At 41.8% G+C, this 71476-nt stretch overlaps 3 protein-coding genes, 2 long non-coding RNA genes and 1 other non-coding gene across 10 annotated transcripts; 4 read left to right on the top strand and 2 right to left on the bottom strand.

Moving 5' to 3' along the window:
- The first annotated feature begins 12093 nt into the window (after positions 1-12093).
- On the top strand, positions 12094-20023 carry c1h4orf47 (chromosome 1 C4orf47 homolog). Of its 2 annotated transcripts, XM_031319266.2 has the most exons (8): positions 12094-12211; positions 12454-12562; positions 13450-13669; positions 13844-13981; positions 14434-14509; positions 15970-16155; positions 16772-16935; positions 19877-20023. In XM_031319266.2, the coding sequence occupies exons 2-8, from the start codon at positions 12457-12459 to the stop codon at positions 19929-19931; spliced, it is 945 nt and encodes a 314-aa protein (XP_031175126.1). In that variant the 5' UTR covers positions 12094-12211; positions 12454-12456; the 3' UTR covers positions 19932-20023. The 2 variants fall into 2 exon arrangements, with proteins under 2 accessions (XP_031175126.1, XP_031175127.1); XM_031319267.2 differs by lacking the exon at positions 15970-16155.
- Positions 20024-22379: 2356 nt separating this feature from the next.
- Positions 22380-24768, top strand: LOC116064481. The gene is made up of 5 exons (XR_004108537.2): positions 22380-22501; positions 23462-23554; positions 23998-24057; positions 24227-24287; positions 24542-24768. It is a non-coding gene; the product is annotated as an uncharacterized LOC116064481 (long non-coding RNA).
- Positions 23661-23858, top strand: LOC116064505. Its single transcript, XR_004108543.1, has one exon. It is a non-coding gene; the product is annotated as a small nucleolar RNA SNORA74 (small nucleolar RNA).
- Positions 24769-27800: 3032 nt separating the features above from the next.
- On the top strand, positions 27801-36764 carry hvcn1 (hydrogen voltage-gated channel 1). 4 transcript variants are annotated; one of them, XR_004108514.2, is made up of 7 exons: positions 27801-27898; positions 30834-31040; positions 32821-32925; positions 33011-33242; positions 34931-35043; positions 36350-36468; positions 36503-36764. XR_004108514.2 is itself a non-coding variant. In XM_031319579.2 (6 exons), the coding sequence occupies exons 2-6, from the start codon at positions 30867-30869 to the stop codon at positions 36404-36406; spliced, it is 681 nt and encodes a 226-aa protein (XP_031175439.1). In that variant the 5' UTR covers positions 27801-27898; positions 30834-30866; the 3' UTR covers positions 36407-36764. The 4 variants fall into 4 exon arrangements, 3 of the variants coding, with proteins under 3 accessions (XP_031175439.1, XP_031175440.1, XP_031175442.1); XM_031319579.2 differs by having other exon boundaries at positions 36350-36764; XM_031319580.2 differs by having other exon boundaries at positions 27816-27897; positions 30818-31040; positions 36350-36764.
- Positions 36765-36779: 15 nt separating this feature from the next.
- Positions 36780-54356, bottom strand: tctn1 (tectonic family member 1). Its single transcript, XM_031319578.2, has 14 exons — positions 54022-54356; positions 52454-52571; positions 51399-51532; positions 51005-51141; positions 50714-50816; positions 49871-49983; positions 47970-47990; positions 43267-43401; positions 42507-42632; positions 41870-41958; positions 39994-40131; positions 39760-39913; positions 37221-37352; positions 36780-37106 (listed from the first exon to the last, which is right to left on the bottom strand). Exons 1-14 carry the CDS (start codon positions 54275-54277, stop codon positions 36960-36962), a joined length of 1803 nt encoding a protein of 600 aa, XP_031175438.2. The 5' UTR covers positions 54278-54356; the 3' UTR covers positions 36780-36959.
- Positions 54357-57081: 2725 nt separating this feature from the next.
- On the bottom strand, positions 57082-68127 carry LOC116064474. The gene is made up of 3 exons (XR_004108535.1): positions 68116-68127; positions 64669-64678; positions 57082-57168 (listed from the first exon to the last, which is right to left on the bottom strand). It is a non-coding gene; the product is annotated as an uncharacterized LOC116064474 (long non-coding RNA).
- Positions 68128-71476: the final 3349 nt, after the last annotated feature.

Raw genomic sequence — 71476 nt, 5'->3', positions numbered from 1 at the left:
ACTTAAGAAGATGGATGTGTGATGTCCCTCCCCCTCTGGGCAGAGGAGGATGGACATCAGGAGACTACACCTGAGTAAAACTGGGCCTCAGCCTATTTAAGTGGCTTCATCTCTAACTTCTCTTTCTCTCTTCCTCCCAGACCTCCACCAGCTGGTTTGGTTAGGGTTTTATGTTTTGCTTGCACCCATGACACACTACACTGATTAATATAACTAGTTGTTTTACCTCCAATTAACAATAAAATGGTATTCATGTGTGATTCCCTGTTTTTTTCACTGGCTTTAAGGCCAGTTCATGACAGATGTCATTTAGAGGGTAGTCTTGCATTGCCAGACCCTCCTCCACAGCACTGAGGAGGAGGGTCTGGCTAGTCCACACAGCAATCTGGGATGGGAGATAAATGTGGTCTGGTTTATTGGCATGTCTAAAAACCAATCACAATCGTCTTGGGCCACGGTGCCTCTGCAAAATAGCCTCAGGAAGGAACTTGTTTTGGTTGAACATGTTCAAAAGTTGTTTAAGTCGTGCAAAAGAAAACTCAGATTGGACAGATAGTCTAGCTAGCTGTCTGGATTTACCCTGCAGAGATCTGAGGAGCAGTTAACCATAGTCCTCATAAATCCACCAGAGTTTAGAACACCAACACAAAAAGAGAGGAAGGTGACGGACATCCGGCCGAAAAGAGGGACATCCGGCGGAATTTCAGGCAGCACCTGAACAATCCTGGAAGTGGAACGTCGTTGATATAGGCTATTTAGACCAACACCATGGGTATCACTGTTAGTTGTGGTACATGGTAAAAAATAGCCCAAGACTGTGTGTGGACATACACAGAGCCAGCACAAAGTGAGATGTGTGCTCAGGTCGGTGAACACAAGGAAGGCCGCTGGTCCTGATGGAACAGGACTTAAAGTGTGTGCTGACCAGACTCAGAGGGCTTTACTAAAATAAGCCGTCTCCGCACCGCCGAAAGTCATCCCTGTCCCCAAAAAGCCAGCCATCGGGTTTATAAATGAGACGAAATAAATGCATTTAGGTGCAGTTAACAGCCTCTCGTTCTCTCATCGCCAAACCAAAATACAGTGTGGACAATGTTAGCCCTCCGAACGGTGTAATGTGTTTGGTGTTAAGAACACTACAGTTACTAGCGGAGAAACCATACAAATTTTGGTGACCCGCCTTACCTTTTGCTGCCTCCCTCATGCCACATTTTGTATATATATATATATATATTGAAAAATCGAACTTTCATAATTTTACTGAAAACTTGATCAGGACAATCCCTGTCCATTTTGGCAGCATTGGCATGACATTTCCAACAGTGCAAGTCCAAAGCCATATGATCTACTTGATACACAAAATAACCAATGGCTGGATTGCTGTGAATAGTCTTTCTCGTAAATTGATAAAACCCTATTTTGGTAATCCCTTTAGCCTTTCATCTAGTGACATCTTTACAACATCACGTTACAGTATGTAACTCCCTCGACATTTTGCTCTATAGAGGGTGAACCGCCCTCTACAGAAGGATGGTGCTGCGAAGCAGTGGCCTGCCTTTAAGCACCATCCTGTCGATCAAACTACGTAAGAGTTAGAAGAAGAAATTCAATGTTTTATTTCACACACATAAACCTGAAACAAACCTGACCCACAGCAATGCAGTTGGGGAGATGTATATGAAGGTAAAGAACATTTAAGCTTCTAGGGGCTATAAACTTTTTGTTCTTGTTTTTTGTAACAGGTCCAATGGTACTTTCTACTGCCATGTAAATTTCCTTATGTGGCCATTTGTGCAAGAGTCCGTGCAGACGTCCACGTACTGCCCAGCATTATGAGACCACGGATGAAACACTCAGTACGAAAGTATTTAAGTGTATGTCTTAGGTATATTAGTTTATTTCTGTTGCCACAACCACACTGGCTTTAGCGTTCTTTAACTTTAACTATACTGTAGTTGCAATTCACAGATATCATAGAAAGCAAGAATTGTAAAACGCTGAAAGTCCTCGTATTAAACGTCAAATATAATTTTGCTTTTGCAGAATTGCCAGTATGCATTCTGGTCCAGCAACAGGGTTGACAGCCCTTTTGGTGTATATTAGTACATATACTATCGAATTTCTGAAATGAAAGTAAACAGGATAATTATGGTCACTCACCTAGCGTGAGCTAACATTCAAGTATAAAGCTGTTACTATTTACCATATCCTCTGTTTTTAAAGTCTTCCTTTACTCAACCCCTCTCACTAGCTTCCTGTTACTCTCAATTGTGTGTCTTTCTTCTTGTTTATGCAATGCAGTTTCATCTTTTATAATATAATTATATAATTTTATTTATAGCATGGCATTGTCTATCTGTACAAGTTATATCTTTTAACACACTTGACAAGTATATTATTTTAGTGTGTGTGTGTGTGTGTGTGTGTGTGTGTGTGTGTGTGAGATGCTTGCCCTGTGGGCCATATAGCTTAGTATGATTAATAGGCCTTTAAGTTTGCTGAAGTGACTTCTTCCATTGATTCATATAGGAGCTGTCATCTGTGTGTGTGTGTGTGTGTGTGTGTGTGTGTGTGTGTGTGTGTGTGTGTGTGTGTGTGTGTGTGTGTGCGTGTGCGTGTGCATGTGCGTGTGTGTGAATGGTTATTGCTCCTATGCATGCGACCTACGACCTATGACTAAAAGATCGTAACTCACTGACACACACGTACAATGGCTCACATTCTCAAACACAGATTGATACTCCAACACAGTGACAGAGATTCTGTAGCTACACACACACACACACACACACACACACACTGAGGGTGTCAATGGTAGGTGTCGCTGGGCAGATAATGGCGAGGTGATAGGTCAGGAGCTTGAGAGAGGGTTCGAGAGTTAAGAGGTTCAGTGGGGGGACAGCACTTTGGCTGATTGGTTATGGTCCCATGGGATGGGGGAAGGCACTGAGACATGACATCATACTGTCCCGTGGGAGGGAAAGAAAGAGAGAGAGAGAAAGAGAAGGGTGAAGGTCAGAGGGTTACAAAAAGGAGGAGGTGACAACAACACCATCTGCATGAGGTCAACATCTCATTACCATCGTGGTGAATCTCACAGCTCACACTTTAGCCTCACTTAAGCTAATCAACACTTTAATGCCCTAACTCTAACTCTAGTCCCACTGAGTTTCATATCATGGTCAGATGATTGGGTTTATAGTTTAGATGCATTAACTATACTGTGTCAGTGCAGTGTGGGCAGTACATGCAGATGAACAGTTTGGCCCACTCACAACCCGTCCAACTCAGCGATGGGGTGGGACCGGGTGCCTGTATGTACTGCCCGTACTGCAGTGACAATTCAGTTCAATTTTATTCCTAGTATCAAATCATAACAAGAGTTATCTCAAGACACTTTACATATAGAGTAGATCTAGACCACACTCTATAATTTACAAAGACCCAACAATTCCAACAATTCTCCCAAGAGCAAACATTTAGAGTGACAGTGGTGAGGAAAAACTCCCTTTTAGGCAGACCGTTCCCTGACACAGAGATGGTTTAAAATCAGCTTATTTTCCTTTTAAAGTTGACACATCAATTTGATAGTTATTGCATTTGGCCAGTGCATTAGTAAATGAACCGTTTGAAATATTGTTAGCCATTCAAACCTTTTTTAATGAATGCAGTTTTAATATGCTACTGTATGTTGAAGCTTTAGTCCGTAACTAACGTCTGTTACGTTAAAGCTATGGCCAAAATGAGTTGATACAATAATTAAGACTATCAGCTCCACAAAACTCTCTCTGTATTTCTCAGTATGGTTATGTTCAGAAGATTGTGTCGGCCGGCGACTTTCCCGCGCAGAAACTCAAGTGAAGATGAATTAAGATAATTAATTGAAGAGTAATAACTACTCTGAAGAGTCCATCATGTTTTTTTAATCCTCCGTGTATTCCCTGCCTACGAGTAACTGCTTGGAGGAGGGGTGGGGGTGGTGCAAATTAAGGAAGGCTAATGTGGATGCACCGACAGTGGTGTTGTCATTGCCTAGAATTCCTCGTGGGGGCGACAGAAACTACGCACTATAGCTTTAAATGAAATTGTGTGTTTACATTTAGACAGCAGGGCAAGTTTGCAGGGCAGTTCGCAGAGTATGAACAAATTCAGGTAAGAAAATATTAATTAATTGATGTAGGTGGGTAAACCATTCATTTGAGCGGTTTAAGCACAGATTTATGCGTATGCAGTGTTTGTGAATTAGGCCTAATGATGTAGCATAGAGATGTAGAGCTGTAGAGACCAAACAGCAGGGAGTAGAGGCCTGAGATTTGAAATGGCCACCCACCATGGTGCACAGTGAGAGAAGAGACACAGCGTCCAAACCAGCCAGCTGTGGACCACGCCACCAACACATAGCAGGCACCCATTTAGATATAGTGCTGAAAGGCGCCGATAAAACATTGATTCCGGCCCAATAACAAACCTAATCTGCTACATTATCATTATTATCTTGTATGCACACATTTTCACAAGTTCTTGTTTGATAAATACCAGATGTGTGGAAAATGATGTGCTTGTGTGTTATGTGTATGTTACCACACTGCACATAGCTGTACATAATGTACATATCTGTCTATATGGTTCATTCAGTATATCCATATTTATTCTGTTTTTCTTACTATATATTCTGTTAATACAATGCATATATATATATATATATTAATCTTACTACTAGTATAATGTCACTGCTACCACATTGCACATGTGAATCTAATGTGCAGGCATCTCACTCTCAGAAAGAGAGCAAACATTTTCCAAAATGTTGAACTATACCTTTCACCAAAAAACAATAGAGGGTTACAAAACAAGGTTTACATTGCAGGACCTACAGGCTGCTATCATCAACGCTTTTAATAACAGCCATATGTAGGTTAACCAGGACAAAATATCTTATGAAGTTATTGTGTTACACCAGTAACCAGTAATGTAATTGCATCTGTAACTCTCTGCTGTCCAAAAAATACTTCACTCATATTTAAATTGCTGGAGGAGCATGTCTGATATTTTATTACCTTCATTATGCTGTAAATCTAATCTTGTCCAATGTTGCTGTGGAACATCTGAACATGAAGCGCATCACCTCTAACATACAGTATGAATCGTAAAAAAAAGGAAGTGTTTGCCTCAGTTTTACTACAGCGTGTGACGCTGTAGAGAGAGTGAAGAAATCTCAGTGATTTATTGGGAAGTAAAAAGATGGTGTGGAGTCAGGGAAGAAAGAAGCTGCTACCTCTCCTCATCACTGCTTAATGGCAACGATGGAGGATGGATAAATGAATGGGTAAAGGGAAGAAGGTGGTCAAATGAAAACAGAGTGACTGAGGCATTCTGGTCCTGAGTTTGAATCACCCATGGGACCTTTGTCACAATATCCTCTCTCCAGTCCTGTCCTTGTGGTCTTTCTTTATTATGTCCACCAAATACATGTTGGCGTGAGGCTTGTGGCTTGCCACGAAAAGCATAACACAACTCAATCTCCAGCTGAACTGTCAGTTGATGAGTTGCATTGTGAGTAATGTAGGCGCCAGGTTTTGACAAGAAATGTGTGGAATAAAAAAAGATGATAGTTCTGGTTCTTCGGCATCGATTGCAATCCTTTTCTGAGTCTGACAAGGTTATAGAAGTGCAATGCTGAGTCAGTGTAGTGCTCTTTTAAAGACAAGGGCATTTTCATAAAGTCGGGGGACTACGAGTCTGCAGCCATGCTAGCGGCTCTGTGACGCTGTATGTACGCACAGCAATGCTTTGACTTGAATGCTAGCATTAGCATGCCAACACAAGGAAAGTGTTAACATGCTGATGTTTAGCAGGTATCATATTCACCATCTTAGTTTGTAGTATGTTAGCATGCTAAAATTAGTTCATTACAGTAGCAGCTGAGGCTGATGGGAATGCCATCAGTTTGCAGGTCATAAACCAATTGGACAAATTACAAAAACAAACACTTGCAAAGTGCTCAAAACCTCTGTGGTGGTTCCCGCTATAGTCGGAGTCTCCAAGAGCACATTTTGCCATGATCACACACACACACACACACACACACACACACACACACACACACACACACACACACACACACACACACACACACACACACACATATTTAAAATGTTAAATCAATACCAGCGTTGCAGTGGACGACATCGTCTCCCTTGCTCTTCTCTTCCTTTAGTTTAGGTGTTTTTTTGTTTTGTTTTAGGGTTCAATGAATAATGCAATATACTAATTAAAAAGGTGGCGTAGAGTTAATCATTTGCAGTTAAAATACCATATGTTAAGACTTGTCTGAAGCAAATTTAGAAGCTGTGAGCAGTTCCCATTAACACTCCTGATTATCATTCAGTTGTTTTCAACTTATTATTTTCTGTTTATGAGTATTGTGATTTTGGGTGTGCCCTAATCAAATTTAGACTGTGAGTGAGACTGTTTGGACTTTGTAATATAGACTTCTATTTAAAACCCAACAGATTGGTTCCAAAAATGCAATCAGTTCTCACTGAATTCTTCACTGATTGTTCTGCAAGTCAATGAAGCCTGAGAGGAAGAGGGAAGAAAGAGAGGAGGGAAATTAGAAGGCTGGGCTGATTTAACTCCAAGTGACTCTTTATACTCAACACTTAACACAGATATGTGCTGGACTTTCTAAAGTAGGATGTTTTGACACATGGCTTTTTGTTCATTTTAAATTCACTTTAAATTTTACTGTAATTTTGAGTTTGCAAAATGTTGTTTCACTCGTATTCTTTACAAGACTTTGACCAAGTAGCCAAGTCCTGACGGAGTGGCATCCCTCTCAGTACAAGCTGGTTGGGATTGCCAATGGAAGAAATAACCAGCTCTGAAATCAGTGAAGCAGCCCCAGGCAATGACACAATACTGAGCAGTGGGAGCTTCACATGCAGAATGCAGAAGTCACAATTTAACTCATTGGATCAAAGACCAACTCATCATTTTCAGTATTTTTTCACTCTTTTTAATTCATTCAGAAATGGATTTTGACAACATCTCCAGAAAAGACACCGTAAAATAACTATGTCCAGGATAACCTCAAGAAGCTGTTAGGAAAATGTACAAATAGTAAAATGAAATGGTGATGAAACAAAGATTATGCTGTGACGTAATACATCAGCTTCTTTGAGGACAGCTGTATACCATCATGTACCACGGTGAGGTACAACAATGACAAGCCCTGGTTCACAGCTAAGGTTGGTAGAGGCGTTGAGGAGCGGGGTCAGGGACTGGTTTAAAGAGTCAAAGTAAAGGTTGAGCAAGACAGTGAGAGATGCTAAAAGACTGTTCTTTGAGAAACTCCAACAATAGTTCTCAGCTAATGACTCTGCCTCTGTCTAGAGTGGCCTAAGACAGATCACCAACTGCAAGCCAAAGCGTCACGCCACGTCATTGCCTAATTACCAGTCAAGCCCATCCCCCCCATGTATGATGTCAGGGCTGATGCTCCAATGCTCCTATGAAACTATGTTGTCTTTCGGCACCTGCTATTCCCACACAAAGTTTCAAAATTGTTACATTTCAAGCACTTTCACCTGTTCTGATTAAGTTCTAAGAAATAAGCACTAATATTTCCTGATTTTATCACAAAAAACGAAAATGATCATATGATCATAAATGTGATCTCACAGGGGTAAATGGCAAATATGAACCATAAATGATGTATATATCATTGGTAATTGAGCTAAAGTAAACATCTGTTAAGTATTTTTACATAAATTGTTATGGCTGTATTGATTTAAAAGCCTAATAATGTGGTGGGTCCACCAGACCCGGGAACATTGGCTCTGTAACTAAAATATGAACACCACACAAGGGTTAAAAACGAAGTAAGCTAAACTGAAACCAAAATTTACAAAAAGATTTACTGTTTCATTACAGCAACATATCAGTCTTGGTTGCCTTTCACCCACAAGCCTTTGGCCTGGTCTGTGAAATATTACGTAAAACCTGAATTAGATTATAAATAACTGTTAACTTGACTTATCCTATATCTTACATCATCATCAATCATTCATTTTCAACATACAGTTATGCTTGTGACAAATGCATTAAATAACACAAAAAGATTCTATAATATCAACGAGAGCCTTAGAATGTTTAGAAATAATTTATAAGTGTACACATACTACTCAGAGTCATCCTCTTTGTCTCAATGTCTCTCTACCTCTCTCTCTCTTTTCCTTAATGCCACTTCTGTCTCTGTGTCCATGTCCATGTGTCTCTGTTTCTACATCCCTGTGCCTCCTCCTCCTGTCTGTCACTCTCTCTTTCTTTCTCTCCATATCTCCTTCTCAACAACTCCTCCCTCCCTGTCATCATCTCTTCTCTGTCATACCTCACTTTCCTTGTTTCTTTTCCCTCTCTCCTTCTCTATGTTCCTCAGTGCTCCTCCTACTGAGAGATCATTATAGTAGTGCACTGTATTATCATCTCCCTTCATCTCTAAGGCTGGCCTGCCACCTTGTGGCAATAGAGACAATATAACTCAAGATTCACTGGGCAGAGTGGCCCACCTGTGGAAAGTAACTGGTTCATTTACCCAAATAATGTACTTAAACAGTTGTGTGCAGGGGTGATCACGCTGAACCCTCTGCAGACACTGTTGTAGAGTTCTGCCACAACTTGAATAAATACAGAGACTGACCTGAGAGAGAGTTTTTTTTCATTACTCCACTTTGTTGATCTGGTTGGACCTTTTGGGGTCACGCATCAGTTCAGATAGATGGTGACATCCCATAATTACCAGCACAGCTCCACTAAACCCCCCGCGCGCCCCCCAACCTCTGGTGTCACACTCATGAACAGTGAAAGACTGCTGCCTCCCTTCTCTCTCCCTCCGTCCCCTTTACTCTATCTTTCTTTATTTTTTTCTGACACACTGTTGTGTACACTTTTATTATAAAACTGAACAGGTTCTCTTATTGCACTTTTGCACTTCATTTATTATGTTATATGACACTGTGTTTATTTTGTAATATTTATTTACTTGTCAGAACTACTCCTTGTGCTTTTAAATTGTCCCCAGGGGATAAATAAACTTATTTGAAATGAATTGAATTCCTAGAGCCATTTCAATCTGGGTTCAAAGCCCGCCACAGCACTGAGACAGCCCTGTTAAAGGTGACAAATGACCTGTTGCTCACCCTTGACTCAGGTGATAATGCCATTCTGGTCCTGTTGGATCTTAGTGCTGCATTTGACACTGTAGACCATGGTACACTACTAGAGCATCTTGAACAGTGGGTTGGCATCAAGGATACAGCTCTAAACTGGTTTCACTCCTACCTCCACCAAAGATCTTTTTCAGTATCCATAGGCCAGTACTCTTCATCCCCTGCCCCTGTGTCTTATGGTGTCCCTCAGGGATCCATTCTGGGTCCAGTACTCTTCTGTCTTTACATGTTCCCCCTAGGTAACATCATTAGAAAATGTAATATCTCATTCCATTTCTATGCAGATGACTCCCAACTGTACATCCCACTTAAATCCAGCAACTCCATGCAGCCTCTTTTAGACTGTTTGAAATAAATTAAAATCTGGATGGCTAAGAATGTTCTTCAGTTAAATGATAACAAAACTGAAGTTATTATCTTTGGCCCTTCAAAATCCAAAATTTCCATCCCTGCCGACCTTGGTCCCCTTGCCCCCTATGTTAAATCCCATGCATGTAAATTGGGTGTTATTTTAGACTTCCATCTTAACCTGGAGAAACAAATATAATCTGTTGTAAAGTCCAGATTTTACCAATTAAGAATAATTTCCAAACTCAAGTCTGTTCTGTCATACAGTGATCTGGAAAAAGTCATCCATGCCTTCATAACCTCCCGCCTAGAGTATTGTATCTCACTTTACCTTGGTCTCCCTCTGACTCTGGTGGCACGGCTTCAGATAGTTCAAAATGCAGCGGCTAGGCTGCTCATGAACACAAAAAAGTGTGAACACATTACACCTGTCCTAGCCTCCTTGCACTGGCTTCCAGTCCAGTCTAGGATACAATTTAAAATACTGTTGATGGTTTTTTAAGCTCTTCCCGCCCTGGCCCCCAGCTACGTAGCGGATATCATTCATCCCCACGTAGCTCTCAGGTCCCTCAGATCCTCCAGCCAAGGTCTCCTCCATGTCCCACGGTCCCGGCTTAAGCAAAGAGGTGACAGAGCCTTTTCTGTTGCTGGCCCTCAGCTGTGGAACCGACTGCCACCTGACATCAGAAATGCCCCTTCAATTGTGATATTCAAAGCCAGGCTCAAAACTCACCTTTTTACATTGGCCTTCCCAGCATTTTAATTGTCTTACGCTACTATGTTTGTAATTAAGTGTTTGTCTTTTGATGTTGTTTTAGCCTAAACCAGTGATTTGTAAGTGTATTTTATTTTTATTTTATTACCCTGTGGCTAATGCACTATGTACAGCACTTTGGTCAGCGCAAGCTGTTTTTAAATGTGCTATAGAAATAAACTTTACTTACTTACTTACTAATGGAGCTGAGGAGTGCTGCTCGTCATGGAGGAGGATTTGACGCCCTCTGGTGCAACAAACACATCTTCGGAACACCTTTAACCAAGTCCATGTTGCCCTTGAGTTTAACCCTTCCCTGGATACATAGACTTTAGTGAACAGTGTTCATAATGTATATGCTGTTAGTCTTATTGTCCGCATGCCCAGGGACTGGGGATGAACATGAGATTTTATCTATGTCTCTGTATAATGCATCATATTTCAAGTGTTGAAATTGATGTTTATTATGTGGTTCCTGTCAAAATAACTTTATAAATAATAATAATAGACCTAATCACAATGTTTGTTTCCAATAACTTTTGGGCAGAAACCTCCTGCATACAATGTAACATCTCTGAGCAAACAGAGACGAGGAACAACTGGATCTACTCTCATCTCCTTCATCTGGAATGCATGTTTGATGCTTTCATATGTCAACACTTTGACTAACATAAGCTTGGAGAGCTAATTTACCTTTTGGGCCACAGACTAAAGAAAATGACACCACTCAAAATAGCAGTCAGTCCGACAGGCAAGGACATGTTGCTGTTCCTAGCGCTAGATTTGGTTTATCAAAGACGCTAGCAGGTCAGACAATAATGGCTAAAAATGACATGTTATTATTTTGCTGTATGGTCTTAAATATTGTAGTTACTGTGTCAAGGTTTTTGCCAATAATTCAGCATTAGAAAACATTGAAGGGTATTTATACTGTATGTACATACATATTGACAGAAGTAATTAATACAAGATGGAAGTTAGTGGAGCTGTGCTGGGATTTATGGGATGTCACCATCTATCTGTACTGATAAGTAGCCCCAACAGGTCCAACCAGATCAACAAAGTGGAGTGATGAATTAAAACTCTCTCAGGTCAGTCTCTGTTGTATTGTATGTGCAAATGCAAAAAGACAACAGAGACTGAATGTGTACATTCAAAGGCTGTAGAGGGTTCTGCTTGATCATCCATGTACACACCTGTTTAACTAATGTATCAGTACCTACTGAGGACAGAAGAGAGCTGCAGACTGATGAAGTCCCTTGCCGAAATTTCAGGAAGTGGATGTGATGTGACTGTGATTGGTTGAGGTCATGGTTTTAGAGGTACAGTTTTCTTTTTCTCTCTATATCTATAGTCCACATTATATAATCTGCATGGAACAAATCTCTACAAACACTGAAATCCCGAGTGTTTGCTGTCCTGGCTCCTAAATGGTGGAATGAGCTCCCTCAGGATGGCCGAAAGCCTACGCATCTTTCGCCGAAGGCTAAAAACCCATATCTTCCAACTGCACCTGGAGTTTTCACCTTTAAAGTTGAAAGCACTTAATTGGAAGTCACTTTGGATAAAAGCATCAGCTAAATGACATGTAATGTAATAATGTAATGATAGATTCATCTCAGCACTTTTTAATTCATCAAGAAAATGTTGAGCTTTTATTTTGAAGCCTACGTTGTCCTACTTCCAGGTAGAATCTTTCTAGCTTGACACAGTTTATTTACTTCCCCCTTCTCCAAGGTAACCAACCTGTATACACAGACACTGAAGTGTAGTCAGATAGATAGATAGATAGCTAGATAGATAGCTAGATAGATAGATAGATAGATAGATAGATAGATAGATAGATAGACTCCAATTAGTCATTACACGTCAACCACAGGTATGTTTATACCTCTATCTGTGTGTCAAGTGTGTGTTTACAATGTGTTTGACTTTTTAATGGCCAGGACTGTCTCAAGTGTTACATGAGTATTACAGGTGTGTGTGTGTGTGTGTGTGTGTGTGTGTGTGTGTGTGTGTGTGTGTGTGTGTGTGTGTGTGTGTGTGTGTGTGTGTGTGTGTGTGTGTGTGTGTGTGTGTGTGTGTGTGTGTGTGTGTGTGTGTGTGTGTGTGCATTTCCAGTGTATGAAGATGCCATCAGGTGATGGGAAGAGTGACATGGAGCGTCTGGGTATCTTTAAAGAGATGAGCTACATCTCTGTAGGAGACAAGTACACTCCACCCACCATCCGTAAGCATCCAGTAGGATATGCTTATCTGCCTGATTACTTCACAATAAAACTAAAGATTCAATTCACAAAAAGATTGCACATGCAAAGTTTATTTTGAATTTTTTTGTTCTTGTCGCATTCACCCTTTTTGTGCTGGGAAACAAAGATATGTTCATTCAGCGTTCTATTACTTCTTATCTTTAAATGGCCAAATCTTATCTTATTTGCCAAATGAATGCCAATGAGTCGGTGCTTCCCTAGTGTCTAGCAATCCACGGAGCATATTCTTTGGTAGAACATGGTTCCAAACTCTCCACCATGAGTCTGTTAATTGTCCAGAGAAACTGGAAAGACATGCTGCTGCTTCATTTTTTAAATGCAATCTGAATACTAGTTTACTAGAGGAGTAACTTAGTATTTGAAGTAATGCAGTAATGCAGGAAGTGTACATTTAGTTTCCATGCTTATTGTGTTTCCACAACAATGTTATTGAGTAAATCTACTGAAATGGCCACCACACCACAACAGAGGAGTGTGATGCGTCAGATGAGAATGCAGAGGTTTAGTCACCATGTCATGGCTGTAAAAAACAATGGGAATTTGTTTTTGAAATCTTTTCCAAGCGCAAACCAGTACAATAAATTGTCATCCCTTTTCTCCCAATCATTTTGGAGGGTCATCCAAAATGTATTGCTGGTGAAGGGAGGGTTAGGTCTATTTTGACTGAAGGTCCCAAAACTCCTCCGTTGGCCCCTTAAATAAATAACGAACAGTCCCTAATCAGACAACATTAGCAAAGTTACATTCATATGTTTGGTGACACAGCTGCATCAGTCTATAGATATCATTATTACAATATTGCAGGATATACATAAATATGTTGATGATCTCTTTTTTCCGAATCCAGGTCCGTTTAATGAGTCAGCGTATCGTAGCCGCCAGATGCAGGCGGGTGTCGCTAAACAACGATGTGCTCTGCAGAACGGCTTCTTCGACAAGTCCTTTAAACGGATATTTGAACGTGAAGCACTGAGTGACCCGCTGAGACTGGCCCGACAGAACCGCATCCAGCTGACCAAGAAGAACCTGGGCAAGGCCTTCCTGCCCTGTAACGGGGTCAAGAAGCCGTGAGAGAACACACACACACACACACACACACACACACACACACACACTAACATACACAGAATTACACACAAAGACTGGAAATAAAATGTAAATGTGTCCTTTCCTGTCCTGAGTACTCATTGGTTGTATCTAGGACTCTTTCTCACTGTCATATGGTTTCTCTCTGCTTCCAGCTGTGGTTCAGGGAGTTACTATGGGACTCTGTCAGGACCAGTTGAAGCCATGAGTCCACTGTCAGTGGCCCGAAAAGCCCATCGCTCTCCTGGACGCAACATTGTCACCTCACCTCCCAAGAAAGGCAGTGGTTACAGGTTTATGGCAAGAACTCTTTCTGAAGTAGCTCACAACCACAGCATAATGTATCTTATTTATTCCCGCTAACAACTACAATACTAGAGGGTGTAAATCAAATATCTGAAGATGTTGCATATGATGAGTGATCTGACTCCCTACCATAATAACCAGTGAACTCGTAAATCGATGAAGCTGTTTTGAAATGTAATGTGTAGTTTCCACAGTGTCCCAGTAAGAATCAGGAGTGTTGTGCAGCAGAGGAAAGACTTAGATTGCACTGAGACCACTGGACATGGACCTGATACTCTCATAGTTGCAATCTTTTTTTAGAGTTAAATATATGAATTGGAGTTGTTTTTCATATTATTAAAGCATGCTCTGTAACAAGAATGATATTGCTAACTCATAATGATAACACAATATTTTGTGCAGCTGAAGTACCACCATGTTACCATGTTATCTCCTACAGCTATCCCAATGTGACACTGTCCAAAGTTGAGCTGTATGCCTCAGACCCCTACAGCCGAGCCAAACAAATACTGGAGGTAAATTCTCAATTATGGTATTACACCTTGGGCCGTATATTCTTATTTAGTTTGGGCCATCATTTCTGTTTGTTATAGTAACACTGTAATCATCAAGGTACTGACATTGCTGAGATGTGGAAACCTGACAACAATCTCTACAAAGAAGTCAGATGGGGCAAAAAACATGAGCAGTTTAGTTTAGTTTATTATAGGATCCCCATTAGCTGTGCACGAGCTGATGATCAGATGTGGCTGTAAACAAGCCAACTGGTGAGCTAGGGAAACAGAGGCAAAAGAATGATGTGGCAGGTTGAGGTTCCTGTTGCTGTAGATAGCGTTAAGGACATTTGTGTTTTGTGTTTCTTCACTGGTTACCTTCTTACAGTACTAGTTGACAAGCTAGCAAGTCTACCAAAAAAGTCATATAGTAAATAGTTTTTCATGCATTACTGACTGTTAGCTCACAAGGCTAATGGATGACATTGGCTATACTCTGATTTGCTTGATGTTCCCCCTGGGCATTGTTGCAACATATGAGTCACATGGATCAGCATAGATGAGTGGCACAGTCAGCGAGAGGATGAGATGTTATTTTTCTTTAAAAAATTTCAACCCAAAATCCAACACTTTGTTGTGAGCTGTTTAGGTCAGGTAGCAAACATCTAGCCTGTTTATGACCTTTTATAGATGTTGCCGTGTCCCAGGTCTCTTGCTGTGAGTGCAATGTTAATACTACTGACAGAAACGAAGGCCCAAACCACAAAATAAGACCCAAAGTATAATACTACTTTAATTAACCTGGATTCTGTGTGTTTCGTGTTTATTAGTTAAACAGTAGTACTCACTCGTCCATGCTAAGTAGGTGGGCCCAAAAGCTTGGTGACATAAGCCGTTTTCACATATGAACTCCGGACTATGTCCCAGGAGCCAGGTCCTGACATTGTCCGGAGTTTCCCTTCCTCACATGGAGCACCAATAGGAGATTGTCCGTGTCAGAGCGTTCTCACTTCTGGAAATCCTCCGTTTGGTTTGTTTAGGCGAGGGTTGGCGCCTGGGTAGAGCGTGACGGAGGCAGGACATGACTCAGCAGATTATACCGCGGTCAGGGTGCAGCTTCCTAATATGGTCATAGACAACCGAGTCTCTTGCCGTTCCTTGAATCTGTCTGAAGATTTCAGCGTCGGCCCTTACCGACAGAAGTTCCTGAATCTCGTCTCTCCAGACATTTTCGTTGGCATGTTAGTGTAAATCACCCTTCTTCTTCCCTTTACTTTGCTTTCTCAAGTGGATTGTCTAAGAGTAGCGATTCCATAAGAATAAATGAATCTATTTGCGAAATAGTGACCTCTTTAAATCCGGTGTGTCAAGGCCTTTAAACTTATACTGTAAAAACGTACTATAAAAAACTACCCCATCTTGACACACCTTATAACATTTAGAATTTTAAATGTGCGTGTGTGTGTGTGTGTATGATACAGAGGGAGGCAGCAATCCATCGCTCCAAGTTAAGAGATGGTCCCTTCAAACTCAACCTTCACCCCGGAGATTATTTCCAAGGCAATCCATACCGCAGTGACAAGCCACTCCCACCAGTATACAAGCCCCTCCCAGCTGCACAGAAGCTCTCTGCAGTCCCCTTCAAGCCCGCGTCCCCCAGCAAAAAGGTTATCCATCTGTCTGCTCCACCACATCATTGTTAAAGGGAGATACCTGAGTCAAAGATCAATTGCTGATAATCAAGTGACATTTGATCTGTGATATGTCTAACCCATTCTAACTCCCAACTCGTCACATACGGCCGCTTGGTCAGGACCCCTTGGCATCACTTTGTAAGGCACTGGGTCCCCCTTTAGCGAAGCATAACATGCAAAGTCCACGTAGGGAGGTCGGGATGGACTGATGGGTCAAACAAACAGGACTTTCACCCAAGAGATCGCAGTTTATGTGAAACCAAAAGTCAACCTTGACTTATTTTAACTTACTTATGTAACTGAAGTTATGTAACAAGCATACTTATTGTAACCCAAACCATGTTTTCCTAAACCTAGCCAAATAGTTGTGCGTGAATTTACAACAATAACCACGTGTTGAAGTCTATCCTACTACCCTGCGCGTTGAAAACTCACAATGGAAGTGTGTTACTATTTGACGCCAAGAGCTCCTGACCAGGCGTCCGTATGTGACGAGATGGGAGTGAGAATGTGTTGGAGCTGTCTGTTTTATAGTTAACTTTACATGTGAGCAATCTATCTGTGTTTGTGTGACTGTATCTTGCGTTAGGTTGGAGGAATGAAAGCGGGGACGTTTGACCCTTATCCCTTACATTCTGCTGATCCGTACGTCATTCGCCGCTCCAAACCAACCAATCAAGAGCCAATCTTCCGTCCTGCTCCTGGTCCTAAGAGCGTACCTGTCAAGAGTATCATCACTCTCAATGTGAACAGGTTAGATCCCTGTCTCTATTATTGATGTTCTCTTTCTCTGTTCTCACATGGAGAGCTTTCAGGTGACAAAAACAACCCTCTGGAGATCATAATGACTTCTCATTTATAGAAAAAGTCCCAAATTAACGGAAGCATCCTATTAGGTGGCATTTGTAGGTAGTGGAACTGTCTCATTCGGGAAGGACACAGATGAAACTTTCTGTTGTAAACTAAACACTGACTTATCACTTTATAAAGTTATGGCAACTTGTGTGTTAGCAAACAGTGCCTCCAGCTGACATGTAGCATCATTAGAATTTATTTGGAGTCGTCTTTGGGTCCACCTGATGAAGGTCAGTCCTATGTTCTCTCTCTTTTAGCAGTTTCTAGTCTCCACCAACTCCTGAGGGAAATATCTGTTCTCTGTAGCTGCTGAATGCGCCGCTGTTGTTCACCAGCTGCTCTCTGACTGTCTGTCTGCTGTTTGGAGCTCAGCAGGTAGAGGACAGAGGCTTTATCAGAGCTCTTTCACTGAAAACAGCTGCTGCTGCTGCTGCTGGAGAGAGGTTCATGAAGGCTCAGGGGAACTGCAGAGTTGATGCTAGTTCTCTGTGGGTGTGTCACTTCAAGCGACACCTTATTACACTTATTATACGTGGTGATTTGTTTCTGTTGTTAATATAGAAATATTGAACAATGCAGCTTTGACACAGGGGTTGCCAAGTCTGCGGTTTTCCCATGGAATTGGGCTACTTTTTAAGTGAAAATTTAAAAATAAAAAAAAAATTGTCCGCTGGTTGGGTAGACCAGACCCACACACACACACACACACACAACATGCCCCACAGCATCTCTAGCGAAGGCAGCAAACGGACTAGTACACAGTTTACAACAAAACAGGTTAGTTTGTGCATCAGTGAATTGGTCTACATGTTTACATAGATTTATTTATTTGTAATATATTGTATCTAATTACGCAAGGAAAATGTAGGACCTAGGTGAAATAACTTTAGGGAAAACAGGTTTTAATGCTGGTACACTAAACATTTATGGTTTTACTTTGTAGATATAACAATACATTTGGCAATTATAGTAATGCTGTTGGACTTTAAAAGCAGTGTAAGGGTTAGTTTAATATGTTTTAGTTGGGGAGCATTTTGAGTTCTGTTGTTGGGGAGGATTTATTGGCTGTTGGGCGGGTATTGGCATTCAGACCTGGCAACCCTGTTTTGACACATCACACTTACTATTTGCTGACTATGTATCAGAACAAGACTGTCCTCCTGAGAACAATAGTGAAACCTCCAAAATGACATGTTTATGTTCAAGTGACAGAGCCCTCTGGTTGCTGTACGAATTATGACTCTTTTCCATTGTGAGCAAAGGAGGACGTTCCAGTAGTGTGATGTTGTTAGAGAGCAGGGCTTCTTCTCTCTGGAGTTGTGATGACTGAGTGCCATTTTAGGGTGCCAGCATTTGGATGAGAAAAAGTGCATATATTAAACATCTTACTTCCACATTAAACTGCACAGTTGTTCACCGGAATCGCTGTCTTTAGCTAACAGCACTAGCATTGATGATAGAACGTAATTCCTGCGACACTCACGTGGTGCAATGCGACCAATAGCTTTTAAGTTGTCATTTCTTACCTGACAGACGTTTGTTAGGAGGGCGCCGTGAGTAGTGTATTAAAGAGCCCCTTTTAGTGTGTTATATAGTTTTTCGTGTATGTAATAGATTAATAAAGTACAAAAAACACATTTCACTCAAATGGAGCTTTCTCTCCCACAGACAGCACTTTTTGTCAGCTGTCTGAAACGCCTCGCCAACATTCCTGTTTGAAATTTCACTTATTAGTGATGTCATTGATTGAGAAAGCCAGCCCAGTTTTTCATATGTGCTGCCCATAGGTGCTGCCAGTGGCTTGTTTGAATTTGGTTGACCAATCACAACAGAGTGGGCCAGCTGACCAATCAGAGCAGACTGGGCTTTTCAGGAAGGCGGGCCAAGAGCTCAGACAGAGTGTGAGAAACATAATATGTTTTTTGAACATCAAAGCATGTAAACTTATTCTAGGAGACCCCAAAAGTACAAATAGGACCCTGACAAGGAGTATATTAGGGGCTCTTATGATGTCTCTTACCATGGTGAAGCCCACCATGTAGTGGGAAAAAAACACACTAGACATATGATACCGTAACACAGTCTAATTTTGATGTACTTCCAGCAGGTACTGCATAAGATATAGGTTAAAAGAGAAGGTGAGATGATCTCTGCAAATTGTCAATTGTGTGTGTAAACTGTAGGTTTTTCGGTCAGATTTACCCTCATAACATGCAAGAACACCCCCCCCCCCTCCTTTTGCGCCTCTTCCCCGATAACCGTGAAATGTGCAGTCACAAAACTTTACTTTACAGGTGCATTGAGATCAAAATGAAGACAGAGAGATGTGTGTAGTCCGAGCAAGTGCGCCATAACTACGGGTTTAGGAAGTGATCCACCCCCGCCCCACAATTTACTCCCACTGGCTTTTTCCCTGGTCTGATCCTATCGCCAGATCATAATCAGAAAGCGCTCATTTGTCAGTGAAAAGGGCGGTTACAAAAAAAGTGTTTGTCCTGGCATCATCCCAGGTGTGATTGAAGATATCCTGAAGTTTCTTTGGTCTGACTTCAATGATATAGTTTTTTTTTTTGTTCTAGAAATAAATAAATGAATGAAAAATCCAAAATCAATACAACTACTTTGAAATAACTTTGACATTTTCAAGACATTAATTGAACTCTAAATTTGATATCATATTCCATTTCTGCTGGACCTTGTCCCCGACAGGGGGCTGTAATTTCAGCTGATGATTTTTGAAGATAAATAATCAAAAGTGTGTAAAACTAATTCCATTTTCACAAGAAAAAGACCCGTTGAGCTAAATCTTTTCTACGTTTTTTTTTTCTTCTTTTTTTAGGAGTGTTCACTCTGCAAACTACACCTCAACCATTCCAACTGTGATGACCTTCTGACTACATTACCCATACCTCACCAACATTAGCTTCACTCTCAGCCCTAAGATATGTACAGATATAATAAGATGAAATAAAGCTGAGAAGAGTGACTTTTGGACGCTTTTCTTGTGAGACTTTGTAGAAAGGAATAATTACCTGTGATCAGTGCAGTAGTGTGTCTGTGCAACTTCTTTCCAATGGTCTGTTGAAAAGAACTGGTGATGGTGGATTGGTCCTCTAGCTCTCTAGGTCAGGCTGCACTGTGAACTGATGCCCATGTGGGCTTTGTAAATGAGAGATTTCACATTGCGTGCTGTCTCCTCTCTCCTCTCTGTAAAAGACAAGGGGAGGCCACACTTTAATGACGTCAGCAGTTACAAAACATATTGATAAGTATGTAAATTCTGATAATAACATAGAATAAATGCATATTGCTGATTAATATTACTGCTGATCAGTATAGGCTACTGTATATATATATATATATTTTCAATAACATAGAATGAATATACATGTCTTTTTAAAGAAAATGGTTCCCTGCATCCTGTCTCCTCTGTGTGAATTTCCTTATTATGAACATCCCATGTGATGAAGGTGCTGGAGAGGCTGGTCTGGGCCTACCTGAGGCCGTAGGTGAGATCTTCTCTGGACCCTCTACAGTTTGCCTGCCGGCCTCGTCTGGGAGTGGACCACTCTGTCATCTATCTTCTGCAGTGAGCTCATTTGCACCTGGAGAGAATCACATTTTTTGATTTCACCAGTGCATTCAACACCATCCAGCCACTGCTACTAGGTGAGAAGCTGCAGCTGATGGGTGTCGGTGCACCCACAGTCTCCTGGATCACTGACTACCTGACAGACAGACCACAGTTTGTCCGCCTGGACCGTGTTCTGTCTGATGTGGTGGTGAGTGGTACAGGGGCTCCACAGGGAACTGTGCTGTCTCCTCATCTGTTCACCTTATCCACCACAGACTTCCAGTACAAGTGAGAGTCATGTCACCTACAGAAGATTTCTGATGGCATTGCAGTTGTTGGGTGTATAAGGGATGGACAGGAGGGAGAGTACAGAGCGCTGGTGGACAACTTTGTGGAGTGGTCTGGTAAGAATCACCTGCTGCTGAACGTGGATAAGACCAGAGAGATGGTGATTGACTTCAGGAGAAAGGGAACGGCTCCGCAGCCCCTTTGCATTCTGGGTGGAGATGTGGACATGGTTGAGGAGTACAGATACCTGGGTGTCAACATCGACAACAGGCTGAACTGGAAAATCAACAACACTGCTGTTTACAAGAAGGGGATGAGCAGACTCTATTTCCAGAGGAAGATGAGATCCTTCAACATGTGCAGCAGAATGTTGGAGATGTTCTACCAGTCTGTTGTGGCCAGCGCTCTGTTCTCATCAGATGTTAGATAAGACTCATACATCACAACTGCACTAAGTGCAACTTGCACAATAGGTGTACTTACATCCTTATTAATACTACTACATGTAATACTAAAACTGTATATTCTGTTGTGTGTCTGATATTTTGCTGCTGTCATTTCCCATTTTTGGTTATCAATAAAAATCTAAATCTATCTATCTATCTATCATGGATGACCACAAACCTACTCAAACTCAACAGTACTAAGACAGAACTCATGGTGGTGGCCCCTGCACCACTGCTCAGGAAAATTGGAGACCTGGCCCTGGTTGTGGATGGCTGCTCCATTTCCCCATCTCCTGAGGTGCATCATCCTGGACTCCACTCTCTCCTTCCGGTCCCACATCAAAAACATCACTAAGTCCGCCTTCTACCACCTCAGAAACATCTCAAGACTCTGGCCTTCACTCACACATTCAGTAACTGAGACACTCATCCATGCCTTCATCACCTCCCGTCTGGACTACTGCAATGGTGTCCTGTCTGGATTGCCCAACAAGGCCCTTAGCAGACTCCAGTATGTCCAGAACTCTAACCCATACCAAGCCCTGGCAGCATATCACTCCCATCCTCCAACAGCTTCACTGGTTGCCAGTCAAGTCACGCATCACCTACAAGATCCTCCTGCTCACCTACAAATCTCTCCATGGACTCTTACCACAATACCTCACAGATCTCCTCCACCCCTACACTCAGTCACGTTCCCTGCCGTCCTCTGACAAGGACCTGCTGGACACCCCCCTCCGCACCAGGTTGCGGACTTTTGGGGACAGGGCTTTCTCTGCCAATGCTCCCACACTTTGGAACAGTCTAGCCTACCACTTCACGTCCACTCTGCCCCATCCCTGCCCATGATCAAAAAGTACCTCAAAACATTTCTTTTCACTAGTGACCCCTAACCCCCTCCCCCCTATTTGTTAAGCGACCTTGGGTACCTTGAAAGGCGCTATATAAATCCAAGTTATAATCTATCTATCTATCTATCTATCTATCTATGTATGAACATCTGTGGGCTGGTGGTGCATTTGCTCGTAGAACGATCTTTGGGAGAACTTCCCCTCCCACAATGCACAGCGGCATAGTGCCCTCTATAAATGAATGCGTGACTTCCGCTCACTCTCTCAGTCTGCTGGAACTATGTTGGACAGAGACGTCAGCTGAGGTAAGCATTTCCTTTAACTACGTATAAACTAATAAAGTTGTCTTGCGTCATTGGAGAGTAAACAGTCAGCTGTTACTGATACTTGACGTTAACACCGTTAACCGTGCTGTAGGAGAAACCTGGGAAGAGTCTAAAACGAGCTGCAGACACGTGGACCCTGCACGTGCTGTAACGTTAACGTTCCACACAGTGAGAGGTTAGCCCGGTTTCTGTTGCAGACGGTCCTAAGTGGGGCTAACGGTACCGTCAGCCGAGAAATGTTAAGTCGCCCAAAATGTTTAATAAACTTACCGGCATTATAATTAACTGCAACACTCCTGGGATGGGCTCACACCAGCCGCGTCGCCAAATCGGTCTGGGGTGTTAGGCCTACTTCGGAATCTTTACTTCGAATCCCCTTCATTTTGATCTGAACTAACGTTACGCACCTGCGGAGTGTCTTGACTGCGTGTTGCATAGTCGTGACGGGGCAGAGTAGCGTTAGCTCTGTCCCGCTGTGGTCAGCTAGGACCACTGTGTCTGGGAACGTTAACTGAAAAGGCTTCCCTATCTGGGTGCGTTGTTGCTAGAGCTCTTGTTGAGACTGAACTGTAACGTTAATGTGATTTGCTATGTTCTTGCATGCTTTCCATTAGTCGTGTTCTCAAACGGTTCATTAGATATTTAACAAAATCTAAGTTGGAGCTAAAATTTAACTAAACTTACTATCGGATAGGATTATTTTATGTACTAGGTTGCAACACGTGGGCTGTTGCACATGTAATTCCGTTATTAAAATGCAGAAAATAGTGAGCAACTGTGGCTCACTGTACACTGCCTGCCCACTGACTTGAGTAGCCTTACAATGTGCGTTACTATCAAGAGCAGTTGCTCTCTGAACGTCAGGCAGTTCATTCGATGACAGGATGTTGCAGCCTTGTGTGTGGGCATAATGAATGTGACGTTCATGTTGTCTTTCAGGGATTCGGGCTCTCCTGTTGAACAGGTGGTGTGTCAGAGTTGCAGCAATGGGATAGAGCTTCCAACAGCCCTGATTTTCCTTTTGGTCTAAAGGTAAATGTACAGTTGCAGAAACAATTAGCTACAGTCTCCTTACATGACAGAGAGCTCTGCACAAGGCTCAGGTTTCTCCCAGTCCTTATTGTAGCAGAGCCCTCCAGCCAGCGCTCAGTCAGCTGTCCAGGTGCCGTGTCTGGCTCAGTGTTACAGCGCTGGTAGAGAAAGTCTCTGTAGTGGCTCTCAGCTCTGCAGGCTCTGTTTTAGAGTGTGCTGCTGTTGAGCTGCTGCAGAGCCTGGCCCAACGAGAGTGGCCTGTCCTGATCCCCAGCAGGGCCGGCCTAGTGACGGGCCGCACATTCACACGCTCACACCACCACATGGATATTAGTAAATAGTGACTACTTGTGACATGTTGGCTTATATAATTTCAACAGAAATGAGACCAATGCTAACTGGTACACTTGTCTCAACCAAACCTTTTTCCCCGATTGTTGCAGGCTGAGCCCCTAAAGGCTGCTCCGTGTGGGACGGACAGTCACGTTGCCAGCTGCCTGAGGGTGAGTGTGGCTTTTTTTGTTGAAGCAGTCATGTTTCATGCAGTGATGACTCAAAATGTAACACATCATGCTGACAAACCCCATGGTGAACCATAAACCCTGAGCATAGCAGCTGTCAGCAGCATCGGTGTTTGTGCTTCTGCTTGTACTGACTTCTTATTCTCTAAAGCAGCGTGTGAGCAGCTGGCCTGCAGGGGGCAGCAACACTGCTGGACCGGAGCCCGACCCAGGTATGTATGACGTCCAGTTGGCCTGGTACTGTGTGTAGATGGTGTAAACCCAATCGTGTACTGCCGTGGCAGAGACTTCTCCTCTGCTGTGGAATATTGTATTGGGAGAAAAAGCTCAGGACTTTTGGCACAGGTTCAGTAACAACTGTTTACCAGAACCTGACTAAAGACCTGAAACACTTCTGTAACAGTCCATGTCACTGAGCCTGGGTATGGGCTGCCTGCTCACACTGCTTTTTTTTTTTTTTTTTTAGGTTTGTTTGGTGAAATGCTGCCAGGCTGGTCTGTGGATCCTGTCAGTGGATCCTGTCAGCTGCTGATGGTCACCAGTAACACCATGCTTCAGCACGTCGGTCTACCTGGTTGGAGTGGCAAACAGGACTTGTACATGTAATATCCTGAAGGCATTGACATCTACAGGAAATTATTGTATTCAGAATATAAAATTTGAAATAAATTTAATTATGTACAAATGTTTGAATAATTGTCTGGTGATTTGTCACTAGGTCTTGAGAGAGTGCCAGGTTTAAAGGATGAATGGGGTGTAGTGATTAGGTGCATGTATCATAAAGACTAAAGTCAAATAAATTTGTAGTAATTTAGCTACATTACTTTAAGAAAATGATCAAACTCATGGTTTTAAAGTAATGTTGACATAAGTGGAAGAATGTTTGGAAATGCTGTAACTCATGTGACTCATTCTTTAATGGAGTTAGTGTTGATATATTGGCTGATTTTATGAGTGATCCAATGTGATGGGTCAAACACCGTCCTTTCTCCACTTTATAGAAATCAAGTTGCAGCCAGAAGGGTTCATTAAAGATGCAGTGCCAAAATGGGTATTTTGCTGTTGTATTGTCAGGCAAAGTGAGGTTGAGTGATGCAGAAAAATGCCAAGCAGTGAGCCAAACAGAAGGAAATGTTGCTAGAATGCTGTTGTCAGATGTGGTATCCCAGCAACACATCTACAGACTGAATAATGTAATGTAACCTAAACATGGTGGCTCAGTGGTTAGCACTGCTGAGGACCCGTGTTCTGGCCTTGACTTTCTGTGGAGTTTGCATGTCTGTTTCATCACCATAAAGACAAGCATGCTGGAAACTGCTGCCAGTTCCTTGCAGAAGGCTGGCATTACACCTGGAGCTGGTTGCTGGCCAGGGTTCAAAATCTACCAGTCATGCTGGTACAATATGCAAGAGGCTGGGACATTTGCTTCACTAACCAGCCCAAACAATGGCCATCTATAAAGAGGCTCGTAAAATGTGAATATTCACGATGGACGGTGGATAAAAAAGTTGTCCCTGTGTGCTGGACTATGGCTGCCCACTGCTCCTAATTAATTAGGATACATTCCTTGTATGTGTAAATGTACTCGACAAACAAAATATATTCTACTTTTGAATGTAAAGTTCAGATGACAGTCGTACACAAATATAGTTAGACTTCTAGGTAGGGCTGCACGATATGAGAAAAATATGCGGTAACGTTGGATATTGTGATAACGATATTACTTATATAAATAAACGATAAATAAACATAGCTACTGAAGTGTACTCATTTCTGCTGCTTTCAGTATTGTGCTAAAATACAACAAATTGTTGAATTTAAAACAAAAGGAAAAAATCTCCAAAAAAAAATTATGGAACACATTGAACATTGAATTGAATATAAAGGGCACCACTGAAAAAAGTGAGTTACATTTTAAAGTGCAGTTTTCTACTCAATAAAAAATGACTGTCTTTCGCGACATGTGTATTGTGGCAGTTAACATTGCGATGACGTTAAAAAAATCAATATATTGTGCAGCCCTACTTCTAGGCAACACAGTGTCAGTATGCTGTTGGATGACAAAGGAAAGCAGCTGTTAGTTAAATGTTCCACAACAGTTTGAATGATCAGTGAGTGCAGCAGCACACCAAACACATGACCCTGTTAGATGATTAACAGTGAGATAAAAATAGGCTCTTTGTGTTCACCATAGACGATATACAGTAAGTTGTATTCTTTTAACTTGTTACCTATAGCAGCTGTTCATCTTCTGTTAGGTGAGCACAGCTGGAACGTGACCAGGGCCTTAAACATTACACAACTAGTCATTTATAATGACATCAAAGGCTCTTTCATGTACAGCTTCTACTTGTGGAGGAATACTGCGTGTATAGACGATACGCTCTGTCAACCAACATTTAATGATCTCAGCTGTGACTCAGTATAACTTCCAGCATCATAACACTTACATTCATGTTTGTCCCTTTACATGTAGATAATAACCACGAGGTGTATTCCCTGCATTCTCCATGGAATAAATCAGAGTCAAATCATCACAGTGAGTCCTACATATTTTTGACCAAGTACATCAATGTTTATATTGTGGGGATATTGTAGGATTGATAATTGGTGCTTTCATAAAATATTAACACAATGAGAGTTTAGATAGATAATCATCAGTAATGTGGATATAAAACAGCTATAAAAATAACATCACTTTACTGTAATGCAGCCTTTAAAACCAGGAAAACACAACACTTGTGTCATATCACGATAGATTTCCAATTTCCAAATCTAAGACGATATCTAGTCATATATATCGATGTCGATATAATATATATTGCCCAGCTCTAAGTCCTACTTCCTGCAGCCTTGAGCTCCTGATTGGCCGATTCCCGTCCTCTAAAAGAGCAATGCAAGAGCAGAGCAACGAGCCTTCATAGCTCAACCAGTAGCCCAGCCTTTAGTTCCATAACAATAGAGATAATATAGATGATATCAATATACAGTAGATCCACAGCTCTGCTGTCCATGGGCTCTGACGGGATTTTCTCTCACTGTGAGGACCGGTAACACAACTAACTGTCTCCAGATGAATAACAAGTGCTTTTGTACGTTTCAGCATGTAGGAAAGATCAGTAAAAGACATCCAAACAGCTTATTTGATACATTCACATGTAAAGTATGACGTAAAGCCAGTAGGTGGCAGTGTATATGTATACATGTGGGGGCAGTACATGATTGAGTTGCCAAGTGGAAGATCTCCAAATGTTTGGCTGATAACAGCTATAAATGTGTGATTAGTTCCTCTGGAAGTATCATTGTGTTAAGATTAGAAAAGCTTTATTTTAGTTTACAGCTGAGTGAAAACAACACAAAAGCTCCACATTTGTAGACATAGTTTTGCAGGGAGCGGTGTGTGTGTGTGTGTGTGTTTTCTTGTTTAACTATATTCGTAGGTTATACAGTATACTTGTGGGGTCCCGACAGCTTTGTGGGGCCAAAATGCTGGACTCCACAACTTTAAAGGGCTGTTTGAGGGTTAAGACTTGGTTTTAGGATTAGGGTTAGAATTAGGTTATGGTTAGGGTGAGGTTAAGGGTTAAGGTTAGGCATTTAGTTGTGATGGTTAAGGTTAGGGTAAGGGGCTAGGGAATGCATTATGTCAATGACGGGTCCCCACAAAAATAGTGCCACGCACTATCTGTGTGTGTGTGTGTGTGTGGGTGTGTGCGCGCGCGCGCGCGGAGTTTTTCTGCTCCAAGTTGAGACTTGTGTCTCTGCAGAGGAGCAGAGCGTTTTGAGCGACAGAGTGGGCCAGAACAAGGTAAAACAGAACAAGGTAAGACATTTAAGTCGACACAACTGTTATGAAGTCACAAGTTGAGCTGTGACGCGCTAAATCTTTGTCAGTAAAAAAAACGCTGGGTTGGCAGAAAACAGAGAGAGACGGATGTTTTTTATCACGAGCTTCTGTCCATCCGCTGCCCTAACCTTTGCTCAATCTGCGGGGAAACCGGGATCATTCTCTGGCTCGGCTTGTTTTTGATGAGTGCTCCAGAACAATCGCTGCTGTTGTTGTATGTCTGAAAAATATATCCTCATATCTGCATGGATGGACGCATGTGTCCTAAATACCTACCTTTGGTGTATCGTTTTTTTATGCAGTGCGGAATGTAACTAAGTACATTTACTCCAGTAGCCTACTGCACTTAACCCATCATGTTGTCATGTTGTTTTTTTTAAAGTTTCTGTAGCAGAAATTTGGATTTCTTTCAACCAAACGGATGGTTCCATGAAACTTCTCCTCTTCACAAGACAAATTAAGGATCAGTTCACTACTATCATTGACTTTTGGGTGTTTTATTCAATTTTATAGCGGACTAAACTTTGACAGTCTGTGATTATCCATCAACATCCTCTGATCTTACATATTAGTCAAAATAATTCATACTTTCTGCTTTTGTAACTCAAAAGTTCGATATAATTGCATAGGCTGTATAAGGTTTAGTGACGAGAAATTCCAAGAAATAGTGGTAATAAGTTGTTAGTGTACACTGGTGGTAGTAGGGGGAGGGCACCGAAAACGTCGAACAATGCTACAAAAACGTTCAAAAATACCTATTTTGACCCGGAAGGACAACACAAGGGTTAAGTCCAAAGGTTGAGGTACTTGTACTTTACTTGAGTCTTTTCTTTTCGTGGCACTTTCTACTGTGATATTCATTAGTACTTTTACTGAAGTAAAGGATCTGAAAACTTTTTCCACCGCTGGTTGTATGTATAATTCGACTTAATCCTACATTGTGTAATTTTTGTGTAACTTTTTAGTTGATTCTTAGCAACAAAAAAAAAACTTTGTTCTTTCACAAAGGTGCTCATTCATGTGTAATTACTTCCACCAACTAATCAAAGTATTCTGGTACGCGTAGAATCTGCCATTCAGAATCATTCAGAATACATACGAGCGAGTTGCTTGAATGACGGCCGCCATGTTGTGCCTCCATCTTTAAAATACATTAGCCAAAGAGGGACATAGCTCCGCCTTTTGCCCTCTTCAAGGAGGTAAGCGAGCCTCCACAAAGCGTACCTCCTATGGCGCCATTTTGATGCTATCAAGCCATCACCTCCCGTTAGCATTCCATTGACTGCCATTCATTTTGGCGCCACTTTGACAGCGAATAACTTTACATCTGAAGCGTTTAAAGACTTTATTTGTCCATTGTTTATTTCTAAAGAAACACACGAAACACGCGACTTACTGTCGCATAGTAGAGGAATTACCGTACAGTACAGGAGAAGCTCGCAGGCAGTTTGGACTTACATTAGCTGTTTAAGTTGAATTACTAATGTTAACTAGCATTTTAGTTAGCAATAATTAGCCTGTGCCTATGTTATCTCCTTACATATACCTACGCTCTCCGTCTCTGCAATATTCAGAATGATTGAGATTTCTCTTGGCACAGCTACCAGAAGACTTAGAACTTTCAGACAGGTTGCTCACGTCACATCTACGTCGTCAAGCGCAGTAACGCTCAGCCATCACCGGATAAGTGCTTCTAATAGACTTCACTCGTCTCCGTGGAAGTCTACGGCTTCGCTTTGTCCATTCATTTTACTGTCTATGGCCCTCTTACACTCAGTGGCACCAGAGTGGCACCATGACGAATGCCAGGGGGAGATTACTCGCCAGGGAAGCGAAAAAGAGAAGTAATATTCAGTTGGTTGTCATATACAATTTCACTGCTAGATGGGAGAAGTTCTTACACAATGTAGCTTTAAACAATCCAACCATTGCTCTTTTAGTTGTTAGGCTGATACATGCTACACTCAACGATGTCCTGGCTTCATGTACCTGTGTAGAGAGAGGATGTGGTGGCAGTTTGATCTGCTTTACCAGGGATGGATTATGATGGGGTTCATCTGTACAATCTCGTGACTTTTTTTCCTTCAGCGAGTACAGGCTATAGCTCTGTGATTGTGTGGAGGAATGATTATTTAAGAAGGGCGCCTATGGTTTACTTTCTCAATAACATCATGTTGCAAACCAAAAAAAAAAGGAGAAGTAAACTCTGATTGACTAACAGATGGAGAAATCTGCCCAGATGCTGACATTTCTTACAGAGCTCACTCAGGGGTGGAAGAAGTACAAACAGTTTCACTCCGCCTGCACAGATTTGCATCAGTCTTCAACTTTTCAAATATTTGGCTTTGCTGTTATTGCTCTACATATGAATTCAAATTTGATTGGAATGACCCTTCCATTGTTCCCTCCAGGGGTGGAATGTAATTAAGTACATGTACTCAAGTACTGTACTTAAGCACACATTTCAGGTACTTGTACTTTACTTGAGTCTTTCCTTTTCATGCCACTTTCTACTTCTACTCTGCTATATTTCAGAGAGAAATATATTACTTTTTACTCCACTACATTCATCTGACAGCTTTAGTTACTAGTTACTTTACACATTAAGGTTTCTGGACACAAAACAAATGTAGATTATAAAATCTGATGTTTTATTATAAATGGAACTAGCCAACAATATAACGGCCTACAAGTCCAGCTGAAATGATTAAACCATTAAACACACAACTGTTTGGATCCTTTACACTTTCTAAAATGGGAGGATTTTTCTTTACTTTTAATACTTCAACTACATTTTCCTGATAAAACTTGCAGGACTTTACTTGTAATAGAGTATTTTCACAGTGTGGTATTAGTACTTTTACGGAAGTAAAGGATCTGAATACTTCTTCAACCGCTGGTTCCCTGTAAGGTGATCTGAGCTGGGGGTCTGGAGCCTGGCGCCATGGCTCGGTACCTGGGCTACTTCACCGCTGTGGGCGACGTCCAGCCAGTCCGCCTGGAGGAGGAGGAGCTGCACGTGACCAGCGAGGAGCTGAGTCCCGCCACGGGGCAGTTCCCACCCACGACGACCTTCAGGGAGTCCCTGCAAAGGCTCTACGGCTCCGAGCGCTTCCAGGTAGGCCGCGCTGCCTTCAAATGATCCATCATTCTATGAGCCAACATTTCATGGTTTCTCCACTGTGATGTCACTGATGTGGGTGCAGATGTGGGAACAGACCCGAATATATTCAATTCACAGTGATATAGAGCGAAATATGTGATATAAAAAAATAATATACATATATACTCAGCAAAAAAAGAAACGTCCTGTCACTTTCAACTGCTTTTATATTTTAAGCAAACTTAACATATGCAAATATTTATATAAACATTAAAAGATTTAAAAACTAAGACATAAACTGAACAATTTTCACAGACATGTGACTAACAGAAATGTGGGGGGAGGGGGGTCAAAATCAAAAGTAGCCCTCAGTATCTGGTGTGGCCACCAGCTGCATTAAGTACTGCAGTGCATCTCCTCCTCATGTACTGCACCAGACTGGCCAGTTCTTATGGTTAATGTTGTCATCCTGTACCTGTCCCGCAGGTGTGATATTCGGATGTACCGATCCTATGCAGGTGTTGTTACGCGTGGTCTGCCACTGCGAGGACGATCAGCTGTGCTTCCTGTCTCCATGTAGCGCTGTCTTAGACGTTCCACAATAGGGACATTGCAATGTATTGCCCTTGCCACATCTGCTGTCCTCATGCCTCCTTGCACCATGCCTAAGGCACGTTCACGCAGATTAGCAGGGACCCTGGGCGTCTTTCTTTTGGTGTTTTTCAGAGTCAGTAGAAAGGTCTCTTTCCTAATTTTCTTATAACTGTGACCTTAATTGCCTACCTCCTGCAAGCTGTTATTGTCTTTTCGACCGTTCAACAGGTGCATGTTCATGAATTGTTTATGGTTCATTGAACAAGCATGGAGAACATTGTTTAAACCCTTTACAGTGAAGATCTCTAAAGTTATTTTGAAAATAAGTATCTTTAAAATACAGTGTCCTGAAAAAGGGGCTTTTCTTTTTTGGCTGAGTTTATATACATATACACTGTATATATCCTTATCTATATTTCCTGGTATATACTGTATATATTATATATAGAGAAAACCAGACAAGTTTGTCATATATTGTAAGTGCACATTTGTTCTTGGTCTTTAATTTATGTGTGGCTCTGGTGTAGATGATGGCGTGCTTTAACACAAACAGTTTTTACTGAAATAACTGTCATAAAACTAATCTACTAAATCATAAGTTCTCCTTTTCGTCTCATATCATATTCTCATACCTCGTTCACCACGGTCGAAAAACTGACCTAGCTGTGCTCAACACAGCTGTACCAATCAGCACGTTAAAATCAACTTTTTCCTCCCACACACACACACACACACACACACACACACACACGATTGTCCTCAGACTCTGCAGTGACATCACTGGAGGACATTTATCAGCCTCTCAACGTTTTCTCCCCAGCACTTTTTATTTATTTTGTATAACTTTTTACAACTTTTTACAATTTAACATGATGGTAGAAGGTGCAATAAGTAGATGCTGCTATGAACTAAGGCGTATCAGAAATTTCAGTTTACAGAAAAATGCTGATATTTTATTGGAATTTTTTTTAATTATTATTATAACTTTAACTTTTGTGATAAATGTTCTGTATTTGACTGTTCAATGTCCCATGCTTATTAAAAGAAAGACACTTATTGCTGGCAGTTCGTATTATGTTCCCGTCCCTGTGTCACAGCTCAGAGAATAGTAGGACCCAAATGCAGAGACAGCCAGGCAAAAGTGAATTACTCGCAATTAGATTTTTTTCCCCCAAATCGTTCATCCCTACTTTGCTTTCAGGTGTTGGTGGTGTGTTTGGTCATCCTGGACGCCATCTTTGTTCTGGCCGAGCTGCTCATCGATCTGTCTGTTATCAAGCTGGAACATGGCCACCTTGCTCCGGAGGTGAGACACAGATTAGTCCACTGACTCCCACTTTATTATCCAGACCTGTGTGTAAACCCGTGGACTGACCCGTGGTTCTCTGCAGGTGTTCCACTACCTGAGCCTGGCCGTTCTCACGTTCTTCATAGTGGAGCTGCTCGGTAAGCTGTTTGCCTACCGCCTGGAGTTCTTTCAACACAAGTTTGAGGTGTTTGACGGTTTGGTGGTGGTGCTTTCCTTCGTGTTGGACATTGTGTTCATCTTCCATGAAGACGAGTTTGTTGGGACGGGCCTGCTCATCCTGCTGCGACTCTGGAGGGTGGCCCGAATCATCAACGGTCAGTAACACTCTGCCTACAAGTATTTATAGGGTGTTTCTGATTTGAAAGGTGTTATTATTTATTTGGGGATGGGGGCTTGGACATACTTACCGCGAACAGCTATGGATTTCTACCATGTTGGATCCATTACCCCGATGTTGGAACAAAACCTACGCCCTTGTTGCTACATACAGTAGGGTGGCTGTGTTTAAATGTGTTGCAGGTATCCTTGTGACAGTTTGAAGGTGTTGTAGGTATCCTGGTGACAGTTTGAATATGTTGCAGGTATCCTGGTGACAGTTTGAATGTGTTGCAGGTATCCTTGTGACAGTTTGAAGGTGTTGTAGGTATCCTGGTGACAGTTTGAATATGTTGTAGGTATCCTGGTGACAGTTTGAATATGTTGTAGGTATGTTGTAGGTATCCTGGTGACAGTTTGAATATGTTGTAGGTATCCTGGTGACAGTTTGAATATGTTGTAGGTATGTTGCAGGTATCCTGGTGACAGTTTGAATATGTTGCAGGTATCCTGGTGACAGTTTGAATATGTTGTAGGTATCCTGGTGACAGTTTGAATATGTTGTAGGTATCCTGGTGACAGTTTGAATATGTTGTAGGTATGTTGCAGGTATCCTGGTGACAGTTTGAAGGTGTTGCAGGTATCCTGGTGACAGTTTGAATATGTTGTAGGTATCCTGGTGACAGTTTGAATATGTTGTAGGTATCCTGGTGACAGTTTGAATATGTTGTAGGTATCCTGGTGACAGTTTGAATGTGTTGCAGGTATCCTGGTGACAGTTTGAATGTGTTGCAGGTATCCTGGTGACAGTTTGAATGTGTTGCAGGTATCCTGGTGACAGTTTGAATGTGTTGCAGGTATCCTGGTGACAGTTTGAATGTGTTGCAGGTATCCTGGTGACAGTTTGAATGTGTTGCAGGTATCCTGGTGACAGTTTGAATATGTTGTAGGTATCCTGGTGACAGTTTGAATATGTTGTAGGTATGTTGCAGGTATCCTGGTGACAGTTTGAATATGTTGCAGGTATCCTGGTGACAGTTTGAATATGTTGTAGGTATCCTGGTGACAGTTTGAATATGTTGTAGGTATCCTGGTGACAGTTTGAATATGTTGTAGGTATGTTGCAGGTATCCTGGTGACAGTTTGAATATGTTGCAGGTATCCTGGTGACAGTTTGAATGTGTTGCAGGTATCCTGGTGACAGTTTGAATGTGTTGCAGGTATCCTGGTGACAGTTTGAATGTGTTGCAGGTATCCTGGTGACAGTTTGAATGTGTTGCAGGTATCCTGGTGACAGTTTGAATGTGTTGCAGGTATCCTGGTGACAGTTTGAATGTGTTGTAGGTATGTTGCAGGTATCCTGGTGACAGTTTGAATATGTTGTAGGTATGTTGCAGGTATCCTGGTGACAGTTTGAATATGTTGCAGGTATCCTGGTGACAGTTTGAATATGTTGTAGGTATGTTGCAGGTATCCTGGTGACAGTTTGAATGTGTTGCAGGTATCCTGGTGACAGTTTGAATGTGTTGCAGGTATCCTGGTGACAGTTTGAATGTGTTGCAGGTATCCTGGTGACAGTTTGAATGTGTTGCAGGTATCCTGGTGACAGTTTGAATGTGTTGCAGGTATCCTGGTGACAGTTTGAATGTGTTGCAGGTATCCTGGTGACAGTTTGAATGTGTTGCAGGTATCCTGGTGTCGGTGAAGAACCGTGCAGACCACAAGCTCCACAAGCTGAAGGAGAGCTATGACCACCTGGTTCAGAGAGTCACGCAGCTGCAGGAGCGCTGCGACAAACTGGTCAGTCCTTCCAACTGCTTCATACCACATCAGACACGCTCACATTTACTTTAATTTAGAAGTTCAGCGTATGAGGTTTCTGACACACTCAAGCAGAGATTAATATCATATAAAGGAGTTTATACATGTGATGCCGTCGGGGCCACGGCTGTGATTGAGGATATGGAGACATTTTAAGGTCATTTGGCAACCGGGGGGGGGGTGCTTTATATCCTCCATTTACAGACATACACCTGGTGTATATTTAATCAGCTTAAACAGTAGAAGTATTTACATTTGACAGAAGAAAAAAATAATAGAGGCTTCAGTTTTATTTCAGCTCATTAATTGTTTGAAAGAAAAAAACGAGTTCATTACAACTTATGTTTTATTTTTGTAGCCCTGGTAATTGGTTTTATCAGTCATGATGACATTGTATCAAAGTAAATGCTCAGCTCTCAGAATGCTAAAAATAAATAAAGGTCCAACGGGGGAATGAACTGGAGCACTCAGACGGTCAGACAGGTTGTGCGTAATGCATCTTCCCTGCACGAACCCTAGAATCACAGTACTTTACCAGAAACTGCCAGTGGTGAAAGAAGCATTCAGATCCTTTACTTAAGTAAAAGTACTAATACCACTATGTAAAATACTCTAATGAACATGTTACGTCAGTAAGAAGTATGTAAGTATCACCAGGAAAATGTACTAGAAGTATTAAAAGTAAAAGTACTCAATGCAGAAAAACCCTCACCTTTTAGAAACTGGAAGCGATCAAAACAGTTCTGTCAATCAACTAAGTGTTTAATGGTCTAATCATTTCAACTGGACTTGTAGGCTGTTACATTGTTGGCTAGTTTCATTTATAACTACATATGTGTTATGAGCAACAATCGTAATGTGTAAAGTAACTAGTAACTAAAGCTGTCAGATGAATGTAAAAAGTACAATATTTCTCTCTGAAATGTAGCGGAGTAGAAGTAGAAAGTGGCGTGGCAAGTACAGTACTTGAGTAAATGTACTTAGTTACATTCCACCACTGGAAAAAGCTTAAGACAGAAATCTATGAACTTTGGGCTACACAATTGGGGGTGGCAGTAGCTCAGTCCGTAGGGAGTTGGGTTGGGAACCAGAGGGTCGCTGGTGCAAGTCCCCTTGCAGACCGAAGGACAGAGGTGGACTGGTAGCTGGAGAGATGCCAGTTCACCTCCTGGGCACTGCAGGATCAATAAAGAGTATAACTTATAAATTATAAAAATTGAACTGACTCAGAATGAGGTCCAACAACCGACTGACTCTTGTCTCCGTGTGTCTCCGTCCGTCTCAGGAACAGGAGAACCAGAGACTGGAAGCCCTCCTGAAGAAGCACGCCATAGACTCCTAACTCCTGGAGCCCGCTGCTGTGGAGCTACTCTTCAATCTCATTTATATCACGTACCTTTGTGCACTCTTTCAACCTATACATTCCATGATGAACTTTACTTTTAGACCTGATTTCAATATTCCTTAACCGTTACTACATTACCTGAAGAGAAATATATATTTTTTACTATCTGCATCAGTAGATCCATATCCATGTCAAAGGTTATGTCGAATGAATGTCAGATGCTATCACTCCATAAAGCCACGATGGCCTCAATTTCTACGTAACTAACATTCCTCACACTGATGACTTATACATAAAACTAAATGTGCATCTGCTTAGTGACATTTCAAAAAGAATTGTATGTTGTGTAAAAAAAGAACATGTCAATAAATGAAGTGATTTCATTTATTAAAAAAAAAACATTTGTTAAATCTTTTTACAAACATCGTATATACATTATATTCACACAATCTACAGGAACACAGTGATCATACAAACAGTGCTCGTGGTCAAACCGGTGTGTTTGGTCAAATGGACCTGACACTTGGTGAGTGGAACCCATGTGGAGCGTTCAGACAAAAGGGAAGAAAAAGTCAAAGGGCAGTCTTGCGTTGATGGTGGGTGTGGCTCTGGAACCAGGAAGAGCAGCAGCAGAGACTGGAACGAAGGCCGCTGAGCTCCTGACGGACACGATGCTGCTGCCTCCAGACAACATGTCCTGTGGGAGGACACGGCAGTCAGACAGACAGTAGAAATCATTAGATTGCCCATGCATCTTTTGATTTTTTTCCCCGCAAAAACCTGCCAGTATTTATGTAAGAGCGAGTCTTACCAAACTGGTGGTGTTGGTTTGGATGACTTCTTTGATGTTCACAATCTGAGCTTGGGGGTTCACCAGGGATCCGTATTTAGTCCATTCAATTTCTAAATGAAGTGACAATGGGAGGCTGCAACTCTGTGCTTCCTGCAAAACACACACACACACACACACACACACGGTTTTTATTAAAAATTACTTGACAAATGCTTCTGTTACCAAAGCAAAGCACTTTCTATTGAGATTCTTATATTAATTATGGACACTTGCAGATAACTCGTAGTAATTCTGCATATCAGTAATAATATCGGTACTGTCAGCAATATTGTAGTCACTCACTAATCTCCCTCGTACTCTGAACCTCTTGCTTATTCTTCAAATTTCCTCTTATTATTAAATGGCCAACGCTCACCAGTGTTCAGTTCATTTAAATGTGATTCAACACACCCAGATTTACTGGCGTGCAAAGCAGTAAGTTTAAAGATCGAAATAAATGTGCGTGTGCATCTCAATAGAAGGTCTTTAATTTCATGCTCGCACAAGCTCGCATTGGAGCTAACGGTCTCAGTGGCACTGTCCCTTAAACTGTTCAAAGAAGGTAAAGTCCGCACACAAGACACACAGTGTTTCGGCAAAATGTGTCTTAATTGAACTATTAAAGTACATTTCCGGAGCATTAAGCTTTTGTGCGGACTTTACCTTCTTTCTACATTTACTTTTTTTGCCCTGCACCAGCAACTACATGGATGTGCACAACATCGTCTTTTTTTAACTAATTGTCCCTTAAACTGCAATTGTGAAAGAGAGGTCTGTTAAACTGTTGTCAGGCAGTGTTGCAGCAGCAGCTAAGTGTAGCTAATGAAGCTACACGCTACTCCTTATCCACAGCAAGCTGCAGTGGTGATTCCATACCGTAGGAATGAATTGAATTTGCTGTGATCAAATTCCCCAAAAGCAAGCCATCCTGACAGAACTGATGTGGCCCCACAACATAAAGCATATACTGCTTCCTGTGTTTTCAGCTATGGAAACAGGTTTAGTGTAGCCTAGAAATCTAGACGCACTCTAGTGACAGCAACTGTAATTTGCAGCCAGGGTCAGTCTAGCAACTCTCCGTTGGCTTGCGAGCTGGAAAAACCAAATTCTGGTCAGGCCAATCACATTGTGTATAGAGTCGGTGGGTGGGCTTAACATAAGGACGGCAGAGTTCCGCGTGAATTCCCTGCTACTTGAAAACAAAGAAGATGGCTCTTTCGAATCGGCTTTGTCCGCGACTCTGGAAGACTTGGAGTTAAGCACTGAAGTCATTCTTAAAAAAGTGTGTTCGGACTTTTGCTGACCGGATACGGCAAAAGTTTAAAGGTCCCATGACATGGTGCTCTTTGGATGCTTTTATATAGGCCTTGGTGGTCCCCTAATACTGTATCTGAAGTCTCTTTTCCAAAATTCAGCTTTGGTTACAGCCACTAGAGCCAGTCCCACAATGAGCTTTACTTAGTATGTGCCATTTCATATTAATGTTAAAAAAACTCATAAAGTGAAATTTTCATGCCATTGGACCTTTAATCTATCAACTAGCGTTGCTCTGGTTGGCTATGAGTGCAGAGGGAATATGAAAGACAACTGTTTATCCCGCCCCTCGGATTGAGCCCTGCCAATGGTGAGTTCCCAGACTTCAACATCTTGATGTGGGTCTGGCTTGTCAGGCTAGGTTCAGTGTGGATTAACATTGATTTAAAGATCAAAATAAGTTGCATGCGGTATCTTATAAATATTAGAAGCTATTATATGGCTGAGAGCAGTAATCTAAGCCAGTGTTTTGTTAGCAACACAGATTCCAAAAATGAAATGACTTTTCTGTCAACATGCAGTATATAATACAGTACTTTAACTTATTTTCGATGTAAGGAAAAAACCCAGCATCTCGACTCTGAATTTTGAATTGGAATCCAGAGCTGACATGATCTGGACATTGACTGAAGTCACAGTTGTATTAAGAACAAAATAACCACTAATGTTTGTGGTGTAAAAACTGCACTCAACCTGCAAAAAAGTAGCAAATAGCAAAGTAGGCTCAACCACCTCAGACAGCCAATACAGGTTCAAGTGTGCAAATTATATAAGTAATGAGGGAAGGGGAATGAAATAAACAGATAAATCAAAGAAAGATAACTAAAATGATTAAAAAAAGGGAAAAAAAAAAATTAAATAAATACTAATAAAAAGAAAAACAGTTGTAGAAACATAAAAAAGAAATAAAACATTAGACGTGGATGTTAGGACTCCAAACTGCGCTCCAATTGTGTGCCACATGTATGAATGTATTACTCCTGTTTGCTTAGGCCTGCTGTAATTATAGATGTTATGTCATTTTTTTTTATTTTAATATTTTAAAGAGAGAGGCTAAAGCTGCTGCTTTTACTGTAGAGTTAATTAAAGGGGACTGTCCACGATATTATAAACTAATAAACTAAACTAAACAAACACAAACTGTTGGAAATAAAATGGCACTGAAATGTTTAAGATATTGGACCAGACCCGAGACCGTGCTCACCCCAGGGTTGAAGTTGGTCTTGATCGGCACCCAGTCCAGTGGATAGTCTAACGGGGAGTTCCCAAAAGAAGCCACAAACTGGGCCTGCTTTGGTCCTCTCAGAAGGTCCAGAAGCAGCTGAGAGACCAGCGAGCAGTTGGCAGCGTCCTCCAGTCTGCGGGGACAAGACAAGTCAGCGTCACATACGTAGAAGACACACAGCGAGCAGACGTGAAGAGTGTGAAGCTGTCCTGCCTTAATGTGCAGCCGGACACAGAGTCCACCCCGAACAGGACCGGGGAGCGCTGGTGCGGTCCCTGCAGACAGTCCTGGTCCTGTGCACTGTGGAGCAGAGACAGAGTGTCTCTGCCGCTCACGCTCCGAGCAATCCCTGTGACCACAGCTGTTAAGGACAAATTCATCGCAACGCCACCAGTTCTCATCAAACACACTCGCAGTATCCTTACTATACACTAGTATACACTATACAAACCTGATTCACAGTAGCCATGTTTCCATCTACACTTTTTAATGCAAATTAAGTAATATTGAATGAAAAATGCCTTATGGAAACAGTAAAATTTGATTGAATTTCATGAACATCGACACAAAGTTTGTACATTCGATCTCATCAGATTTTCTCTTAATCGGTAAACAGCTTGATGGAAACGTTATTTGCCAAATAAATATGAATATAAATATGAACTGCGATTACGTTTTAGGTGATTTTATGGTTGCAACTCGCCATAAAACAAAGTTTTATTTATTTCCACGTATCCGCCACGTATTTCTACTTTCTTTGCAGACGGCGGGTGTCAACAAAGACCAATAGAAGTGGACTAACGAGGAGAAGACAGAGTTTTTAAATTTAATTTACGAGCAAAATATAACGGCTATTTTAGATACACTACAGGTCACTTAGAAATTTCATTCCACTCCATTACAGACAGAATACCAGCTGAGATCAATTGCAGTGATTTTTTAATCAGGGCAGCAGTTTTCAGATTACATTATGTGCTTACATAAATGCAAAAGGGTTCTCGACTGTTGTAGAAAGAAGTGGCTGATCTTTAATGCAATATCTACATTGCCCATTATCAGCAACCATTCATCCAATGTTCCAAAGGCACATTCTGTTTACTAATCTGATATCATTTTAAATGGCTAACTGAGAAAACATTGGAGAACCCTTTTGCAATTATGTAAGCACATAATGTAATCTAAAAACTGCTGCCCTGGTTACAAAAAACAATGCAACTGATCTCAGCTGGTATTCTGTCTGTAATGGAGTGGAATGGAAATTCCTAAGTGACCCCAAACTTTTGATCGGTATTGTAGTTGTTGTCTGGCATTTACGTGCATCTGCATCACCATAGCGATGTTGTGATAGCGTTGTTGTCTTATTATAGCTTAAAGGTGCTCTAAGCGATATCACGCATTTTTTAGGCTACAACATTTTTTGTCACATACAGCAAACATCTCCTCACTATCCGCGAGCTGCCTGTCCCCTGAACACACTGTAAAAAAACGCCAACAAAAACAAATGGCGACAACCTGCACCACGAAACATAAACAGTCATCCAGCGTTCCAGCCAATAACCGACAAGAAGGATTTGGGGTTGGGGGGGTTAGTGCAGGGAAGCACGGAAGGGAGGGAGAGGGGACGGGATGAGGAGGAGGGAGGGGCGAGCTAGCCTCGTTTTGTTTGAAAATATTTCGAACATCAACAAGAAGTGACGTCACCCAACATCGCTTAGAGCACCTTTAATATGTCGCTATCAGCACTATTACAACTTGTGCAATATTACTCATTTGTAGGTAGACAGCGCGACCCATTTTGGCTAGCAAACTTCATTTGCAAATGTTAGCTTGAATGTTGTGAGATTCAGTGCGAAAATCAATGGAAACACCTTAAAATGTATCAAATCTATTCCATATACCAATTTGACCGCAAAACAGCATGTGACGTCATTACACACAGGTTTTTATTGGCGTTAAAGCCGTTGGATGGAAACACGCTTTCACCGGCTTTATTCGCATGAATGTTTTTAGCGAACTTCAGATAAACACAGCTAGTGTCTATTGGTCAAGCGGAGGGAGCTGCAGCAGCGTGCAGGCAGGTGAAGGATATTCTGCTGTTCTTGTTCCAGACACAAGAGGTAGTCCAACCACATAACCTGGATTTCCACTGTAGTGGATGGCCACGTCCTCCCCACCCTCCTGGTTCAAAGACACAACATAAAGTACATCACTCGCATTTACTCTCTAAAAAAGAAAGTTTTCAATTATCAGTTATAGGACGTTATGCACAGGACGTCATTTTTTTTTTTTTACTTAATCAGAGTCAGAAAAACGTGTGCGTGGGAGCCTGATCCCTCCCTGAAGCTCCGACATCCTGAAATCATTCGGATCTGTTTTTTTTATACTGTATGTACTGTATGGACATATGCTCATTTTCAAGCCGTGGGTGGAGCTACTCAGATGGGGGGGCGGTGTATCTAATGAGCCTGCACGTGACAGAGGAAATAGAGCTAGATTGGCTGGTTGAATCACGTTTTCACAAAGAAACTGACCAGGTCGTCTTATTTCAGTTTGTGGGTCGGTCGACTCTCCAGATACCCAGATGTATACAAGCACTGAAGAAGTGACTCCCTCATGACATGTCCCCTTTAAAATCAGTAGTTCTGATTCCCCTCATCTAGAAAGAGAAGGAACCCTTCGTGGCTAACACTCCGTGAAACATAGTCAGTTTGTTGTTGAGGCACTACCTGAGCAAATGTGATCTGAAACTCCTGTTCCAGGGACAGAGCTGCTGCACGGACAAATCCAAGTACCAGAGACACCGTCGCATTCACAACCTCGCCAGCCGGGTCGTACTTTATCACATAGGCAACCTACGGAGACAAACATGTCTTAATGGTCCAGCCTACGATTACTTCTTTTATTTGCAAGAGTTTTCATTCCATGTCCACACTTTCAGCTAAACTGTCCTTTGTATAACCTGTTGTGTCTATATTCTGTTAAACAAGCTGAAGTGATTAAATATACCATGTCATATTTACACACTTGTAAATAGAATAAAAGGTAGAGACTTCAGCAGGTACCTTCAGGTAAATTTATTCAACTCTGCCGACCGGATCAACAACTGCATGTAAGGACCTCTACATGCTACTGTATATAGGCAAAAGGTGTCTATATAGATGCCTTAATGTAATTATTAATATCAAACACAATAGGTAATCACCTATAAATATTACATCCCTGTCCTTAAAAATAAAGTGCTGATTAGCAGCATTTTTCACAGCCTGGAAGGGTAGATAAAACTCTGTAGCATAAACATTCTTTGAACAGGTAAACAGTCTTAGCATACTAAATACTGCAACATAGAATATATCAGTACTCTAATACTCGTTATGGCATAGCAGATGTTACTGTCAGAACCAGAATTTCACTTGCAATTAAATGTACAGCTATGTGCCAAATAACGTAATGAAGTGATTAAACAGATTGGGTCATGTGTTGACTCACCTGCAGCACCACATGAGCACAGAGGCTCGGCTTCAGCAGGACGGGGCGGAGCCTCTCTCCCCCGCTGTCCGCCAGCTCTGTTTGAGTCCCGTCAACAGACTGCAGGACGACTGAAGACACCTCCACAGGAACAACCTCAACGACACACAGACACACACACACACAGATAGACTGTAGACTGCAGCTCTCTGTGTTGTCTCCCAACAGGATTGGCATTTTGTTTGTTATATATTTGGTCAAATTTGGGATGTTTGTGTTTGAATTTGGCCACTCTGTTTCAACTTTGTCTTTCTTGCACAGCTGGCAGAAGCGCTCCTCTTTGGGGAGCCATGATTGTTTGTATCGGCCAGTCTCGATGGAAAGGTTGTGCTCGCTGGGTCACTGTCAACTTCATTAACATTTAGGCCAATGATATTTTGCAGATTCATCCTCTGCTCTCATTTAGCTCACTGCAGAGCGTTGACTCGGGAAAAATGGAATGTGTCTGGGGCACCCTGGTGGCTCACCTGGTAGGGCATGCGCCCCATGTACCAAGGCTCAGTCCTTACCACATTGGCCCAGGGATCGATTCTGACCTGCGGCCCTTTGCTGCATGTCTTCCCCCTTTCCCGTCTACAACTGTCCTATCAATTAAAGGCCAAAATGCCCAAAAGAATAATCTTTTTTTTTGTATGACTAAACCTCCAGAACTGATGCCATCCCATCAGCCTCCGTGCTAGTTAGCATATGTTAGCACTCTATTATTGTGAACATGATAAAGCATTTAGCTCAAAGCACTGCTGCTGTGCCACAGAGCTGCTAACATGTGTCACTGTGTTTTCCCAGCATTCCAGGCAGCCATTCACTTCCATCGCTGTCCAGCTCACAGATATGCTGTTGTTAAAGGCTAACTAAAGCACCGAATCATTTCATAACGTGTTAAAAGCAGACAGGATGTACACTGTGGTGCATTATACATCTTCAGCAGGTTTCAAGCTTGCATACCAAACTAAATGAATGGAAATCCATGGGTGGTAGGGAAAACATCTCCAAGATATAATACAGAAAAGTAACGCATACCAAGGGTTGTAGAGGTGCTGATCACTGGAGGTTGTCTTGAAAATAAGAGAAAAGTGTTGCACACTTTAGATAAAGTACACCATGATGTTCATTTAGAACTCATGTTTTAACGTTTGCCATATATCTATTAGGATTTTCTTCAATATATTTGTTAGGTTTCCAACCCCCCCCCTTTATTTCAGAGTGACAGTGGATAGATAGGAAAGGTGGGAGAGAGATGGGGAGTGACACGCAGCAAAGGGCCACAGGTCGGACTCGAACCTGGGCCTCTGCAAAGGCCTCAGCCCACATGGGGCGCACGCTCCTACTGGGCGAGCCAGAGGTCGCCCCTAGATGTATTTTTTCAACATTAGAATGTTGTAAATGAAATTGAGATCTTTGTCCATAGTGTTAGACATAGGTTGTGGTAATAATATTGTATAATAATAATTTGTTTTAACCCCAATGATGCTAAATGACTACCTAATCGACATCAGATGTGTAAGAAGGGTGTGGCCTATATATTACCTGTGGCTGTGTCAGTCTTTGATTGTTGATTTAAAGAAGGCCTGAGGGCCGAAACCTCATCGGAATAAAAAGAGATATGCACATGGAGCAACAGTGTGTGCCACTTTTTTTTATTCTTATTTTCAAGTAAAAGACATCTCTGTCTTTTCCAATGCTACCAGTATGGCTTGGCTAAATAGTGTGCGGTGATGTAAAGTGTGGTGTCAATGCAAATGTGACAATAACTGAAGACTTCCTTCTTCTTGGTAACAGAGCATCCAGTCATTAGAGAAATGTTTCCTGTGCTCACATTGCAGCAGTTACCCTCAACCTGTTGCACTACGCGTGGGCTGACTAAACTTCCCTAAACCATCAGCCCTGAGCTGGGAGCTCTTTATGGGATTTAGAGTCTCTACTGGGAACTAAAACCAGCTCGATGGTGTTTTAAGCCCCCAATGTCGACTTCAAGGCACCTAACCCTAACCTTAACCATTGCCTAATCCTAGAGTCTTCCAGGCAGCGCTGCCTGGAAGACGTTGTTGGGGGCTTAAAACACCAAACACCCTAAAAGCATACTGCATCCGCTGACAGATAAAGACAACTACAATGTCAAATACTGTGAATTACTTTCATGTTTCAACAAGTTTTATATGACGTTGTTGCATTTAACCGGATTCTAACTTGACTTGGACAACTAATTGATTATTAAAATAGTTGTCAATTTTATGTCTGTTAACTGATGGATCTTTTCAGAGTTAAACAAAACGATATGCATACTTACTGCTGCGTCGTATAACTCTAAAGTGGTTAGAGAAAAGTTTCCTGTGCTCTTGTTGCAGCAGTTAACCTCAACGTGTTGCACTGTGTGTGTGTGTGTGACATGTTTTTGAGGCCTCTCCAAAGGAACGTCAGTGTCTTGCTAAATGTCCGGGTTAGGCAGGCCATGTGTGAGTGGGTTTAACACAGACTTTTGGTGCAGCTTAGTTATTTTGTGCCAAAACTTCCTCACAACACCAGCAGTGAGCTGGGACGTCATTATGGGATTTGGGGTCCTATCTTGCACCCGGCGCAGCGCAAAGCCCGACGCAAGTGTCTTTGGTAGTTTTACCGACAGTTGTCAATTTCCAGTCCAGTGCCCGCGTCGTTTAACTAGCAAATGCACCTGCGCCCATCTGTGCGCCCATGGGGGTGCTGGTCTTACAGGGAGGTGTGTTCAGGTGCATTCTTGGCATATTGCTATCTTGAGGCAGTGGGAAGTGATTGCGCCATTGACCAAGAAAAACCTGGTCTAAATTCAATAGCGCAGCATTTCATTGTTATTTTAACAGCGCATTAGTAAAATGCACCTAGGCTTATGCACAGCGCGCACACACTATGTTGTTACACACACACACACACAGGGAAGCTCAGCAGCACACTAACATGCAAAAGATTAAAAATAAAAATATTACAGTCAGATCTGCCATCATAATAGCAATGTGCCAAGGTACAAACGCGCCTGGCTTTTAAAGGGAATGGGAGATGACGCTCTGATTGGTTTATTGCATGTTACGCCCAAAACACACCTATGAATTAATGAAGACACTAAGTACAACCCTATTACACCATGCGTCTGGCGCACGGACCCTTTTTTCCGCCGTCAAACTAGCAAAAGTGGATTTGGACACGCCCTACACACACCTGCGCCATGTGCTTCACGCCGTGCGCTTCGATCGTTAAAATAGGGCCCTTGGAGTCTCTGCTGTGTCAGCTGACGATAAAGACAACTATCTACATTACACTACACATACAGTATGCACTACTACTATCTAACTACAACTAATATCAAGTAGTCTGAGGACATCATGGAGAAACTAGAACACATATTTAAATGCATTTTCTCTGTATTCCATGTGTTTCAAGAAGTTTGTTGTCCTGATTCTGACCTGACTTAAACAATTTATCGTTATCAAAATACTTTTCTGTCAATCAACTAATTAAAGTGCTTCATTGATTTATATTCAGATGGTATTTTTGGAAGTTTTACCAATGTGTCATCATTGTATGGATTATCTGTAAACCATTTCTTTAGGTACCTTCAACTTCGTCACTTTGTTTCAAAAAGTTTCCCTAATTTTCCCTCCTTACCACCTCAACAACCACGGGAAGGATTGCTTAACTTTAAGCCACAACGAAGAGCGATTGTCTCAGAAATACATAATCGCATTCTGGATCTTTGCGATCACACAAACTCTAAAACAAAGACTGCTTGGGAGGGGGAACTGGGACTCCAATTTACTGACGAGTGGTGGCAGAAAGTTGTTGATGGACTGAGTACTGTGTCATCTTGTGCACGTCTTGGGCTGATTCACTTTAAGGTTGTACATAGGGTCCACTTTTTAAAATCAAAACTGTCTGTTATTTTCCCGGAAGTAGAGGATAAGTGTGATAGATGTCTGAACCCACATTGCCACTTGAGCCACATGTTTTTCCTTTGTCCACGCTTACACATTTTCTGGTCTGGTATTTTCAATACAATTTCAATTATAACAGGAATAGATTCTCAACCGTGCCCCTTAATTGCTATTTTTGGGACCCCTGGCCAGTCAGATCAACTAACTTTAGCACAGAAGGAAATTCTTAGTTTCACTTCTTTACTAGCCAGACGTCGAATTCTCTTACAGTGGAAGTCTCCAAACCCTCCTTCAGTTTCACAGTGGCTCAAAGATGTACTGTTTTTCTTAAAACTTGAGAAAATTAAGTACACAATGAGAGGTGACACTGATACGTTTTTTCGTATATGGCAGCCTTTTCTATCATATTTCGCAGACGTACAAGTCTTACCAGACTAAGTTCTGTTATACCGGTATTTTGTATGTATGCATATTATTCCAACTAAGCCAGGGTGGGGTGGGTGAGTTTTGTGCCTTATTTTATTTATTTACTCTTTGTTTCCTTTCTTTTTCCTTGCCTTTTATGTATAATTTGTTGTGCTCTGTAATTTTGTCTTCTGTGTATTTTTCAGTTTAAAATCTAAAATGTACAAGATGTCTAGTTTCAAAACTTGATTCTGATCTCAATAAAATATGTTGTCACCCTGACAACCCAAAAAAAAAAAATAAATCAACTAATTAACTGACGGATGGTTTCAGAGTTAAGTAAAAGGTAGCCATACTTACTGCTGCGTCTTTATTCTTCCCCTGTGGAGTAGAAAAGATCTTTGAATTAACATCAACTATAAGCATTTCCGATACAAACATCCACCTTAAGCGTGATTTACACTTTTGCGTAAAATCTACACCGTGGCTACGTACGTAGGTACGTAGAGATACCGACCCTACGCTGTAGCCTGACGTGCACCTCTCGAAAAATGTAACTACAAGTCGCTTAATCACGGTCTCTCTCTCACTCGCTCTACCACACCGCACCACCACACACACACACACACACACACACACACACACACAAATGCCGGCCCTGCTATTAGATCGACGCACACACCAACGCACGCGTATAAACTTCAGGCCACTTACGTAAGCCACGGCGAAAGCTCTGTGTGAAGCCTCCGCAGAACCATAAAGCAAGCTTTACTTTGTTTTCTTATCCAGAAATGAAGGAAAAGGATTAAAGGAGAAGTCGGCCCAGAAACACTTTTCAGCTGCCTGAAATATTTCTGATGAATGTTTGAGCAGGTAGAGGAGAACAGCTGAAGCACATTCAGAAAAGAAGCCTGACAAAAAGTAAAGTACAACACTCAAAAGAGTACTTCAGCTATCAAGTATTCCATAAAGTTTGGGAACTCCCAGAACACTTGAGTACTTTACATCAGTACAGTGTGTCACTAGCCATGTTTCCATCCACATGTTTTTATGCAAATTAATCAATCATTTATTTAATACATGTAAATTTGATTGAATTTCATGAATATCGACACAAAGTTTATATGTTCGATCTCATCCGATTTTCTTTTAATCGGTAATCGGCTTATGTGATGAACGCTGATGGAAACGTTATTTGCCAAATAAAAAATGAATGAATGAATGACGCGATTACGTTTTGTTTTAGGTCATTTTATGGTTGCAACCCGCCATAAAACGAAGAAGAAGTTTTAGTCATTTCAGCCACGTATTTCTGCTTTCTTTGCAGACATGGCGGGGGTCAACAAAGACCCCAGCGTTGCAGAGGAAGGTCTGGCTAGTCCACACAGCATTCCTGGATGGGAGAAAAACGTGCTCTGATTTACTGGCATTTCTATAAACCAATCACAATCGTCATGGGCGGTGCTAGGCACCGCACGGTGCTTCTGCAAAATAGCTTCAAGAAGGAACTTATTTTGGTGGAACATGTGTACGTTCAAAAGTTGTTTTAGTTGTGCAACAGAAAACTCAGATTGAACAGATAGTCTAGCTAGCTGTCTGGATTCACCCTGCAGAGATCTGAGGAGCAGTTAACCATAGTCCTCAGAAATCCACTAGAGTTTAGAACGCCAACACAAAGAAAGAGGAAGGAAACGGAAATCGATGAAAAGACATGCATCCAGCGGAATGTCCCTGCGGCACCGGAGCAATCTGGGAAGTGGAACATCGTGGATGTAGACTAACAAAGACAGATATAAGTGGGGAGGAGAGACTTTTAAATTTAATTTACGAGCAAAATATAACGGCTATCTTAGATAGTTGTTGTCTGGCATCTACGTGCATCTGCATCATCATAGCGATGTTTTGATATCGTTGTTGTCTTATTATAGCTTGATATGTCACTATCAGCTGGCACATAAGCACTATTAACAACTTGTACAATATTACTCATTTGTAGGTAGATGGCAGGATCCATTTTGGCTAGCAAATCTTTGTTTGCAAATGTTAGCTTGAATGTTGTGAGATTCAGTGCGAAAATGAATGGAAACACCTTAAAATGTATCAAATCTATTCCATGTACCAATTTGACCGCAAAACAGCATGTGACGTCTTTATTCGCACTTGTGTTTTTAGCGAACTTCAGATCATTCGATTGACAAGTGGATGGAAGCGTAGCTACTGATGGTGCTGGAGAGTGTTTGAGGGAGGGCAGAGCCACTCACAGCACACAGCTGGATGGAAGTGTAGGTGTCCATGCTGAGGGCTGGCAGAGAGCTGCAGTCCCGCTCCAGGACCACACGCCGGGAACACCGACCGCTCCGATCCTTCAGGAACGCTGCGCAGACAAACCTCTTTTAAGCATGTTTGAAACACGAAATTACAACGCTAAGACGATAAAGAGGTGTCAGAATATTCCTTTAACAAATAACAGATTAGAACACAACTATTTGATTCTAAATACATACATACGCTTAAAGGGATACTCTGCTGACTTTAAACTAGCTCTGTGTCCTGGCAGTGTGTGCAGATAAACGGCTTCCCTTCGTGGCTCCAGCCATCAGTTTGTTAACTAATGTTTTTTTTTCTTTTCAGACGTGGACTGATACTATGTATATGTATATATATATATATTCCTAGGAAAAATAGCATCATCTGTTATCCATTGTTTTAGTGAAATCATTTTGTTTTCCGTGTTTTATTTAGTTTAATATTATTTATGTATGTGAACCTAATTCAGCTTTAGTCCTGGGGACGCTTTGTGTTAAACTACTTAAGTTACTGAACAGAGGGCAAATGTCTGACATGAAACATCTTTTACTCTGACTGATTATTAGCAGCTCCAAGGCTCCAGCTGCTGAGTGAACAGCTGTACTTTAACATCTGTACAGGTCAGTGTTTGTCCGATAATCAGACAGAACAGGCACTGCATTTTAATTTCAGATCAACATGGCTGTGTAACTGATATCACTGACGACACACGGTACTTGTGGTACCGTTGCATTTTAGCATTCCTCATTATCCCATAACGGTCAGAGTTGGGCCACAGTGCAGTGAGGAGACGTTACCTGCAGGACTGGTGTCCACACAGTCAGCAGTGAGACCAGCAGCTGGCAGCGGGAACATGGCTCTCTGTCCACTCCGTCCTGCTGTCAGCATCACATCCCCAAACTGAAAGCACAAACCATCAGCAGCACATGAGAATGAATCCGTTTGAGAGAGAGAGAGAGAGAGAACGCCTTTATTTAATTCACAATTTTCACTCTGTTGGTACAGTTGCACACACATTGAACACAGGCCTGAATTACAAACATGCTCAGGACCTATACATGCTAAACAGATGTCAGAGTGAGACTCGCCTGGTATCCAGATGAGGCCGGGAGCTCCGCAGTGTTCTTCTCTGAGCCAAAGATAAAGCCGGTAAATTCTTTAAAGAGCGAGTCAAAGCTGCTGGCAGTTGGAAGAGCGGGAGCGGGATGAGAAAACCCATCAACGCCTAGACACGACAAATAGTCAGGAGAAAGATCAGAAAGTACTTTGTGACATGGCTGCATTCTGTTTGCGATCTACAATACATCAGCCCACAAGTATAACATTCTGCATAACATACACCAGCCTTATCCTTTACATTCAGCATTAAGGTTCGTTACAATCTACTAATTGACCAACGGGTGTAAGTCTGAAGTAATAATCGCTTATAAGGCTTTATTCCCAGGCCATTTCTAATCCAAATGAACACCATTCATGACTTACGGTTCTGTGACTGAATGCAGAAGATGTCATAATTAGTCTCCTTCCGGACAGACGACTGCAGCTCTGAGTAGCCATCTATTTTGCTCGCTAAAGAGTAGGACGCCACATCGCGGCTGCACAGCTGCTTTGTGCCACTGCAGACAACAGAATGAACAGCAAGGATGAAGCCGGAGCTTCCACTGGATGCAGACAGATGTCACCGAGTAAAGCTGTCAGAAATAGGCGGTTCATACTGATAACGGACAAACGAGGTCATTCAATCTGTCCCCAAGCATATACAGTAATTTAACATGTGTGTAAACTGTGCCTCGGGAATTCATCTAGCTTCAAATCTTTTATCAACTGAATCTATTTACGTAAATTCTAAAATCAGAGAATGTGCGTTCTGCAGAGAGAACCAGCATTATTACAGACATGCCTTTACTTCTATTGTTTATATTTTAGGAAGATCTCCACAGCAGTAATACCATCAGAGTCATGTCACACTCACCATTCTGCTGCTCTCACTTTCTCACTAATAACGTTCATTTACTAATAATAGTAATTCATTTGTCACTGAAACAACACACAGATATATTCAAAGCCTCCTAAAGGGCCAGATCCCTCCCTGATCGGCGAAGGCTTTTCATTTCAAATGTAAGCAGAAGAGTTGATTTTCACTGACATAAGAGTGTAAGTAAATAGAATAAATTTGGGACTTATAAAGGATCTTAAAAAGAGAAGCTCAGAGCAGCAGAGCAGTGAGTAGTTCTACTCCTCAATGTTTCTATGAACAGCTGCTCTTTATGTAAATAGTTTCTGTTTCCTGTTTTCTTACAGTGGCAATACATCCTGCCACCTGGATACTTGTGAATCATTACTGATAATGAAGCATTGGCACTGGAGCTTATGAAAGACACACAGTAGGCTAGTAGGCAGCAGTTTTTCAACTTGCTGCTGTAACAGAGTCATTTCCCAGTTTGGGATTAAGTAAGTAAGTAAGTAAGTCAGTCTGTCTGTCTGTCTGTCTACTGTATCTCTCTCTCTCTCTCTCTCTCTCTCTCGACCGGACTTGCCTGACAGTGTCCACTGAGCAGCCGGTGAACAGAGCCACCTCGTCCGTGCACGCTGGGTCGCAGCAGCAGTTGATGTCGCACACATCCTGGTGCTCATCACAGGGACACAACCTGCCAACTGAAACACAGCGACGCTCACAACAAACCTTCTCCATCTCACTGAGGAACCTTAGCTGCCCTTATCTGATAGAGATTATTATTATGTGCTGTATGGACAAACATGACATGGCCATTATGTGTCTGCATGTATGCATTTAACAAAGGATATCTCTAAGTACCTGCACATCCACTAATTAATGTGTGGATTAGTTTCTGGATGAATGGATTAGGCTAGTTGTTTGGTTTCTAAAATGTCAGAAAATGGTGAAAAATGTGGAGCGGTGTTTCCCAAAGCCCAAGATGATGTCCTCAAATGTCTTGTTTTGTCCACAACTCAGAGATATTCAGTTTAATGTCACAGATGAGAGAAGAAACTAGAAAATACTCACATTTAACAAGCTGACATAACACAATAAATTTCATAAAAAATTACTCATACCAATTAATCAATTATCAAAATAGTTGGCGGTTAATTTAATAGTTGACAACTAATCCAATAATCGGTACACGTGCAGTTTAGTGTCCCAAATTCCCCATAACGTAACCCCATTTGTACAGGTCCTATCCCCTGACCAATCGGCTATCCTAACCTTAACCACTCGAGGTCAATGCCTAACCCCAACCAATCGAGCTGCTTCGTAGGGCGGGTCTTGGCGTGGCTATAGTGGCATTTGGGACACTAAACTGCACGTAAACCTCCATGATCTATGATATGTTTGTGTGTGCACATGGATATTTGAATGAGCTGATATGTATGTAACGTTACACATGCTCTATGTCTATGCTTACATATGCATATGCATATGTAAGCATAGACATAGAGCATGTGTGTGTATATATATATATATATATATATATACAGTGCTGCTCATAAGTATTCATACCCATGGTCAAGTTGACTAAAAAGAGGAATAAAAAAATCATCTTTTGGAAATTGATCTTAATGCCTTAATTAAAAAAATTAGGAAAAATCCGACCTTTTAAGGACACCAATGTTTTTTTGTGAATTAATAATGTATTGTAAATAAATAAATGTTCTTCCTTAAAATACAGGGGCCATACTTATACATACCCCTATGTTAAATTCTCATAGAGGAAGGCAGATTTTTATTTTTAAAGGCCAGTTATTTCATGGATCCAGGATACTATGCATCCTGATAAAGTTCCCTGGGCCATTGGAATTAAAATAGCCTCACATCATCACATACCCTTCACCATACCTAGAGATTGGCATGGTTTTATTTCAGTTAGCCTAATAGCTGGTTTGATTTGCATTGATATGGATCTTATCTCAGTTAGCTGAGTTTAAAAACATGTCAGTTTAAAGTTTTCTTAATAACATCAGAGAAACACAATGATTTGATCTATGTGCTAAAAAGAAACTGTTCACTGACACCCTGCAATGATCCACTATAACACTAACTAACGCTACAGTGTAACGTTAGTGCGGCAGAGCCACGGCAGGTTACCGTTAGTGACAGGGGAGAGCAGCTGGCCGGACACGGGCAGGCCCGGCTCAAGGGGCTCCACTCCGCTGGGGCTCGGTGCTCTCGGTGCTGTCGGTGCTGTCGAGTAAAACTGTGTCGGCTGTGTAACATCACTGTCAGTGGCGTTATACTCCCAGTCACCAAACGTCGTATTAAAGTTGTAGCTTGTTGTGTTCTCGCTTGTAGTTAGGGCAGTAAACGAGAGGAGTAAACACAACACCGCCGCTGACACCGCCATCTTTGTTTAATCGTTGCTATGGTTCTTCCTCTTCTCTTGTTCCGTTAACGGGTTACTGCGTTTAACGACGCCTTACCGCCTCCTGTTGTCCGAGCAAGGCACTGCACTCCATCTCTTCTGGAAATGTAGCTATACATACCATAGACTGTAAATAGTAATATTAACAGTCTATGAAACATACCCACAAACTGTGGCAAGATATGTGTAGATTCATCTTGGGTAATATTACCTGTAATTTTGAACTTTTACTGGAAAATGTAATATTTAGTTTAGTCAGATACAATATTATAATGAGAAAGAATATTTTCTTGTCAATCTCATAATATTCTTTGCAAAGTTTTACATTCATAAATCTAAATTTGCCAAAGTAAAACCTCACTTTAATTTGTTCAAGAAAGAAATGGTGCTATATGTTAAGATCGTTAAAAAAAAACGAGGGACCTCAGATCTGGACTCATTGAGCCGGAGGACATTTAGTGACATCCAACATTTGATGTCAGAGAGACAAGCCATCACATGAGAAAATCTTTTGCATTTAAACAAACAGTGTGTGTTGTATCTACAGATCCATCTGAATGCATTACCTGGAAGCCATTGTATTGTCTCAACATTACAATGTCCTTGTATATTTACATAATGAGCCGTAATCACAAGTCATTATATGACATTTAAAGCTGTATTCATTGTTTGTCGTCTTGGAGGCACGGACACAATATTATGACGTCATAAAGATGTGCTGGCAGACAGTTTACACATCATGTAACGGTATACACACTGGTTCATTCTTACGATCTTATGCTTATGCTGTGAGGTATTTGTAGTTTTTACAGTTCTCATAGTGTTTCCTAATGTACCTGTCTGTTGCAGTGTTTTGGTAATCCACAAGATGGCAGCACAGGACAGTGAAACACAGGAATCATCGTCTCTTTCCCCCAGCTTCATTCAAAGAGACAACAGTTTTATGACTATCAATTTACTGTGAATTAATATGCTGTATTATCATGATGTATTATGCTGTTTTTGGTGTAAATGGAACAGGATATGTTGGGCTGTTTGATATACATAGTACAACCATAAAGAAAGAGAGAATTGCTGTGATTGGATAAAAATCACTTGAAAATAGATTACTTGGAGAGAAAAGAGGAGGAATAATGTGGAGTGAAGTGATTGGATAAAAGGCTACAGACAGATAAAAGGTGTGTGTGTGTGTGTGTGTGTGTGTGTGTGTGTGTGTGTGTGTGTGTGTGTGTGTGTGTGTGTGTGTGTGTGTGTGTGTGTGTGTGTGTGCGTGTGTGTGTGTGTGTGTGCAGAGTGCTGATGAAGGTCCCTGGTTGAACTTCCAGCTTCATAAGTCACTCTGATTGGTCGGCTGATCCCACAAATAAATTACATTTCATGTGTGCCAGCCCTACAGAGACTTTAAAGTAAAGCTCAGCTGGTGAAACATGGAACTGTAATCTATCAATCTATAACATGTTAGAACAAGTGAAGCATTGTGATTAAAATGTCCACAAAGGTTATGTGTTCCAACCAAGAGATATTCACTTATATCAAACACAGAAATGCAGTAAATGGCACACGTTTTAAGTCATTTATCAAGTGAAAAATACATATAGATGTATTTCTGTAAATGATCTGAAACATTTTCCTTCTTGGAAATACCGTTGAGCTCCGTTTCTGCAGCTTGCCAAATAGTAGCTCGGTGTTAGCCAGCTGGTCAGTGACTGTCGGTCTGCTGTTTGGAGCTGAGCAGGCCTGGTACAGACGCTCTATCAGCAGGTTGATGGGAGCTGTGAGACTAAACCAAAACTGTGAACTGCCGTATAACCAAAGCACTGAGCTAACAGCTGCTACGGCGCTCTGCAGAGCTGAGGGGATCAGTGATAGTTCACATCACCAGGATAGACCCCTCTCACGTAACATCCAGTTGTTTGAAACATTGTGACCATAACGATTGATACATGCAGCTTTAAGATCAAGTCCAGCTGTATCTGACTGAATGGGATGTAATCAGACCCGACTATTAATCACTGACATTAAGGCCAGACTGTCTGAGATCTCCCCTCATGTAAACGGAATACGTGGTCTCTCACATAGAAGAGGCAGACCTGACCATTGTTATAGTCTAATGGTCTGTAGTTCAGACTTTATCTGAAGACATCTTTGACAAAGAGATTCAACCCAGTGCAGAAATGGCCTTTTCTGGAGCTCCAGGGGTGAGAATAAATTAAAGATGTGTTGTGCTCTTTTTGCTCAGAGGAGGATTTGGTTGGAGTGGGAATGGGCTTGGATAAATGACCAGATGCTATTCCTTAAATTATAAAAAATAAAATATATTCCATTAGAGGGTCAACCCAAAAACAACATGGGTCTATATACCCATGTTGGGAGATATAGGGAGAAAGGAAAAATGTTTGTTGTCAAATATTTGTGAATGGTGCGTATTTTCTCAAATGAAGATATGCATAACAAACAAAAGAATTTCACCACGAGAACCTTTGGAGCTTTTAGAATGGGTTGTATACTTCTGACATCACATATGAACTCCGGTCTATGTCCCAGGAACCAGGTCCTGGGACATTGTCCGGAGTTTCCCTTCTCACATGGAGCACCAACAGGAGATTGTTCGTGTCAGAGCGTTCTCACTTCCTGGAAATCTTCCGTTTGGTTTAGGCGAGGGGTGGCGCCTGGGTAGAGCGTGCAGGAGGCAGGACATGACTCAGCAGATTACAGAGAGTAGCTTCCTAATTTGGTCATAAACAACCGAGTCTCTCGCCGTTCCTTGAATCTGTCTGAAGATTTCAGCGTCGGCCCTTACCGACAGAAGTTCCTGAATCTCGTTGTCTCTCCAGTTAGACATTTTCGTTGGCATCTTCGTGTAAATCACCCTTCTTCTTCTTCTTTACCTTTGGATGTTTTTCTATTTGCCAGTTTTGCGCTGATAGAAACTTCATCAACACGCCCATTTGCTCGCTGTGAACTCACACAGACTCTGCACTCAGGAACTGGCAGGCTAAAGACCATTTAGTGTCCACTCCATCTGAGTCGCACATTTGTGTTCTCACATACAGCTCTTCCAGGTAATGTTAGAGAAGTTCAGGGCTGACTGATAGACTGCAGCTCTCTGTGTGCTCTCCCAACAGGATTGGCATTTTGTTTATGTTGCATATTTGGTCAAATTTAGGATGTTTGTGTTTGAATTTGGGAAAATGTTTAGTTCGGACTGGCTAGAGTTTTGTGCATTCTTTTAGAAAGCGCAGCTCTGTCTCAACTTTTCGCAGAAGCGCTCCTCTTTGGGGAGCCATGATTGTTTGTATTGGTCGGTCTCGATGGAAAGGTTGTGCTCGCTGGGTCGGTTCTTTGATTCATGTCAGTCACTGTGGTCAGATAATTCTGCCACACTGTACTCTCTCTTTAGGGCCACATAGCACTGCATTTTGCTTTGTGCTTTTGTTTGTGTGCTCCAGTTGGTGATGTAGTTTTGTTTCTGGTGTGTTATAATTTGGTTAACTCTAACTGATTTGTTCTCAGACCAGTCCTGAGGCTGAACAGGGTTAGGAAGTGAACTGAGCACCAGGACCAGCTAAGTGAGGGGACTCTTTTCTTTGGTCAGCTCTCTCTCTTTTTCCCTCTCTCTCCCTCAGTCTCTCTCTCCCTCAATGTCTCCCGCCCTTTACACTCATTAATTAATTCTCAATGGCCATTAAGGGCCACTAATGAATTTATTCAATCTGAGTCTTTGTGGATAATATCCAGCTGTCAGGGGGAGGCACACCTGCAATGTGTGTGTGTGTGTGTGTGTGTGTGTGTGTGTTTGTGTGTGTGTGGCAGGGGAGAGGAAGGAAGTCTAATTACAGCATTAATTAAGAAGCAAACGGTTTATTGAATGAGTCCTGTGCTCATTAAGAGAACACACAGCAGAAGCCGGTCTCTCTCACTGTGTTCTCCCTCACTCTGCTCTGATGTCACCGCGACAACGCTGCTCAGTGTTACTCCATAAAGATCCAAAGTCCTGACATCACTTCTTGTCTAGCTGGTAGCTTCTGGGACTCGGTTCAATCCTTCATTGGACTTTTTTTTTGTCGCGTTTCTTGGGTTTAATATCCATCATCTCTGAAATATCTGCTACATGACTTTCTTCTAGAAGCTGAGCCATTCAACATTTGAACAAATACACAAAGACAAGGTTTAGGGTTGGTAGCTGTGGTCATCTTTTCTATCAGACAGATAAAAGCGACTGCTGCACAGGAAACTGTCCTCAGCTGTAAATCTGCCATACAGAGCATGTGTGTGTGTTTGTAGTGTATCATGAGCACCACCTCTGCTCCTCTAATCCTCTCAGCCGATCCCTCTCTCTGTCTCTGTCTCCATCTATCTGTCCATTTATCTGTCCATCTCTCATCAGGTCATCGTCCCCCCCCCCACACACACACACCCCCTCTGCTGATACCGGTGTCCTTCACAAGCACACGTGCACAGATCAGAAATGGTTTACAGAGGCCTTGGACTGTATGTCAGGATTTACACTTTGATACCTGCACTGTCTCTCAGTAAATAAGTAGTAAACCCTCACTGGCTCTAATGCAGTATTCTGCAGAAACCTTGAATGTCTGTCACATATTAGTCTAGATCAACGACAGTTCATATGCTGGATCATCGCCGGGACATCCAACACTGGATGCCCCTCGCCTGCAAAACGTTCGTTTCGGGAAACACCAACAAACTTCGAGCTGGCAAACTACACGCTGAAAATGTCAAGTTTTGAAGAAAATGTGAATAGTGCAACAAGGCAGGCTTGCTTGGTTCTTTCGGGGAATGATTGTAAAGATTTACAAAGAATAGGTTTAGGGCATTTCCTCTCAAACTGGGACATTTTGGGACTGATTGGTGGGATTGCTGAGGACGAAGTACACACGGAGCTACACTGGTAAGAGCTAATGAGGTTTAACCATGTATAAAGCTAATTTAAATAGCTAACATTACTGCATTGTGTCAACAGTCTTAAACTTCATTTAATATTGTAATGTGGCATTTTCTTTGTGGGGTGCAAATGTTCCTCCAAAACAAGTTCCTTCCTGAGGCTATTTAGCAGAGTAACAATGTATGTGTGGTTTAGCGCTGTGGAGATAGTGCTGGCAATGCGAGACTAGTCACAAATATACACACATATTTATTTAACAGTGTTTTTCAATTGCTAAACGACAGTGGGCCCAACTGGAGCCACATGTGCAAAAGTGAAACTACAGTCTGCACAGCAGCAGTTCATGTGAACCAATCTCTAGTTCATTTTTCATTGCTTGAACACAGTTTTCAAAACTCTACACAGTTATCCCATGACTTTAACCACAACCTGCACAACACTGTGGATTTACAGCACTTTGTTCAAATGCTAACACACTGCTGTCAAAACTGTTAACCACACATTCAAAACAGAATGGATTTCAGCCTGGTGCCTATCAAACACTGCTGATTGCAATTTTAGCTGAAAGCCTAAGCAGGTGTCTTGTTTTAGACTAGTTAGTGAACATATACGGTATTTATACAGAGAAAGCTCAGAAAGCGTTTTTTTATACAAACATCAAATAAGAATGAAACAATTATACATTGTACCGTTTGAGAGAAACAGGTAAAAGAGCAAAGGTACCAATATGTCCAGGTAAGATGTCTGAGAATACATACACAGCTATAAAAAAAATGTGAAAAACACTATATGTTTACTATAGAGGGTTTTCACGACGCATCATCAGACGCGTCATCAGACCAGAAGTCGCCATGTTGGAGGTACTCCGCATCACAACAAAGCACAGGCACTGAAGTAGATACCGAACGACGTCAAGGAAAATGGTTAATTATTGTTTTAGGTTGTACCAATAGGTCAGACCAAGAAAAACATTTGGAATATTATCTACTTCCAAAAGTTATTAAAAACCAGGGAGAGGAATGCCAGAAGTTATCAGAGGAAAGGAGGCGCTTGTGGTTGGCAAAGCTTAACCAGGATCTACGAGGGAAAAATCTGTCTTGTTCGGTCTTTGAAATGAAAATAAACGATTGAGAGTCACTTGGCTACACCTTGAGTATCGCAATGATATCATACAGTTAAGGTTAGGTTGATTAAAGACGTTATTGCATTACTTACTCAGGCCTTCACAACACAACGGTCGTTAATGACTTGGTACTGCGTCTCCCTCACCCATCCACACACCATCTGGTTATAAGCCTCCAAACTTTTGTAGGATTTAAGGTCTTCCCCTGTGTATGGGCTCGGCGAGCAAACCAGGTAGTTGACTATATCGGGATATGCAACTGAAGGAAGAATCACCGGGTCGCCATGGATCCAAGAAGAGGGAGCCAACTTGTAGGGATCTGCACCGCCAGTAAACTGTAATTTCTCAAAATATCACGCCTTTTTTGTGGTCTAAGTCCTTCCATGCCTTTGCATCTTGGACGCGTTGTTTGTTGTTTAGATATAAAGTATTAAAGCATCCAAAGTGCACAATACTCCATTACTCCATTCAGTTGTTCACACCGAGTGCCTCCAACATGGCCGCGCATCCAGGTTACCGCCCAGAACGTGACGTCGGTGAAAACCCTCTATAGTAAAACTGCGTTCTTATTGTTTTTCAGAAAGTAATGGAGGTGAAATCAACACAAAATAAGTGACCTGTGTGTGGAGGGAGTGTTCATGTCGTTTGCTGATATTATGCAAAAATATAATCTGGAATATAAAGGTAATTTTTGGAAATATTTACAAATAAGAGACTGTATCACAAAGGGTAAATTTAGTCACAACAAGAATGCATTGATGGAGGTTTTATATGAGTAAATGGCTGGGTGTGGTGGTACTTGTAGCACCAAGACTGTGTTTGTTAGGGGACCAAACAGAAATGTCAAATATATCTAAATATGAATGAGGGGTTTTAAAAGTTGAGATGGTCACAGCTGCTCGAACAATTCTCAGAGTATGGAAGAGTACAGTCGCCCCAGATGTTAGAAAATGGATGGAAATGATGTCAGAAGTTGCATCATATGAACGCATGTTGGCTAGAATTAACAACGAAGAAGAACATTTTAGGAGGACCTGGGAACGTATTTTTTTGTAGGTCATATGGAAAAATGTGTAGACATGGTACTGAATGTATATTTCGGATGTTTCAAAAAAAGGAAATGTTGATTTGCAGGAGGCCTTTGTATATGGGGGTGGTATGCTGCATATACTGTCTGTTGATGTTGGGGTCAGTGTTTGTTCTTGAGTTTGATTGTATGTTTATGTCTGTATGAAGAAATAAAAACTTTAATGACAAAAAAGAAAAGAAAATCTATTACAGTAAAGTATAAACATCTATTACTGTATAGTATAAGAAATAGCCACTATTGATACTCAGTCTCTTCTGTCTTATACCTCTTCCATCCATGTTGGCAAAGAACAACACAGACGCTGCACCTTTCAGGCCTGCAGACTGATTGCTAATTGAAGATTTGTGTGAAGGAGTGTCAAACAGGTGCTTCAGTGATTTCATACTGATGTAGGCAGTTTCTAATAGTTAGGAACAGATGGTTTCTGTTTGGTTACCATAGCTAAAACAATGGAGTTTGGACTTGCACTGCGAGAGGTGTCTTCTGCTCTGCTGAGATAGTGATGATGAAAACCGAGTGGATCCCATTTTCTTTAAGCAGGTCAAAGCAATCAAGAAAAACTGTAAAGTGCTCATATTATGCTCATTTTCAGGTTCGTAATTGTATTTAGAGGTTGTACCAGAATAGGTTTATGTGGTTTCATTTTCAGAAAACCATATATTTGTTGAACTGCACATTGCTGCAGCTCCTCTTTTCACCCTGTGTGTTGAGCTCTCTGTTTTAGCTACAGAGTGAGGCATCTCACTTCTGTTCCATCTTTGTTGGGAGTCGCACATGTGCAGTAAGTACTGCTAGCTAGTCAGTTGCAGAGTATGAGGGCGTGCCATGCTAGCAGCTAGGCGAGCATTATAACGTGTTACAAAGTGACGCAGTTCGTCACGGAAGTAAAGGTTGGACTACAATAGAGCTGTTTGGAGCAGTTTGTGAACAGTGTTTTCTGTTGAAGATGGTAAGTCCCTTTGGGGTGGACTTTGGGCTTTTTCACTTTGTAAACCTATAACATGAACAAAAAAGTTATATAACACAATAAAGGAAAGGGAAAAAGCCAAAAAGCGTAATATGAGCACTTTAAAGAAACTATTGAGTAGTGTGAAGTCACTCAAACTGTAAAGATGAAAAGTTTGTATTTTCTGTGTTGGTGTTTGACGCTAGTGTTTTTACTCTCAGTGGGTTCTGAGTGACAGTGTGTGTTGTCTCAGTGAGGATTGTTCATAGTGTTTGGCTGCACTGAGCCTGTTTTGAGACGTGTGTTAAGAGTTGTGTTGTTAGGAATGAGTTTTGCAGGAGATGTGAACTGTTTAGTTCAGGTGACTGTTTGTAGTGCAGACTGTAGTTTGAGTTTTGCACATGTGGCTTCAGTTGTGCCCAGTGTTGTTTAACAGTCGAAAAAAATAAAACAAAAAATGAAATTGCAGTGATTCAAATATGAATATTGTCTGGACATGTTGCTTATAGCTTTCTGTGTCTCTTCATTCTGTCTTCATCCTCCGTCTTCTGTCTCTATCTGTCAGTCTGTCTTCTCTCTGTCCTGATAACATCATGTTATCTACTCTCCAAATTAAAACACCAGCCTTATGCCCTTCACTGTGTGTGTGTGTGTGTGTGTGTGTGTGTGTATAGGTCACAGTGTTTTGCCATTGTCTTATAACAAAGGTCGGGTGGGAGGATTATCTTTTTCAATGGGATGTATGGAAACACACATTGTGCATCTCAGGTTTAGTAAAGTTGTGTCAATGGTACAGTCTTATTCCCTCATTTTGCACTAAAAATGCTCTTACTTTGGAAAATCATCTTCTGCATGGACAACAAAGCTGCAACAGAACAGCTATGTGCTTTATAAGAAGTGAGAAAGTTAACCTGACATGCATATCACTTTCTCCTCAGCGCTATTAAGATTGGGATTATGGCAACTGAACTTCGGTTAAGATCAGAAAACTAAAACTCTAGGGCCCCTGGTTAGCTCACCTGGTAGAGCAGGCGCCCATATATAGAGGCTTATTTCTCAACGCAACGGCCGCAGGTTCGACCTGCGGCCCTTTGCTGCATATCATTCCCCCTCTCTTTCCCCTTTCACGTCTAAGCTGTCCTATCCAAATAAAGGCTTAAAAATAATCTTAAAGAAAACAAACTAAAACGCTTGTTTAAGGTTGGGGAAATATAAAAAATAAAATGTATTTTCAGGTCTGTAAGAGGCATTACCAGACTAATTTGCAGATGCGTATTATCTAGTATTATTGTGGTATCTGCCAGAAAAAAATGAAACATCACCTCACAGATTTGTCTGGTCTCCATTAATTTGATGCAAACTTTGATACAAAGTTTTGTCCAGTAGGAGCATCAGTTCTAGGTTTACAAGGCTGTTTTCCTTGTTAAACTGAAACACACTGTGTATTACACTTCAGTACAAATCTCCCCTTTGTATTGCTTGTGCCATTACATTTTCAATGTGGCTTTCTTCACCGCGGGGTCAATGGGGGGGGGGAGAAGATCCTCTGGTGGTTTTGAGTTGTAGAAGTGTGTTTAGCTTTATGCTAGCAGCGATGCTCCGGTGCAGGCAAGGCAGCTGGTCGCTCCACCACTTTAGTCCAGACTTAAAAATCTCAACAGCTATCACAAGGATTGCTATGATATTTTATACCAACATTTATTGTCACCAGATGATGTATCCTAATTAGCTTTTCCTCTAGCGCCAAGCACCCAAGGTTAACACCTGTGGTTTTGAGTGCAATGTCTCAACAACTATTGGATGGATTGCCATTATATTTGGTGCACACATCCATAGCTCCTGGAGAGTGAATTGTAACAACCTTGGTGATCCTCTGACTTTTTATCTAGAACCATCATCAAGTCAAATGTTTAATGTGCCCACCCAGATCCCACGTGGTAAGGATGGGCGGATACACCTCTTCCATCCTCATCCTCAACACTGGAGCACCCCAGGGCTGTGTTCTGAGTCCCCTGCCATTCTTGACTGTGTAGCCACTTTCAGCCCCAACACCATAATCACGTTTGCTGATGACACAGCTGTGGTGGGCCTGATCACCGAAACCAATGAGAAGACCTACCTGAAAGGAGTAGAGGAGCTGAGACGGACACTCTGTGTTGTATTGATAAGTTCAATAAATACATAATCGGTCAAAGTGCATCATATCCATCAAATCAGAGGTGGACAACGCTGACTGGCCCACTACATTCTCTTTGTAATATCTGGACAACATAGGCCCCATATACTGGTCCAACAGTAACACTTTCATTACTTACGTCCCCCTATATAGCATTATAAGGACATTTGTTAATGTGCAGTATTCGTCAATAATTAGAACTTCTCCTGTGAAGACGTATTTTATATTACTACAATTGTATTTTACTATAGTCATTCATTATCTGCTTTTACAGCAGCCTTCTGCTATTGTTACCCACAGGAGGCGTTAAGGTTGTGAACGACATTACAGGGAGTTATAAACGGTTCATTAAATGTTTATATACTGCTTATGAATGCTAAATAGGGGGACTTAAAGTGTTAGTGGTCTAACTTTAATATCCATACAGTAGATGAGCAGACATACTTATTCACTCTATCATATTCACTCTATCAAATGTGAATTATCCATCATACTACAGACATTGGCTTTACAGATTTCCATCCAGTCATTACTGGTTATTACTGGCAATGAAAATAGAAAAACCCAAGCGCTGATTTATCGTCAGCAGCTGTGTGTGCAGAGCTCAGCTCATTTCAATCACAAATGGCAGAATCTTGATTTACACCGCCCACTGTGTTAATAGCGCTAGCCATGGTCAAATTTAAACTAACCCGATTAATCAACTAAACATTCAATATCTCCCATTCAGCAGGCGTGCGGCGCACACAACTTCTCAATATGAATTTTCCGGGAGATTTCTCTATTGATCGACGGACAGATGATTTGTGAGATACATTGTGTGCAGATCAATAGGTGGCCAGTCAATAGCTCATGGCGAGAAATGAACTGTGGTGACGTGAAGGCCACAAAGTCAAGTCTGCCTGTAGTCTCGCATAGTACATGTGAAAATGAAGAAGTATGTAGCGTGTCCAGCCGGGCCAAGGACTCAAACCAGCAACCTTTCACTCACAATCCTCTGAAACTGCTCGGCTACAGGCAGCCAAGGAGCTTTAATAAAGTGGAGAGGCACAGAGCCTGAGGAGACAGCAGGGTGGCCAGTGACTTTTACAGCAATCAGACACACACACACACACACACACACACACACACACACACACACACACACACACACACACACACGCACACACACACACACACACACACACACACACACACACACACACAGCTTCATACACTCTGCTATTTTACTGAGGTTCCACTTTGCTGCTCTGCTCTGTAGGGAGACCTCTGTCTTTGGGGGGCCGCTGTTTGTGTGTGTGTGTGTGTGTGTGTGTGTGTGTGTGTGTGTGTGTGTGTGCACTTTATGTGTTTCTCTTTGTTGGTGTGTGTTCAGCCATTCAACCCACTACATTTGCCTTGACTGGTGTGTGTGTGTGTGTGTGTGTGTGTGTGTGTGTGCGTGTGTTTGTGTGCACGTGTGTGTGAAAGAACAGTGAGGTTAGAGCAGTGTCAAAGCCAAGCGGATGATGAATGGCATTAGTTTAGTCTGTCATTACAGACTGGTGTTTTATGTAGGGGTCAACTCTAATGGAGGAGAGGAGAGGAAACAGGAGGAGAGGAAAAAGGAGCAAAGGAGAGTCAAATATTCAGCTATACAAACTGTGTTGCGTGTTTTGGGGAAGACCCTGTCCTGCACAAAGCTAGCTCTATAAAAAAATGGGATTTTCTCTCTCTGGTAGAAGAAGGTAGAAGAACTTGACAGAGTCTGGACCTCAACCCATCCAACACCTTTGGGATGACCTGGAACAGACTGTGAGCCAGACTCTCGTCGCTGAGTGGGAGCAACTTCCTGCCAGTCAGATGAGAGATGAACGGTCATAAAAACATTAAAACCCTCAGGTGGACATAAAGTCTTCAGTAAAATAAATTGCAATCCATTCTTAATATTTTGAGAGAAATTATGTACAAATGGAAGTTTTGGCATGAATACTGATAAAGGAAGTCTCATCTGGGACAGATAGGCTTTCAATGCTTTCGTCAAAAAGGGCGCAGAGCAGAGAGGCAAAGTGCAGCGCAGGTATACGTCGTCATTGCGTTTGGAATTGGTTGAGCCTTCAAAGGTCAGTGGCACTGAGGTCAAAGTTAAAATAATTTGAACTTTGAGCGCCTGGCTGTTACGTCTCAGAGAATTTGAGGACCCAAAAGCAGGGAGCAGGCGAGAGTGGTTTGAGCTGAAGGATTTATTACACAAAAAAACAAAGAACACCCAACAAAAGGAGTCCTGAGAGGGCAGGCAAAAACTAATCCAGAGCTAAGCAACAGAAGAGCAGGATAACAAAAAACGCAGGAATCCAGAAACAGAAACTACTGACCAAAAACTCAGACCAAAGACAGGACTGAGCACGGTTGGGAAACGCTGACACAGTACAGAAACAAGCACGAACACAAACAGACAGGGCAAAAACACAAAACGATCTGACAAGAGACAAAGGGAACACAGAGGCTAAATAAACTAGGTAATGAGCAAACACGGGACAGGTGACACCAGGGCTGGGGAACAGGTGGAGCACATTAGACAATCACACAGGCGGGAAAACACAGGAAGCAAAACTAGACAAGACAAGACAGAAAACAGACTATCAAAATAAAACAGGAAACAAAAATATAATCAACCACAACAGAAATATACACAACAGGGGTCCGTTTCAGGAAGTCAGAGTCTAACCCTGATCTCTGAGTTGATTTACCCTGAGATGGGAAACTCTGAGTTTTCGGTTCCAGAACAGCTGATATGAGTTGGTTCAATCAACTCCGAGTATGTTCACGCGCTTGCACCACCACAATAAAAAGGCAGTATGAATGGAGCCATGATACTACGATTCACCATGGTAACAACCACAAACAAACGGGTCGGCGGAAATACTCATGCGCACAAACAACGAGTTTGAACATGTATTTAGTTAAAAAAGTAAGACAGCGGTTGCTGTGGGAGAAAAATTGCTGCTCGAGTCAATGCGTAAGCATTAACAGTGTATTCATTACATATTTAATCACAGTTAACTTATAATATTACTGGTGAAAACTGGAATTGTATTACACCTATAATTTCATTTGGGTACGATCCTGCGGGCGAAAAAGTAAGCTAGGCCTACTACTATATCCCATTCTGAGCCTGCAGCACCATGATCATTAACAGAACTATAATGTATAATCATTTATTTCCTTTTAATGGCTCTCACTGGTTTGTGTCCAGGGAACAACTACAAAAAACGTTTAAAAAACGTTTCAGAGCGAGTCACACTTTTCTGACGGCTACAGTGGCTTTACTATTACAGTATGATCTGCATCACCAATAAAGAAAACTGCTGTTTGCAAAAAACGTAATGCGACACAAAGAATCTGCTGAGATGTTAAAGCATGTCCACGATGGTGGATGTTAGTGATATGAGGACGGATAAGGTAGCCTATCTACATATCTGTAGGTCTGTGAAAAAATGTGGAAATGAAAATACATTTAGTCGGGACTCATATCATCTCCCGACGTAAACTCTCTGTGAAGTAATACTGCTTTTTCATCAACGGGATCGTCGACAAAAGGACATGACATGTTTGAGAAAAAAACGTTTTATAATCTGCCTAACAATAAGTTTTATTTATTAAGTTTTTATTCATGCAGATAACAAACTGCATTAAAATGCGCCTGATACAGACTGAATGAATGAATGAAGAAATGAGAGAGAAGAAACCCTGAGTTTCTTGAAGAAAACCTGCTCCCGACCAGGTTAGGTTCACAGACTCAGTTACCATAGTAACTGACTCTGAGGTTAAGTTACCTCTCTTTCTGAAACAGAAAACCCAGAGTTTCCCTCATCTCAGGGTTAACAAACTCAGAGTTTTCACTAAACCTGCTTTCTGAAACGGACCCCAGAACTATACACAACAAAACATACACAACAGAATATACACAACCACAACACTGGCGGCAATTCCGAGCGGTGCGCGACGCCAAGGGTAGAGCTCCGTCTAGTTGCGCTTTTCCTGTAGGAAAACAATGGAACAGCCAGAGAATCATGTGTAGGCACCTTTAGTTTTCATTGTCTGGATAAATAGATAGTAGATATTTTACAAAGTTATGTTAAATAGTCATTTTGTGGGGGCACAACATGTTTTAAGTGGAAAGGGCTCATCCTCTGGGAGCATGAGTGAGCTGTTGATAATTAAAAACAAACTGCCTCCCAGATTGGAGAGATGCTCTCCACACACACACACACACACACACACACACACACACACAAAACCAGCCTCTTGTCCTCTCTAACAGCGGTAAATACACATGGCTAATTAATATTTCCGTAAATAGCGTCATCGGATTAAACGTGACTAACGTTCGCCGTTGTTTCAGAGCCATGGACAGTGCCGTTTGTTGTGTGAAGGTATGCCACTGTCCATAGCACTGAAACAGAGCCTGATAATGGGGACACAATAGCGGACTGCAGCTCTAGAGAATGTAATTAATATTGTCCTTGTTAATTACGTATTATTTCACCTACTGGCACATATCCGCTCTTCTGCACTGATGATTGTGTAAACCCGACCAGTTGGCTGGTATTTACTGTAAAATACCTGCGGTGGGCTAATCCTTGTTTTGTGGTGGTGTCGTATTGGCAGTGGTGGAATGTAACGAAGTACAAATACTTCGTTACTGTACTTAAGTACATTTTTCACGTATCTGTACTTTACTTAAGTACAATCAATAGTGCATACTTTTGACTTTTACTTCGTTACATTTTGCAGCAATTATCTATACTTACTACTCCACTACATTTCTACAACGTTCCGTTACATTTTCGTTACATTTTCTGATCAGTTTTTCTCCCTGCCAAAACGTCTTCCTGACCGTCACACGTTTGCAGTCCACAGGGAAGCCTTCAGCAGTGGCCGTCCAGCTCCCGGTGCAGCTCTCGATATTACGAATTCCACTATGGCCACGCCAACACCCGCCCTTCAATAGCATTTATTGGCCAGGCGCGTACCGCTCCTGGTACTACCGTTGCTCCTGTTACTGCTGCTGCTCCTGATACTCTGCTGGGTCATATGTGAAGCATCCGTTCACATAAGGTTAATATACAACCTGTATATTTATCTTAAAAACACTCCAGGTCCTCCTCTGCTGTGAAGCCATGTACTTGTTGTCCAAGCCCGTGTGTTCTCACTAGATAAATGTGTGCAGCATTCACTGTCCCGTCGGAAATAATGCAAAGTCGAGCTTTATGTAGATCACCCTGATAGATAACCAGAATTGTAAGTCAGAATGTAAACTGGGCCACAGATGGTAAGCACAATTACATTAACCTAAAACTAACTTCATTAAAATGCCACAGCCCATACAGTTTTTTTTTAATTATTAGAATATAGACATTAAGAGAATAAATCGTTATGCAAGTACTTTTACTTTTACTTTTAATTTTCTTTTTTTCTTTTAACTTTCTACTTTTACTTAAGTAGGGTTTTCATTGTTGTACTTTTACTTTTACCAAAGTAAATATATCTCTGGTTACTTGTACTTTTACTTAAGTACTGAGATTCAGTACTTCTTCCAGCACTACGTATTGGTAATGTTAGTGCAGAAAACATGAATCAATCTGTCTTTCTCTCTCACTCGCTGCTGACTTGACGTTGCCTATGCACGGTTCCATTATGTTTTACAGTGGACATTTGTAGTGAACTGAGAAGGTAAAACCTTTTGTTTAACCTTTGACAGAACTTTCAATTACCTTTGTATGCGCTTCATTCTGCACGGCTTTCTCACTCTCAAAACAGACTAAAAGTTTATCTCCTACGTACGCAATAAACTTCATTCAGGTTTTGGCCAACATTGCGAGCAACATTTTGTTCACTTTGCCTTTGAGGGCTTCCTTCTATCACCTCTTCCGCATTGGACAGGAATACAGATTGACTTGGTCTCTGTAACTGAGAAGAAGAGGGCACAGAGAAAAAGAAAAGAGGATGAGAAGATAGGAGGAAAGACAGGTAGCAGAGGAGGAAAGAGCGATGGAGAGAGACAGAGAGAGGTTAAAGGACATACTCCCTTTGGTCACTTTGGGTGATGGGGTATGACTGACCCCCCCCCCCCACACACACACACACACACACACACACACACACATACACACACACACACACACACACACACAGGTCCTGTCAGAGGGTTGGCAGGCTGCTGCTGAAACAGGCAGGATGTTTTAGTAATCTTGACCAATCAGCTGCTTGCTAGTCTGTGTAATAAAGAGAGAGAGAGAGTGTGTGTGAGAGAACGAGCGAGTGGGACAGAGAGAGAGGGAGAGAGAGAGAGAGAGAGAGAGAGAGAGAGAGATTTGCTCTAGTTGTTTTAAATTACAGCCTGCACTCTCTAGGTGAATAACCCCTCACCTACACACTTCATACACTGACACTCACTCACACACACACACACACACACACACACACACACACCACCAATGGCCAATGCACGCTATATTAGCCACCTTAAAAGGGACACAGCAGCACTCAGCAGCCTTGGCTGAGCTTCTGCTGGAGACAGAAACATGGAGGACAGCAGGGTCCTGCTGGCTGACCAACCTTGTTATTAAGTCAGGGTGGCCAAACACAGCCGAACAGTAACATGAATTAAAGTGGCCCCACAGCAGCCTGTCACCGGGCCACACCAGGTGACACCTTGATGTATTTCAACCCTGAAGCAGGTGAACAACAACAGTTATTTCCAGCAGCAGCACTCTGGGGATGCAGGCTTACATACATGCATGAGACCTGGAATGGCCCAGTGCAGCTTCCATTATCACCGAGTGACTGCGCCTGGCTCAGCTGTTGGAGGGTTGGGTGTATGTCAGCAACTGTGTTTTTCTTTTAGAACCATCAGTGCTTCTTCAGACTGTGAGCTACTTGGATGATGTTGTAGTCCTGT

The sequence above is a fragment of the Sander lucioperca genome, chromosome 1 (assembly GCF_008315115.2).
Source record: "Sander lucioperca isolate FBNREF2018 chromosome 1, SLUC_FBN_1.2, whole genome shotgun sequence".
In the NCBI taxonomy this organism is placed as follows: domain Eukaryota; kingdom Metazoa; phylum Chordata; class Actinopteri; order Perciformes; family Percidae; genus Sander; species Sander lucioperca.
This window is presented reverse-complemented; position numbering and strand designations above follow the sequence as displayed.

Bases quoted from the DNA above. Each gene is read 5' to 3' on its own strand.
- c1h4orf47 (XM_031319266.2), top strand. From the start codon at position 12,457: ATGAAGATGCCATCAGGTGATGGGAAGAGTGACATGGAGCGTCTGGGT. The intron at 12,563-13,449 runs GTAAGCATCCAG...TTCCGAATCCAG, and splicing joins GTACACTCCACCCACCATCC to GTCCGTTTAATGAGTCAGCG. The intron at 16,936-19,876 runs GTTAGATCCCTG...TTCTTTTTTTAG, and splicing joins ATCACTCTCAATGTGAACAG to GAGTGTTCACTCTGCAAACT.
- hvcn1 (XM_031319579.2), top strand. From the start codon at position 30,867: ATGGCTCGGTACCTGGGCTACTTCACCGCTGTGGGCGACGTCCAGCCA. The intron at 31,041-32,820 runs GTAGGCCGCGCT...CTTTGCTTTCAG, and splicing joins ACGGCTCCGAGCGCTTCCAG to GTGTTGGTGGTGTGTTTGGT. The intron at 35,044-36,349 runs GTCAGTCCTTCC...CGTCCGTCTCAG, and splicing joins AGGAGCGCTGCGACAAACTG to GAACAGGAGAACCAGAGACT.
- tctn1 (XM_031319578.2), bottom strand. From the start codon at position 54,277: ATGGCGGTGTCAGCGGCGGTGTTGTGTTTACTCCTCTCGTTTACTGCC. The intron at 43,402-47,969 runs GTAAGTATGGCT...TGTGTCGTTGAG, and splicing joins GGAAGAATAAAGACGCAGCA to GTTGTTCCTGTGGAGGTGTC. The intron at 40,132-41,869 runs ATATCCTTCACC...AGCTGTGGTCAC, and splicing joins TCTGGAACAAGAACAGCAGA to AGGGATTGCTCGGAGCGTGA.